Raw genomic sequence first — 70,682 nt, 5'->3', positions numbered from 1 at the left:
CCAACCACCTCTGGGTGGTTCTCTGGTATAGCCTCTCCTAAGGATCACCTACTCATTCATTGTGATCTATTAAAAACAAGCCTCAGAAATGAAATCAAACCCAACAAACCAACAAAAACTTAGACCAGGAGAAAACCTGGGCTCTGGCCCCATCTCTGCCAAAGATTTCCTGTGTAACTTTGTGGCAAGTTACTTCACCTCTCTGTGCCTTGGGTTCTAAAATTGTTAGAATAGGTCATGACCCCTGTCCCACTTACATTAAGATTCATTTAGCCAATTATTTAATTAACTGGCCCAACATATTCATTGAGTGCCTACCTAACGCTGTACTGGGTGGTGACACACAGACTTAGAACTACTCTCCAGGCCCTTCCAGCCCTGGATAAGTGCAGGGTGACTCTACACGCAGACCCTACTGCCCCCTTCTGCCCCAAGCTGGGTTTACTCCCCTGACTCTCACTTTGGGAGGAAGGAGAACTATCACTCCTCACGCGGGAGGTGGCGGTGAGAGTGAGCTGGGGTGGAAAGGTCCTCTGATGGGTGCTGTCTCCGGTTGATCACAACAGGAGCAGAGGTTGTGTCACTGCAGGCAGGAGGCCACCAATGCAACCAGAATCATCCATGACACCTATGATCAGGTAAGGGAAGGGAAGAGGATGGGGAAGATGGAAATGGGATGTCAGAGCCTTATTGGGCAGCCTCCTCTCCATTCAAATTCATTCATTTACTCAACAGTATTTATTTATTTATTTATCTTAACATCTTTATTAGAGTATAATTGCTTTACAATGGTGTGTTAGTTTCTGCTTTATAACAAAGTGAATCAGTTATACATATACATATGTTCCCATATGTCTTCCCTCTTGCATCTCCCTCCCTCCCACCCTCCCTATCCCACCCCTCTAGGTGGTCGCAAAGCAGTGACTGCTCTCCCTGTGCTATGCGGCTGCTTCCCACTAGCTATCTATTTTACGTTTGGTAGTGTATATATGTCCATGACACTCTCTCACTTTGTCCCAGCTTCCCCTTCTGCTTCCTCGTGTCAAGTCCATTCTCTAGTAGGTCTGCATCTTTATTCCCATCCTGCCCCTAGGTTCTTCATGACCTTTATATATATATATATATATATATTCCATATATATGTGTTAGCATACCATATTTGTTTTTCTCTTTCTGACTTACTTCACTCTGTATGACAGACTCTAGGTCCATCCACCTCACTACAAATAACTCAATTTCATTTCTTTTTATGGCTGAGTCATATTCCATTGTATATATGTGCCACATCTTCTTTATCCATTCATCTGTTGATGGACACTTAGGTTGGTTCCATGTCCTGGCTATTGTAAATAGAGCTGCAATGAACATTTTGGTACATATCTCTTTGTGTACTATGGTTTTCTCAGGGTATATGCCCAGTAGTGGGATTACTGGGTTGTATGGTAGTTCTATTTTTAGTTTTTTAAGGAACCTCCATACTGTTCTCCAGAGTGGCTGTATCAATTTACATTCCCACCAACAGTGCAAGAGGATTCCCTTTTCTCCACACCCTCGCCAGCATTTATTGTTTGTAGATTTTTTGATGATGGTCATTCTGACCGGTGTGAGATGATACCTCATTGTAGTTTTGATTTGCATTTCTCGAATGATTAATGATTACTCAACAGTATTTATTGCAGGTCTGCCCAATTCTGTGTCTGCAAAGGGTGTGTTGGTCTTACCTCATCTGCTAGTTTCCTGGGCTCCCCTTCCGTATCATCCTTCCAGCATTTTCTTATGCCCTCACATATCAGACCCACGTTAAGTTTTGGGGGAAAGCACATACTCTTTAAGATGGGGGTGATAAAAGAGGGAGCAAAGATCTCCAGAGAACTGTAAGCTGTTATACACGAAACATGCTACCTGCTGGGTGTCACTGTGGCCAGTAACTGACATCAGCACCCTGTGCGGTGATGAAGAATAGTTCTTCTCATGTAGGTGCAGATGTTGAATGCACGCCTCATGTAGAGGTGGAGTTAGAAGCAGTGATTCTTAAGTGCATCATTTAGAGATCCTGTTAAAATGCAGGTTCTGGCTGGTAGGTCTGTGTTTCAACCACACTCCCAAATTATGACAATGTTTGGAATAACAAGGAGCTGGGGAGTCTGTTCAGACCTCTGCTTCTTTGTGGAGAGGCTCCATAGGATAATATAACAATGGCTGAAACTCGTATCGTTCTTCCTATGAGCCAGTTATTGTTCTAAGCACACTAAATGTATTAACACACTTATCCTTCACAACAATGCTATGAGCCATTATCTGCATTTGATAAGTTAGGAAACCAAGGCACAAACAGGGTAAGTAAATTAACTAAGTTTCTACTGCAGCTAAGTGATGGAGGTAGGGCTCGATCCCATGCCATCTGGCTCCACAGGACATACTTTTGGATCTTACCATCTCCTTCTATTCTGCTGAAGAAGAGCTGGAAGATGCCAGGAGACTTGGGTTCCAGTTCAGCTCTTCTAACAACCGGCTGTGTCACATTGGGTAGGACACATCCTTAGGGGCCTCAGTGCTTTAATTTGTCCAGTGGAGGCACCACAGTCTCCCTTCCCACTGCTGGGCACCTCTGGGATTGTGGCTTTCTGGGAGAGATGAAGCACTAAAGCAAACTGATGTGAACAGGAAAGTAAGCAGAACTGCCAGAAAAGCAAGTTGGTTTTTTTTCTGGGAAATATAGGAAAAAGAAAAACAGAGGGCAAAGAATGAAGACCTTTTCGTGTTGTTTATAAGTTGCTGACATGATTTAACTGCTTGTTTGTGGACAGCAATTTAGGTCACCTATTAGGAAAATAACTTGAGGTCTGTATGCCCTGAAGATATAATGGTTGAATAAAAAGCAAACTTCATGGGGACCAGAACGTGGGGAAAGTGATTTGAAAACTATGACACGACCTAGAAAGGCAGGTGCTTATGATGATTTCCATGGTTTCAGTTGGAGGTCCGGTCTGCTGCCATTAAGTCTCTGGGAGAGCTTGACATCTTGCTAGCCTGGATTGAGAAGAATCATCATGGAACTTCTGCTGCCTCAAGACAAGAAACCTAAGTTTGGGGGATGAACGGCTCCTGAGAGGTTTTCAGTGGGAGACAGCCAACTTTGAAGGGGAGGGAGATGGGAGGGCTCCATTTTTATGCAAATTGGGTCTTTTTGAGGAAACCTTCCTGCCCATTTGGAATTCTCTTCTCTGGGGCTGAGGTATTATAGGGGAAAAATCTAGGTTTGAGCACATCTTACCCTGTAGCTACAAGTCTCACTGGCTGGGCCCAGGCTGTCTGATTCCACCTGAAAGTATCCAAGTAATCTACTGTCATATTTATATGAAATATGTCTGTCGAAAGGTCCTGCAGGCCATCCTGGAGGGAGAGGGTGAGCTTCCCCCTGATTTACTGTGAACTTGTCTATCCCGTGTCTGTGATGTGATCTAAGTGGTATCCTGTAGTGCATATTGTACTGACTGATTTTTTGAATAAATTCTGTTCTTTACCAATTAGTGGAAGTGTCTTCTGATTCAGGGAGAAGGAGCCATGAATGGTGACTATTAGAATTAAAAAGGCCTTAAAGAACAGAAACAGATGGGGAAACTGAGACCTAGAGAGGGATAAAAATTTACTCAGAGTCCCAAAGTGAGTTAATCCCAAGGGTTTCAAACTGGACTCCATCCAGCACCCTGTCCTCCACATAATGATCAAGAGGAAGAACATAGGGCTTCTGATCATGACTCCTTCTTGCTACCACTCCATTTCTGATCTCTCTTTCTCTGTGTTTCTGTCTTGTCTCTCTGTTATTGAACTGGGTCCCACTGCTCTACAAAATCAATACTCACACATGTTGCTAGAAAGGAAATGTGCCTTCAGTCAGAATGCTGGCAATCTGGGGAGATGGACTCAGCATCCCCCAGAAACCACCTGCAAAGATTCTGCTCGGATGTGAAAGCTTTTAAAGGGAAACAGGGAAGTAATCTCAGTTTATCACTGAGTTGGGGGGTCAGAGTCACCGCCATCCCCCACTGTGTGCAAGCTCGTCGTCGACTCCTTCTGATTTTTCTTTAGATGATATCATGTTCACAAAGTTTGTTTGCAAGATTACTGAAGGGGAAGCTGGGGAAGAGATCTGGTCATCTGCTGATTACCTATTCTTCATTTCTATTTCTTTGATCTACGGAAAGAATCAACAAGTTAGGTAAAGTACTGGGTGATCAAAAGACTTGAAAGGTGTGCTAGGGAGGAGATGAGTAGAACATTGGGGTGCCTGGGTTCAGGTCGGTGACAAGACAAAGAAGACAGCTCTTTCCTGCAAAGAGCTTTTTCCTGCCAAAAGCTGCTTACATCTCTTTCTCTCTCTCATTCCTTTCTAGCTGCTCCCAACCTAGATGTCTTTTCTGACCCTAAATTCATCCCGCATGGGTATGTATGTGGGGTTGGAGAGAGGGTGTTTCTGACAAAGGGATGTTGTCATGGTGACAACGCTGAATGAGTGCAGCCCAAGGCAGGGGGGATTCTCAGTAGAGGGGTTCTGGCCACATGGACACTAATTTCCAGGTGGACAGTCCTCAGGTGGTTAATGACAATAACAACTGATACTTATTGAGCACCTGCATGTGCCAGATGCTGAAATCAGTGCTTTACATGTACTATCCTGGGTCACTATCTATACTGTAACTGGTTGGCTGAAGCAACTTTTCTTTATTCCTACCTGGGAAAGAGATTTCACAGAATGTGCTTTAGTGGACAGAGCAGGACCTCTGAAGTCAGACAGACCTGGTTCCAATCCTATGTGACTTTGAGCAAGTTACTTAGTGTCTCTAAGTCTCAATGTCCTCTTCTGTAAAATGGAGATAATAGCACCAGTCTGCAAGTGTTGCTGTGAGCTACAAGTGAGGCAAAGTCCCCTCTAGCGCCAGCAGGGTGGGAGGCTGCATGTGTAGAGTAAAGAGTGCCAAGTCAGGAATCACAGTCTGGTTCCAAGTCTGCCATGATTTGCCTGGGGCAGGTCACTACATTTCTTTGACCCTTAGTTGTCTGTAATGTGGATGCTGACCCCTGTGCTATCATTTAAAAGCCGGAGCATTACGATGGCCTAAGAAGAAGCCCTCATATCTACACACACTGCCTTCCCAACTCCCTTTGCTCTTCCTGTGTCCCCTACTTCTTGTCCAGGCTCAGTACCACCCTACCACACTGGCCTACTTCGTGTTTCTTAAACATACCAGGCATGTCCTCACCTTAGGGCCTTTGTGGTTTGTGTGTATATACACGTAAGCTAAGGTAGGGTTAAAAAAACACTCCAATGTTATACACGAATGGGATTAATAGACTATTAAGAGGAAACAAAGTTTTTTGCGGAGAACTCAACCTTCCCAAGGAGACTTGGCTGGATGTCCATCCTGAGCCAGCTGGATGATGGCAGGACCAGCTTCATTAGAGCATTTCTCATCTTCTGTGACTCTCCAAGGTGTGCTTCCCACAGACACCTGCGTGGCTTATACCTCCACCTCCTTTAGGCCTTTACTCAAAAGGTATACTATTTAAGTATTAAGACCCCATTTCCGGGACTTCCCTGGTGGCACAGTGGCTGAGAATCCGCCTGCCAATGCAGGGGACGCGGGTTCAATCCCTGGTCTGGGAAGATCCCGCATGCCGCGGAGAAACTAAGCCCATGTGCCACAACTACAGAGCCTGTGCTCTAGAGCCCATGAGCCACAACTACTGAGCCTGTGTGCCACAGCTACTGAAGCCCGTGCACCTAGAGCCATCCGGTGCTCCACAACAAGAGAAGCCATGGCAATGAGAAGGCCGTGCACCAAAGAAGAGTAGCCCCCTCTCACCACAACTAGAGAAAGCCCGCGTGCAGCAACAAAGACCCAACTCAGCCAAAAATAAATAAATAAATTTATTTTTTAAAAAGACCCCCATTTCCACCTTCAGCCCATCTTATACCCCTTTCCTGCTTCCCCAGCATCCTATTTTCTTATTATCTGTTTCTCCACTCAAATGTAACCTCCATGAGGATAGTACAGTTTCTTCACTGCCTGGCACTTAGTAAATGTTAAATTCACATTTCATGAATACGTGATCTGGATGCATTAAAATGATAATAACAACAAACATTCATACAGTGCTTTCTACATGCCAGACAGTTGTCTAAGAAATATACATAATGTAATATATTATGAATATATATTTCATTTAATTTTCATGACTGTCCTATAAAAGTGAGAATGAAATAAAATGAAAAAGTCCCCCTCTTTGAATGTTAACAATACAGATCATTAAACCTTAAGGAAGAACCTGGGCACAGAAGTTAACACCTGAAGCCACACAGCTCATAAGCAGCAGAGCCAGGCTTCCAATCCTGGCAACCCGGTTCTAGGATGAACTTTAATGTCAACAACAGTGTACAGGTGTTGAGCACTTATTATGCGCCAGGCACCGAGGTGAAAACTACTTTCATTTTCTCCTTTACTCCTCACAATAATCCTCTACGGGAAAGATTATTAACAACCCAATTACACAGATGATGAGGTCTGAAGCTTAGCGAGGTTCAACAGCACACTGAGGGTCATGCAGTTAGTTGTGGAACTGGGATTTGTTTAATTAAACAAGGAGACCATTACCCTTAGGTGGCTGTAATGCCCTGGTGGGTCTGTGTAAGCAAACCAAAATCTAAGCATGTAAATGCTTCAAGGTCATGAAATCAAAATGCTGAGGACCAATCACAAACACCCAACTAGACTTTAATCTGTAGCCAATCAAATAGCTTCCTTTCTTTGCTTCCTCACCTTCTCTATATATGTCCTTCCAGGCTTCTGATCGCTGAGAGCTCCTAACCACTTCCGGTTTGGTGCTGCAGATTCCAATAGATTTTTGCTCAAATAAAATGGTAAAAAAATTTTAATATGCATCAGTTTATCTTTTAACAATACCCAATGCAGGTGTTCTACCCCACCTTGAATGCATGGTGGACAAGAGAAGAGGAGCTTTACTGGCATAAGGAGCTGTAGCTGCAGGAAAGAAATATGTCGTATCAAGGGTTGTAAAGTAGAGGAGGAGGAGATAGAGCAGGAGAGGGAGGGGCAGGAAGCACTACTGACGAGAAGAAGCCCCAGCCCCATATCTCCTGCCTGCTTGCTTCACTTTCACCACTTCACTCGTCTACCTGTCCTTGCTCTCCTTCCAGACTTGAAGAATGTGTCCTGGCTCTTGTGTAGTCCACAGAGGGCCTGGCACAGAGTTGTGCTCTTTGTTCTTGGTGTTGTTATTTTTTGTTTTTGTTTTCACAGAGCTGGTGCTTCATAAATACCTGCTAAGGAACCAAGTGTAAAATTCACTCCCAAACCATACCTTCTGAGTCCTTGATTAGCCCCTAGGAGGAACCCTTGAGAAATCTCGGGCTCATCTTCCACTGCTCAGGTGCAAGGGGAGGGAATCCATAGCTTGTGGCAGGACCATGCGGGTACTTTATGTATATGACCTCACTTAAGTCTCAGAGGAGCTGAGGAGGTCGTAGGTCTCATCCCCATGTGACCAGCAGAGGCATCTGAGGCTTGGGGAGGTGGGAGGACTTGCCTGATGTCACATGGCCGAGGGATGGTAGGTCTAGAAAGTGAACCCAGGTCTGATCTTGCTGGCTCCAGTGCTCCTTCCCCTTGCTGCTGGGGGAGCTTGCTTTGTTTGGGCCAAGCTCTCTAACCCAGAGCCCAAGTTGCTACACTGTATCTTTAAACACAGAACAAGATCTGCAACACAGATCTTTAAACCCAGGTGCCTAAAAAGGCGCCTGGACTTGCGAGCAAAAAGCCTGTGAAGTTACACACAAATGTATGGACCAACACAGAGCAAAGAAGCAGAGGCTGACTTCTGAATGTGTCACAGGATATTCCTGGCCCAGACGAGTCTGGGCTCCTCCTGGAGGACATTCTATCCCCCTTCCATCTTCCAGAGCAGATCACTGACAGCCACACAGGCTCAGGGCAGCCTGTCTTTTGGAACCACGGACGTGCCCAGAAGTTTGGCCAAATGGATAAGAGGATAGGTTTGTGTGAAATCCTGGTCCTGCCACTTATTGTGTGATCTTGGGCAATATACTTAACCTGAGCCTCCCTTTCCACATGTGCACAAATTAAGGAGATAGCTGCCTCATGGTTTGTTATAAGGATTCAAGGTACCATTTACAGTAGCTGTGTAGTAGGTGCTCATTAAAATGATGGTTGTTACTATTTAGTTATTTTCAACTTTTCTAATCTTATTTCCCATAAACACGGTTGTTTGGGGAAAGCCTTCCTCTTACATGTATTTTTAAACTAGCAAGTGAGATAAGGCAAACTGTGCTGCCTTCCAGGCCTGCACCTCCAGGAGGCTCTCAGCTGAGCCCCCTCACAGGGGTGCTTGCTGTTTCTGTGCGGCCAGCCAGGGTCCAGGCAGCCTTCCTGATTCTCCTGCTACTCAGCCCACCCCCTGAAGGCTCTTCTGTCCGTACCCTTCCTCTGTCACAGACTCAGGCCAGTGTGAAACTCTTCCCTTGACTCTATCTGAAGCTTGCTGTGTTCACACCTAGCACAATCCCTGCTGCGTCCAAATCACTTGATGTCCCCTGCAGCTGTGAACAAATGCCTCTGCTCAGTGGCAGAAGCCAACTGATCATTCCTGGAGGTAGACTCAGGGGTCAGCAAATCATGTTTGGTCAAGGAGTTTCGGGGAGGATATATTCTTAAAAAGTTATTTTGAGTTCTAGAGATAGTATATACTTGCAGCTCTGTTACGGAAAGATATTCAGTTAGCCCAGTCTCAGGCCTCTACCATGGAACCACCATCAGTGGAGACTGAATGTTGTGAAAGAGACATTTTCTGTGCAGGCACAGGCTTGATCCAGGCACCAGGACCGGGAGAGGGTTCAAAATCCAGCTTTCATTCCAGGAAATAAGTTTGCCTCAGCACGCCTTTTGTCTGGATGTCTCTCTCTGGTCACTTTCTAGATGCTCTAAGAAGACTCTGTGCCTCAGTTTCCTTATTTTGGAAAATGAAGGGAAAAATCATCTCTACCTTAAGGATTGCCGGAAGATCAAGTGAGTTAATATTTCACGAAGTACTTAGTGCCTGGCATGCGGTAAGTGCCATAAACGAACAATAGAAGAGCCTGTGGCCACATTCTGCTGCTGTCCTAGCTCTACCCCAGCCTGGACTTAACTTCCCGAGAACCATAGTCCCACCACCAGGGCAGAAACAGTCTTCCTCCTGCTCCTTCCTATTCACCTCCATCCCCATCCTCATTTGTGTTCCTGGGACCCAGAGTGATTTTCCAGTTTTTGACAAGTCAGAGACATCTTGGTGCCCATTTCCTCTCTCCAGACTGAGCTCCTCAGGACAGCTACTTTGTGAATGGCTGCACTCAGTAAATAAATATTCTTTGAATGAATGAATGCCTGCATGCCGCAAAGGCAACCCCAGCTGTCCTCTAGGCAGCTCACTCTTGGCCTCTTGGAAGAAGCCTACGGCTTTGCCGTTTGGCTTTAGGAATCTCTCTGGCTTCCTCCTCTCCTCTAGGACATTCCTTGCTAATGTCGCTGTCTCTAGCCCATAGCAAAGATTCAGTTTTCCCCTCTGTCTGGCCTCCCTGGCTTGGGTTTCGATTTTGCCCAATTGTTGTTTTACGGTCCTTAACTCTTCAGGTCCTGAAGCCTGAAGCATTAGTGCCTCCCATTCCACTGCTGGGCTACCAGCCCTTTGGCTATCATGCTAACCTGGACCCCAGCTCTCTTAGGAGCCATGTGGTCCTGCAGCCCTGTGGGTGGGGAGAAAGAACTCAAGAATTACCAACTTCACCTCCTCTTCCTCACCTACTTGACACCTCTAAAACATCCCCCACCCCTAGCCCAAGAAGAGCAGGTGTACTCTACATGAGGTACCCCTGAGGCAGGGTGCAGACGACCTCCCTCTGTGGTCACACCTGGGGTGGTGGGATTATGCCCGGGTGGCTAGAAGTGGTGTCTTGTATGAGAGTTGTTGGCAATCAGAGGGCTCAGTCTCTCTTCAGGGAACCAGCACATGAAAAAGTGCCTTGAATTTAGTTAGGGAAACACATCAGTAAGCAATTCTGTTGAGTTCCTGGGATGCATGTGTTGGTATCTAGATCCTGAGCAGCTTACCAAAGGAAAACACTCACTGATTCTTCAGAAATGAAAAGTTTCAGAGTGGAACGTCCTCAGATTGATGTTCACAGTTCATTGCATTTTGACTCTTTTCAACCTTTTTAAATACCTACCTCCCTTCCCTACCCAACACCCACAGGAGCACCATCCTCCAGGTACCAACAGGCTCTTTGGTCTCAGGAATTTTGTTGCAGCTTTTCTTACTGTAAGGAGCAAGGGCCCTCTGCTCCTGACTCAGTCTCTCCATCCCCAAAGCTCATAAATTATTAGTTCTTCAAAGTTTTGCTCAAACTGAACTTTCTCCAAGAAACCTTCCCAGAGATACTCCCTATCCCTCAGAAGTCATCTCAACACTCCCTTCCCCCAATGCCTATGATGAACACAGACCCAGAATTGTTCCAGGGAAGTCCTGGTAACAAACACTCGCATCACCCCTAGAAACAGCCTCATTCTTCTCAGACTGCATGTCACAAATTGGGAAGATATGGTTGCCATACCCCTGGGCCTTTGCATCTGCCATTAGAGCAAGGGTTATTAACCTTGCATGTGCCATGGCACACCAGCAAAGCCTATGGACACTACTCAGAATAATGTTTCTAAATGCATAAAATAAAATATATAGGATGGCAAAAGAAACTAATTTTATTAAAATACAGCTATCAAAATATGGAAATGACAATGGGTATTATATAAGAAATGTGCTTCTTTATTAATGCCCTAATTAAGATCTAGCAGTGGGCCTACAAATTACTGACACTTCTAAGTCGTGAAGATTGTAAATATGTTGAGATATCTGAAACGACCATAATGGGATACAAAATATCTGTGATTTCTATCAGTGACAAAGTCACAGGCACCATTAATACTATTGTGGTCTGTATTTGTTTCCTATCCTTTTAATAAAAAAGAATAGTTAAATTTTGATTAAAGGTTATTGAAAAGATAAGATGTGGCTTTTTCCCATCTGCCTTCTGCCAGATTGGGAACTCCTACATTAGAGCAGCTGTTCCCCTCACCATGCTCTGAGGTCCCCTGAGAGGTCCCAAGAGACCAAGCCTGTTCCTTCTGGCATTCTTGGGTCATCCAGCTCAGCACCTGCACACGGGAGACTCCACGCTCTTTCGTGGAATTAAAAGGAAAAGAAATGAGTACATCCTTATTCTCCTAGGTGAGAAAACTTAATTCAAGTTCATGTCTGGAGTTTTGTTCCCAGACTCCATGTCCAGGAGAGGGTTTTCCCCGTGGCTCCCACTTTGTAGACAGCTGGCGAGAGGGGTTAGCTAACTCTGGGGGACCCAGGTACGTCAGAGGAAATCTCAGGAGAGAGGATGGCAGCAAGTTGGGCTGATTAAACAGACAAGATGGAAAAAAGCAGGAAAGGGAAATGATGTCACTCATTCTGTCAGCTTTGAGGAGAGGGAACTGAAAATGCACTGCTTCTGAGGGAATCGGCTGCTACGCCCATCCCCACACTGCAAGGGGGTAGCAGGGGCCTCAGGCGGGGCGAAGCTTCTAATATTGCAGGCCCGAGAATGGGAGCTGAGGTCTTCCTCCAGCAGAACCCTAATGGCTACGTGTTTCCCTGCAAAGTGATGCATCTGGACAGGAAGCCCAGATGCCAGCAAATGTGATGTCATCATAGACAGGGAAAACCCTAAACTGCCAACTCAGGACTTGCTGTGGGAGAAGAGGAGTGGGTGGGTTTTTTTTCTTGGTTTCTAGAAAATTGTTTCCTGCCCCAAAATGACTTGGTTAAGAAGCCGATTTTTTTTTTTTTTTTTTTTTGCGGTAGGCGGGCCTCTCACTGCTGTGGCCTCTCCCTTTGCGGAGCACAGGCTCCAGATGCGCAGGCTCAGCGGCCATGGCTCACGGGCGGGCCCAGCCGCTCCGCGGCATGTGGGATCTTCCCAGACCGGGGCACGAACCTGTGTCCCCTGCATCGGCAGGCGGACTCTCAACCGCTGCGCCACCAGGGAAGCCCAAGAAGCCGATTTTATTTCATAAGAAAGAATTTGTTTTCTCTCTCCTCTGCCCAGCTTATCTTTTCAACCACACAGGCACTGATTACATGCTGACCTCTAGTTTTGAAACCCTGCTTCTTAAAGTTAGATTGATGTGCTCATGAAATGTACCCTCATTTCTCTACCAGAGCCGCATCATCCCCAACCATTCCATTTGAGCACTGACAATGTGCTATGCACTGCGCCACCCTTGAAAATCTCCTGGTTAGTGCACAGCTATTACTGTGTCTCTCTCCCACTATAAGACCCTTCATGGCTCCCTATTGCCTCAGGGCAAAAACAAAGAATTACAGAATCAAAAGGTCCAGCTGAAGGAGACTTAAGAAGTCATTTAATTTATTTTCCCACAATTCACAGATGAGGAAACTGCGGCCCAGAGAAGGGAAGTGATTTCCCCAAGACCACACAGTGGGATGAAGCTGAAGCTAGAGCTAGAACTTAGGTTTCTAGTCCAAATTCACATTCCTTGGCATGATATTCTTGCTCCTTGATGATGTGGCCATATTTCTAACTTGATCTGCCACTACTAGTTCATTCGCCTGTCCTCAAATACCTTGTGAGCTTTGCTGCCCCAGTCATCTCTGTCTTGAATGCTCTTTGCCGGACTCCACTCCTCCTCCCTACCTCTCTCCAGAGTCTTTGTCCATTTAAAGGTTCAGCTCAAACCCTCCTCGGTGTGAGCCTTCCTCCTCTGTGCTCCTCAGCACGTACCTTGTGCTCATGCAGAAGTGTTGACTTTGTCTGTGGTTCTGCAAGCATGTGCATATCCCCTCATTGACGCTATAAGCAGCCAGGGACCAGAGATCTCCTGAGGCATCACTAACCCTCACAGCCTTCAGCGGTGTCTTGCAGATAGCAGGCATTTAGTTAGTAAATGTTTATGGAAAGAATGACTTAAAATCTATTCTATCAGACAGAAGGAGTAATAAAAATCTACTTTCGAGCTTAAAGATTTGCATAACTACGCATATATTTTAAATCTTCCTGGCAAATCAGTGAGCCAGACAGGCAAAGTCGGTTTTATTCTCCATTTCATTGAGAAATCAGTGAATGCCTGAAATGTAAGGACTTGTCTTGGGTCATCCAAGGTCATCATGAAGGTTGGTGGTGTGGATGTAAATATTAGAACTGGGTGTCCTGGCTCTCGGTCCCATTTGGTGTCCAGTCAGCCCCCTCGATGTTCTTTCCATAGAAGAGTCATTTCTTCTGCCAGAATTATGATGGGAAAAGCTTCTCTCTTGCTCTCATTTTCAAGTGATGCTACTTACTCTAGAAGAATAGTTCATAATGGGTTAAAAGATTACTTGATTGATTTCAACTTCTGAGTCTTTTACCAGCTGAGTGACCTTGGGCAAGTTACTTAACCTATCTGAACCATAGTTTCCCCATTTGTGGAATGAGGGAATTGGACTAGATGTACTTGAAGCCACTTCTAGCTCTAATACTAGAGGAGTGATATTGTGGCAGGGGTGCCCCTGGGCACCCCACAGATTAAATTATGAAATGCATGCACTGCAGGCCACTGTCTTCTCTAAACGATCTGGGATTGTACCAGCAGGCAGGGGTCAGCTTGCAAAGGGAAGAGACTCACAACAAAACTCTATTTCACCTTTGTTCTTATGTGACAACTTGAAGGGGTCATGTTACAGAAGGTGTGGCAATAATTTGTAATTATTTCCAGCAATTATTTGCAATACTGAACCAACATGTTCTTAGAATGATATGATTAATATTAATGCTCCAAGAAAAAGTGAATTTCATTGTACTGGGAAGTTTGAAAACCTTCTGATTTCAGGACTTGAGGATGGGTTGCAACAGTTCCTTGCTTGTTTCACAGACTGAGTAACAACACCCATCCTGTTTATCGCCTGTGAGACAGGTCCTCAAGCAGCTGGTATTGCCTACGATAGGATGGAATTATCCCAGTGATTCAGGAATCCTGGAAGGGATGATGGGACGTGATAGAATGAGAAAGATTGTTTCTATTATTGTGGATTCAGTGTCTGGAAGGTTCTCAGACAGATGAGATGGGTGGTCTGTTCTTTTAACTGAACATCTTGTCAGGTCTCTCCCTTGTACATAGGACCAGAAGTAGAACTGGGAATCCTGTCCCCTGGCATATTCTCCCTACTTTTCCTGGGCCCCCTTGCCTCTGAGAACGCACAATTTAACACAAAAAGTAATAAATTCCAAATTAGGAGACCTAGGTTGATGTCTCCATCCTGCCACCAACTGTCTCCTTGATCTCCATGTTGCTTCCCTGGGCCTTAGTACCCACACATCGGTAATAACAGTAGAAAGAGATACTGTTTTTTGAGGAAGATCTGTCATTTACTGGCTGGGGGAACTTGGGAAAACCATTCAACCTCTAAGCTTACGTTTCGCCATCAGAAAACTGGGTTATAAGACCTGCCTCAAGGAGATAATAATTTATCCAACACGTATTTAGTAAAAGCTTACTATGAACTGGGCTCCATTCCAGGCATGTGTAATATAGGGGTAGATAAGACAGACAAAATTCTTGCCCTCAAAAAGCTTATATTCTTAGTGGAATTTTATGAGAATTACATGACAATAAGCATAATATATATGTATTAGTATATATATAACATATGTTATATATATTATGATTATAATGTATAGAGCATTTAATATCTAAGTCCAGGTACTAGGCTTAGGATATGCTCTACATTATCATTATAATAGTTATTAGGTTGAATTATAAGACAAGGCCAATATCAGACCAGTCTTTTTTTAATTTTTATTTTATTGAATTATAGTTGATTTACAATGTTGTGTTAGTTTCTGGTATGCAGCAAAGTGATTCAGTTATATATATACTTTTTCCTATTCTGTTCCATTATGGTTTATTGATGTTGAATATAGTTCCCTGTGCTGTACAGTAGGACCTTGTTATTTATCAATCCTATATATAATAGTTTGCATCTGCTAATCCCAAACTCCCAATCCCATTATTCTCCCACCCCACCCTTCTCTCTTGACAATCAAGTCTGTTGTCTATGTCTGTGAGTCTGTTTGTTTCATAGATAAGTTCATTTGTAATATCAGACCAATCTAGACCTACACAGATGGAAATTGCATGTGGTTCAACCTAGCAATATTTTTACTATGCTTAATTCCTCCTCTCCCTAACCTACACATTTAATCAGTCTCCAAACATTTAAAAAATGTATTTAAATTCTCTCAAGTCCACCCACATCTCTCTCTCTCTCTCTCTCTCTCTCTCTCTCTCTGCTGCAACTAGTTCAAGCCAAGGTTAAATCTCTCTCTGGGACTACTTCAATGGCTGGATTCCCCATCTCCAGTCTTACCTGCCTCAAGTCCATTTTCAACTGTGCCTCTCTAATCTCTGCTAAAAGCCTTTATAACGCCTTGCTTTTGGATAAAGTCCTAACTCCTTAATATGACCAATCTTACTTCTGACCTCCAACCAGCTTATCTTTCACTCTTGTGTCCCCATTCTCCTCTCTTGCTCTAATTTTAGGCCATTTGGTAATTACTGATTGGTTTGTATGTCTCCATTTTCAGGTACAGCTAAGTCTGAGATCCTGTGGTTTTAGGATATAACATAAAGAAGGAACAATTTGAAATCAACATGTTCATTCAATAGTCATCAAGTGTTTGCTGAGCACCTACCAGGAACCATTGAGTGCTGGGACCATGAAGTTGAACAAGGAGCTCTCAGGCCAGTGGGAGATAAAGATACGTAACCCCCCAAATTGCAATTCACTGTGATAATTACACAAGAGGCATAAAATAAAGGGTAGCTCCAAAGGTGGGAGGGAGGGATAAATTTTGCCTCGGTAAGTGGTGGTGTAGAGAGAGCGAGGTTAGGGTGAGACAGAGGAAGTTTTTTATAGCAGGTAAGTTGAATTGGTGTCTGTGCAGAGTGTGGAATGGGATCTATTCAGCAGATTTTAAAAAAGACTAAAGTATTCTGATATAGGAAAAGCAGAGTCTTCATTATTAAAGTAAATTGGGATTGCACATGAACTAAATTTACTTAATCATTACATGTAACTTAGAACAAAACAACTGGATTCTTCTTGGTTAATGAGAAGGAACTGACTGACACGGGTACAGCTTATATTCCCTGAAAGTCTTGTCAGACCGTGTTTCTCAATTTTACTTTAATCACAGTTATGGATGAGAAATTGTTTACTTACTAACAAGGATGGAAAAACAGGCATAAGCGCAAGAGATATTTAGATTAGATATTCACACGTTTTCAGCATTTATCAAGTATTACAGTGAAAAGTTACAGTCCTCATTTTCAAGGAACTTTAGGAAGACATTAAAAGACATTAAAAAGATGTGTTCTGATCAAAAGGTAGAAGAGCAAAGCATCATAGTGACATCGAATGTCAGAATTGGAAAAGATCTTATACATTATCTATTCTATTGCTCTCATTTTACAGATAATGTAAATTGACATCCAGAGAGATGAAAGAATATGCCAAAGTTATCCTGGTAACTATGGAATCCCTGAACTTAAATACAGGACTTCAGAGTGTCAGATATTGAATAGGAAAAATGTTGCAAAGGACTATATTATAATCTCTACCATCTTGACAGTTTCCAAAGCACTGTTGGAGGTTAATCTCAGGTGCCTTAATTTAATCTTGCCTGGAGGTGTGGTCCTGCGGAATGGATTAGTCCATGTCTAAGAAAATCTTCCAGTATCATTAGGGAGAAAAGGCTAAGACCCATGAAACAGAGGGCAACGTTAGACTCTCATGTGCCAAAGAAAAATCTGCTGTTGGAAGTTAGAGAAAAGAGGAATTGCTTTGGACCAAGGTAGTTCGGGCATAAAGAATTGGGTTCCACTCTTCAGTGATAAATGGAGGGAAAGTAGGGTAGCCACTGTTGGAGAGAAATGGTGGAAGGAGCAAAGGCAAAGGAGAAACAGCAGGAGGGAGTCCACAGTGTCTGGGTCTGGGGAGAAAATTGGTTAGGAGAACTGGATTTAGAGGAAGGGGAAAAAGCACCTCCGGGAATTCTCTTCCAGTTCTGTAATTCAGTGATCTTTTCTGTTCTGATTACCATTTTACCTTCCTTCTGGAAGGGAGCCAGAAAGAAAGAGGTATCCTTTAACCAATAACTAAACCAGTAATCTCCAAAGAAGTGCTTCTTAGAGGAGGAAGGCGTTGAGGTAATCCAGTCTGCAATTAAACTGCCTCAGGCCGGGAGGAAGTCCAGTGCCACCAGAGAAATTCCAAGGGAGTTTTAGCCCTCACCCGTGGGAGCTGACTTCCTTCATGGGATATATATATATATGTATATATATATATATACATATATATATATATACACATACACACATAATTGGAAACCTCTTAGCTTGAGACAGCCTCCTAGGAGATCACAAGCCGCAGTCCTTCCTGAGCTCAAGTAAGAGAGCTCCCTCTCTCTACACTATTCACATGGTTCTGGGGATGAGCTCAGTTCTCCTAGTCATCTAGCCAGGTGTGTTCAGGGCCATGTCTAAAGGAGTCCTTTTCATTAAGACAAAATATCCTAGAGAATAGGGAATTGTCATGTTTATCTTTGTATTCCAGTACCTAGCATGATATTCAAGACAGTGGGTGCTTAATAAATGCTGATCGAATTGTTGAATTTAACATATATTTACCATATACCCACTATGTTCAAGGCAACTGACATCATTCTCTATTTAAAATGAGTTGATCACTCACTAGATGCTAGGTGTACGAATCATACATCATTTTATTTAAATGTCAAAACAAATTTCTGGGGTAAGTTTAATTATAACCATTTGGGGGCTAAGGAAGCAAAACTCAGAGAGGTGAGTTGACTTGTCCAAGGTCACATAGATGGAGGGTCAGTAAGTCAGCCAGATTTACCTGTGACGTTTTCAGTTTTAAAAGCTAAAGTGCTATGCCCTGGATCCTCCCCAGTCTTGGGAAAACTGGGACAACCGACACTGATGGAGACCTTGTAGAGCAGGCATTTGGACCTATCTCTCAAACCCAGAGTTCTCTCTGATACTTTTGGGTTTGGTTTGTTTATTCCCTTTTCCTACATGTGAAAGTATCCCAGGTGAATATGAACGTAAAGTATACCGAGCCTATTGATTGGAACATAGGAAAAAAATCGGTAAGCGGTAATGATTATCAGTGCTTTACCAAGGCATTCGGGAACCTAAGGCAAACAGGAAAGATGTACACCTCTCTATATATGCTTTTTAAAGATTTTTATTCGAGTATAGTTGATTTACAATGCTGTTTTAGTTTTAGGTGTACAGCAAAGTGAATCAGTTATACATATACATATGCATATATCCACTCTTTTTTAGATTCTCTTCCCATATAGGCCATTACGGAATATTGAGTAGAGCTCCCTGTGCTGTACAATAGGTCCTTATTCGTTATCTATTTTATGTATAGTAGTGAGTATAGGTCAATCCCAATCTCCCAATTTATCCCTCCCCCGCTTACACCCTGGTAACCATAAGTTTGTTTTCTACATCTGTGAGTCTACTTCTGTTTTGTAAATAGTTTCATCTGTACTCTTCTGCATATGTTTTTATTATTTTAGGTATATTATTTTTCCAAGACATTAAGGTAGTTGAAAATTATTGAAAAATTGATAATTAGCTGCATTACAACTCACATTATTTTTAAGTTTAAATATGTTATTTATGTCCCAAACAGAATTTATTATAATTTTACTTTCCTGGTTTTAAGGGAAGAAAACTCATCACTAATATTTTCATCATATACTTCTGATACATAAAAACATAGATATGGATATAGATACATAGCTAGATATAGACGGATGGATAAACATATGTAGATATAGATGGCTAGATAGATGATGTATAGATAGATAGATAGACAGATAGGAGCACTCATTTCCCCTTTTGTCCTGGGTTCCGATATGGCTCAGCATGGCCCTGTCAGATCCTGTCTTTATTTAAATTGTTAATCTTTTGTTCATTATGGATTGTTTTCATTAATTTTGCTACTGCATTAAAGTATTATTTATCTTGATTACTGAGACTTTTGTCTCCTTAAATTTTGTGCCTGAGGTGAGTGTTTCACTCTTCTCTCCTTAATCTCAGCGCATTATCATTTTACCTTAAAACTCAGCAATTACTATAAAGTGCCCACTTACAGAGCAAGCCTCATCCCAAGAAGAAATGAATTCCTTCCCACCTTTTTCCTCTTTCTTTTGGGATTGCTTACTTGATCCTCAGCCAGAGTTACAAAACTAGGAAAGCACATACTCTTGCATTAGTCCCAGGTATGCCTGACTGCTGCCTTCCTGCAGAGGGCGCTGTAGAGTCCAGGCACCCCAGGAGGGTGGAGAAGTGTTAAGTGGAATTACGCTGATTGCCCATCAGAACTTGCCTTTCCCTGGCTGAAGGACTGTTATGAAATCATTGACTTTCTATTTGCCTTCGGGGCTGAAATAAATCTACTATCCTCAAATAACTAATCTGATCTCAGACAGATGCCAAATACAGCTAAGTTCCTCTGCCCTGGGGATGGCTGTAAAATCCAGACAATTTCCCTGAAATGCTTTTGGTGGCTTGGCAACAGCTTCTATGAGGTTCAGCTTTCCCCCAGTCCCTCTGTGGGTCTAAGGGGACCAGAAGGGTGAGCTACATTCGCATTCTGGAAGGGAAGGCTATATACGTCAACTTGCGAAAACAAGTTCTGACATTTTCCCTGAAATGTCATCCTCTATCTACTCATTGCAAGTGCCTGCTGCTCCAGGCCTTTCCTGCTGGGCAATAACGATGGGGCTGGGATGGGGAGAGAATAAAGGAGCCAGGACCTGTAGCACCAACTCATAATGAGACCCTGAACAAGCACCTGAAGGCTTCTCTTCTCTTTTTCTTAGTAAGTTGGATGAATGTGCCAGACCATCTGAAGTCAGATGAAGTTATTAAGTTTCACCAGGGAACATTGGGGACTGGGGGGAGGCATGTCCCTGGTGACGGGATTGGCTTCTTAAGGCATGAGATGGGGAAATCAATAAGTCATTCTCTTTCCTTTGAATTCTTAGCTCCTGTGGTCTCCAGAATGAAAGGCTCTGGTCTTCCCCTCTGCCTTATTTCTGCTGTCTTTTATCTCTTCTGGACACCTTCTGCCAGGCTGAAGACACTCCATTTGGGAAGCTGTATGATCACTGCAAGTCTTCGGGCAATTCAAAGTGGATTTTCGGAGATACAGGACAGAGTGCTATGTGAAGGAGGGACCCCACCTTCCACTTTGTAACTGCCTCTCCACTTTTCTACTTATTTTTCTCTGTCCCCCAGCAGTGTGACCACAGAAAGAGTCAGGGTGGGGACTTCTTACCAGGAGGATGTGTTCCCAGGAAATATCTGTAGTTCATAATTTAAAAGTGTTTTGGAGAGGGACTCTGCCCACTGTGCCATGGCAGGGAGGGGATGGGAGGTCTGGATGTCTAAGATCCTGGCAGCAGTTACTGCCCTGTACTTTTTCATCTTGCCTTCCTCTGTTTAGCAACCCAAAGATGAAATCATTGACCTCAGAATCTTGAGGAAGACTCAGCCTTTGCAAGACACAAATGTACATGCTTGGTCTGTATGAGTTCTGGGAGGAAATATGAGTTGGGGGCATCTCCATCACCCTTGTCCCTGGACACCCTCCCCCCACCAACACGCCAGTCTTCTTTGTAGTCTGCAGGTCAGTGCTGCCTCCTCTGCCATATACTGAGACTCTACCTGGACAGGGTATTCAAAAACTATCAGACCCCTGACCACCGTATCCTCCAGAAGATCAGCAGTCTCGCCAACTCTTTTCTTACCATCAAGAAGGACCTCTGGCTCTGTGTGACTAAGGGTCTTGGGTAAAAGGATCCACCTCAGCACATAGCTTCAATGACTTAGCAATCAGGCTCATTCTTAGCCCCATTTAATGGATGGAAGAACTGAGTCCAACAGTTCTAATAATCTGTGTTGAGCCATGTGACTAGGTAATAAGAACTCAGTTATATTTACTTTTGAATACAAGCTCCATGCAAAATGTCTACAGAACTATAAAGTGCTACCTATTTGATGTCACTGATAATTTTCTAGTATCCATGAAATTATGCTTCTTCTATAGGTGAGTTATCCTGCGGCATACTAGTGTATACTGAGTCCAGGCAGCTAATCAGCAGACAACCCGGACTCTATCTCAAGATAGGACCTAGGAATCCAATTCTCTCTCCCATGGGGGCTCTCTGGAGGGAGCTAGACTAGAACTGGGTTGGGGGGTGTAGGCCAGATGGGATACAGTGATCACAAACTCTTTCAGTGCTGCCTGTTTCTAAAAAGAAACAATGAACTCTATATGCTTCCTCTTCTAGCTGATGATCAGTTTAATGATCCTAAATAAGGAGGTCTGAAAAGACTTCTATAGGTGAAAGAATAGAACTTCCACCTACTTCGTGTCAATGGCAAGGGCAGAAAATCAGAATCTTTAATAAAATCTGTCATTCTTTGGTATTCTTTTCAGTATGCCCATATGACATGCCCTTGTGGGGAGGAAGCAATGGAGAAATACAGCCAGCTTATGAGCCACTTCAAAGAGGTATATGCAATTTTGGCCTTGGTTGGGATGAGTGTGTTTTTAGAACTGAGATCATAGTTGGGTGGGATAGATGTTCACACTCAAAGAAATGTTATAGCCCCCAAGTTAATGGCCCTCTGAGGTCATGTGGACTATCCCTCTGCTTTAAGCCAGGGGATACCCATTCAGGCTCTAGAAGGGTGCTGTCTCTGCAAGATGCTCTGAGAATCAAGAAGGAATAGCCATGATTCCATCAAGTCACTCCAGAGACATCTGAACTTTCCAGCTACACAAACTAGAGGCGATAGTTTTCCGACATTCACACACTTGTACATACCTTCAAAAATAGTCACTCACAATTTCATGCATGCCCATGCCATGCTGTTTCTCACCTCAATGCCTTTGCACATCTGCCGGGAAGGCTGGAGTCTGCTCCACATTCACTAATTCCTACTCATCCTTTAAGACTCAGCCTAGGCATCACCTCCAGGAAGGCACTGGCTACTTCTCTCAGAGTTAAGTGCTCCTGTCATCCTGTGGGGACCCCATCATCTATTTACCACACTACTTTTTTTTTTTTTTTTTTCTTTGCGGTACGCGGGCCTCTCACCGCTGTGGCATCTCCCGTTGCAGAGCACAGGCTCTGGACGCGCAGGCTCAGCAGCCATGGCTCACGGGCCCAGCCGCTCCGCGGCATGTGGGATCTTCTCGGACCGGGGCACGAACCCGCGTCCCCTGCATCGGCAGGCGGACTCCCAACCACTGCGCCACCAGGGAAGCCCCACACTACATTTTAATTGCCTGTCTCCCTCACTCAACTGTGAATTCCCTGTGGGTAGTGATGGTGTCATTCGTTTCTGAGTCCCTAGCCAGCCCAATGCTTAGCACAATAAATATTTGTTCCATTGAAGGATGCACAGTAGGAAACCCGTACACACACACACACACACACACACACACACACACACACACATCTTTCTTTTAAAAACAGCCTAATTACTTTGATCCCTGTGATTCAAGAGGCTTGAGTTGTAGTCCCAATTCTGCTACCCCCCTGGGCCTCAGTTTCTCGATGTAAGACTAGGGTGATTGGACTCAATGATTTTTCCTCCCTCTTATGAGATCTTGAGGTTCTATAATGTCTCTCGAGCTCTTCATTTTGAAAAAGACGCTCTGTTTACAATCTCTAATAGACCTACCAGTGAACGGAGAGGATTAACCTTGGAGCCCACATTGTCTCTTTATGAATTGCTCACCACTTCACTTGGTATCTTCCAGCTTCAGCCTCAGGCAGCAGTGGTGAAGGCTTTGGGGGGGCTAGACATTCTCCTGAGCTGGATGGAAGAGATGGACTAGGAAGAAAGTGACGCTGCTGAGAGTATTCTGGGCCAAGACTCCCAGCCCTCAGTACCCAGGAGGCATGACCCCAAACCACCATCTCTTTGTTGTATAATTTAGTGCTGGTCACTGTGTATGTTATTTATTTATTATTTTTTCCTTATTGTGATTATCTTCATGTGTTCCTATTCTTAATCTAGAGTTTTGTCAGATTTTAATAAGATCTTTTTTACTGTTGGGTGTATTTATTAGTTAATATATTTATTTTTGCTATTTTTATATTTGAAAATGAGACTTTTTAAAACAATTCACAGATTATATTTATAACCCAACTAGAGCAGGTTTTTCATAGAGTAAACAAACCTTCTAAATTCTAGAGTGGCTAGAATTTTATTAAATTAAGGACATGTTTACTGACCACCAGTGCTTTAAGAGATACTTAAAACTGAACCAATGGCTACTAAGCGTGGGTTGTGGAAGAAGAACTTCTGATGTGAAATGACAGGCTTGTCTTACAATTACTGACCACCCCTACTCAACTCCCAAACCCCAGACTTGTGTATCTTCCATTTATGGAATCTTCTGGGGCCAGAATGTATTTTTACAAATAAAGTTTTCTCCATATGATATCTGCTTGGAGTTTGAAAATGCTTCATGAGTAGAAACAATGATGGGGATAGCTTGAATCTCATATTACCTAGGGACCTCTTGCTTCTTTGGGGAAGGGAGATGCCAGTGGGAACCTGGGCCTTCTATCCCCTGCCAAATGCATCCCCAGCTCTATCTCCTAAATCACCCACAGCTCTGATCCCATGACTCTGCCCTCCACATACAGGGACTGTGACTGGGTGAGGGGCATCAGTCCTCCCTGCTTCCTCCTTGCTGGTGTTGAGTACTCTCCTCTCTGTACCCCTGTTTTCCTTCTCATTTCAGGCTCTCATATTTCTGTGTCAGAGGTCTTAATTGCAACACAAATTATAATGGGCAAGAAGCTCTATTATAAGGGCTAAGAATGCACAGGGGCAAAGTGTAGTTCCCGAGCCCTGCCCAGGGAGGTGCATGAACTCTCTTCTGAGGTCCTTCCATTTTGGATTCTGGCCAGCCTCATGGTATAGGTTGCTCCTGGATTAAGTCTTTGAGTTTGGAAACAACTATTAAGTCAGTGTTCTCGTTCCAGGCCCCTTTCGTGCTGAGCTTCCCTGGGCTTGAAGGAGCCAGAATTCTGGCCTGGACTGCTTGCCTCCTTCCTCCCCAGCTCACTTCGAATAGCATCTCAGCTTAGCAGTTTAGTTTCCACAGTTTCAGAAACAGCAGACTGACACTCCTATAGTGAGCTTTCCCACTTCTTCTGGTTTCTGCTCCAGGCCCTCATCCTCTCATCCTTGGCCCTGATGAAGTTTAAATAATTTTATTGACTTTTTTCTCATTATTAAGTAACAACTACCCAGTAGAGAAAATTTGGAAAATACAAAAAATATAAAGAAGAAAATGCAAATCACTCATAATCCTATCACCCATAGAAAACCATTCTGAAATATTTAGGTGTTTTTAAAAATATTTATTTATTTTTGTCTGCGTTGGGTCTTCATTGCAGTGCGTAGGCTTTCTCTAGTTGTGGCGAGCAGGGGCTACTCTTTGTTGCTGTGCGCGAGCTTCTCACTTCTCACTGAGGTGGCTTCTCTTGTTGCTGAGCACAGGCTCTAGGCGCGTGGGCTTCAGTAGTTGTGGCACACGGGCTCAGTAGTTGCGGCTCACAGGCTTAGTTGCTCCATGGCATGTGGGATCTTCCCAGACTAGGGAGAGAACCTGTGTCCCCTACACTGGCAGGCAGATTCTTAACCACTGCACCACCAAGGAAGTCCCTAGGTGTGTTTTTCTCCAGATCTTTTTTATTGGATTCAAATCATGATTCAACTCTGATTACCTGATTGATTTGGGCTGTAAAATTTAACCTAGGAACCTCTGGAAAAGAAGATGATAACACCTGCCTTTCAGGGTGATAGAAGAGATGGTCTTTTACGTTCCTTTGAAACAAGGCATTTTTGCTTTTATACTCCCCATTATGATCACCCTTCTTCTATCAGATTTTCCAGTTGCCTGTCTTCTGGTTTCCCTAACCAGTCTGACAAACAACTCAGCTTTAACTCTCAAGGCACAGTTGTGAAGTCAACTTCACTGAACTCAGTTTTAAAATTAGAACCAACATGAGACATGCTGAGGGTGTGTCTCAGGTTGACCCACAGAACTGAGGAGGAAGCTCCTCCCTTTGTTTTCTGGGAAACATTTCTGATTCTTCTGAGAGTCTGGGCCATGGGAAGCCTTGGTCTTCTGGAACTCCACATTACCGTGTAACCACTCCTTGCCTGTTTATTCCTCTCCCTTGCAGGACCCTTCTCCTCCTCCAAGTCATTTTTCTGGTCTCTGCTTGACCTACCACAGTACCAACAATGGGGAATTCAGCAGTGGAGGGTCAATCCAGTTTGGGGACTAAGACAGAACTTCATGAAGGTGGGCCATTAAGGGACAGACTCTAAAGAATAGTTTACAATTGTCACTTTCAATTCTAACAGTGAAAATTATCGTTGTCATTTATTAAGTACTTCTCATGTGCCAGGCACTGTTCTGGAAACTTCACATACATTATCTTATTTAATCCTTAAAACAATCCTGTGAGGTAGGTTATTATTACCAGTTTGCAAGGGAAAATGTGCTCAGAGATGGTAAGTAGTCTGTGCAAGGGCAGAACCAAGCGTTGAATACAGACACCCTGATACCACAGCCCTCTATGCTTTCCCACTCTACGGTCTTCTTTCCCAACAGTGGCATCTAGTGTTCAGAAGCTCAGTGGGAAGGAATAATAAGTTTGGGCTTCATAGAGACATGAGTGAAAATCCTGACTCAGACACTCACTATCTTAGACCAGTGACATAACTATCCTTAGTACTATCCTTAATTTCTTCACCTGCAAAGTAGGATTATACTACTTATCACGCTGAGTTGATGTGAAGACTAAACAAGATTGTCATAACTAACTTGCACAAGCATATATTAAGTATCAGGTACTGTTTTAAGTGTGTTGCAAGTGCCTGCTCATTTAATTTGCATGAGAGCATGATGAGCTAGGTGTCATTGTTATTCCCATTTTACAGATGAGGAAACTGAAGACCAGAAAGGTAAAGTATCTTGTTCAAGTTTATAGCTAATAATGGCAAGGGTAAAATACGATAGAGTAGGCAGCCTGGAGAACCGTGCATTTAACCACTTCACTTTGCTGCCTGGCTGGAATGCCCAGTACGTAGAGAGCACTTGATCAATGGAGGCTCTGGATATAGCAGTGCTTCTGCCTGAAGGGGAAAGTGATGAGCCTTCCTGCCAAGCTGTAGCACTATTAACTTCCTGGTGCAACTTATCTCTGTTACATCTGTACTGAACTTCCTTTTTCCATGGATCTGAACCTTGTTTCCTCAACAAGCAGAACAAGTTCCTTTGGAGGTCATAAGATAAATATTGCTAAATCTCAGGTTGACCTATCAGTTCTGACTATTCTTAGCTGTTAGACCTTGGATTGAGAATCTTAGACCGCTCTACTTCTCTGGGCCTCAGTTTCTGATGAGAGATTGCATATAAAAATAGACAATGTCTAGACCATGTATAAAAGTAAACTCTGATTCACAATCTGCAGCAACCAGCCCAGGAAACCAATCCATTATCTGCAGTAAACAGCCTAGGTAGCCAGTCTGGTATCTGTAAGTCAGACTTGTATGAAATCAGACCACAATCTCTAGCAACCAGCTCATGAAGCCAAACTATAACTCCTGTAGCCACTGGATCCAAATGACCAGGATTTGATTAAAAACCAACAGCTTCCCTAATTTTTGTCCCCACTTCCAACCTAGCATGAACCAGAAAAAGCCAAATAATGCACCCCTAACCAATCACATAGGATGCTCTGCTTCTAGTTAGCCTACTGATGGCTTCCCTACACCAACAGCCTCCAAGCAAGGCATACCTTATGGATTCTTTGTTTTCTCCAGTAAAGCTTTCCCACTTCTGCAGGCCTTTGAGTCTCTGCCAAAACATGTGATGGTGGCTGACTCTCTTTCTATAACAAGCTCTGAAAAACTAACCTTTGCCTGTTCTCATTTGTTTGGTCTTCATTTACTCCACATTGCATTTGTAGAATGAAAGAATTGGGACAGATGATTCTGAATTCTAGAAACTGGATGTGCTATTGCTGTCTCAGGAGATCAGATGTAGCTACTGCTGCCTTAATTACCAGAGGGGTTTGCATGGTTCCTGTATCATCAGCTTTGGATTTCGAATTTGAGGTGAGCATATCTGATTGGAAAGACCTAGGTGATGCCCTAGATGCCAGGGAGGCTGGACAAGCCGTCCCTCTGATGGGAGGTGGGCTCAGAAGGAAGAGCATCCCCTAAACTTAGGAATGAGATCCAGTTGCAGGGTGACTAAAAAGGGTAAAAAAAGGCTTCTGTATCTCTCATTTCCACCATGCCTTGGGATTGACCCAATTCCCTGTTTTCAAGGATTCAGGCCTTCTCCAACATGGTCCAGTATAATTTTGTCTGCTCGTTCTTCTTCCATACAGATGGAGAGCAAACGGACCATTCCTGCAGGACAGGACTGTGTCTTTTCAGCTTTTTAGCCTATCCCATCTCAGCAAAAATTACTTTATTGATAAGGACTGAATTCAAAAGCAGGAGAATGGAATGTGTTTTTAAAAATTAAAAAAAAAAAACAACTAAATGAAATTGGTTTCTCTATGTGTGTGGCTCTCAGTTAATTTTTTCATGAATTAGTGGCTTTGGCTTTTGCTAGAAAATAGATAACACACCCTGCAGACTGGGCCTTGCCAACAAGAGGCAGCAGAACAACAGTTGGTGAAAGAATGAACTAATAGGGCCACTCCCCTAATTCACTGGAAGTCTGGCAGGTTGAACACTCTCCTGTTCAACCCAACTGTCAGGAGCACAATGAGTCAGTCGCTTAACGGGAAGAGGGTAGGAATCAGAGACCTACCCTCTGAGGCAGGAAGGAAGCAGGAAGCTGTGGATTAAAACCAGATTGCTAATAGCTTTCTGATTAAATTCTTTGTCTCACTGAACGTTAGAGGTGGGCAAGAATTTACAGATCACTTTGAGGTTAACTGAGGTTCAGAGACGGAAAGTGAGTTGTCCAAGGTTACACAGTGAGTTATGGCAGAGTTGGCATTAAAACTCATGTCCCTGTATTTTCAGGATCACTAAATCTCAATTCAATTAAAGAAGAAGTAAAAATCGCCCAGATTGGAAATGCAGAAGTACAACAGTCTTTATTCATAGATGACATGCCTATCCAGGGAGAAATATCCAATGGATTTACAAAAAGCTAGTAGAACTAATAAGAAAGTTTCATTTGGTAGAAGGATATAAGATCAATATACAAAGATCAATTGTATAAATAAATTTATATTAAAAAAAAGATCAATTGTATTTCCATACACCATCAATACACAAATGGAACTTGAAATTTTAAAAAATACTATTTAAAATAATATCAAGAAGTTTGAAATCCTTGGAGATAACTCAAGAACAAAAGATGTAAAAGAGCTCTACACTAAAAACTGTAAACCATTGCTGGGAGAAATGGAAGATTATTTAATAATGGAATGATGCACTATATTCATAGGTCTCAATATTATTATGTCAATTTCCCCCAAATTGATCTATAAGTTCAATGCAATCACAATATAAGTTTCAGTAGCCTTTTTTTTTTTTTGGTAGAAACTGACAAATCCACTTTAAAATTCATATTAAAAAGCAACAGACCTAAAATAGCCAAAATAACTTTGAAAAAGAAGAACAAAGTTGGAGGATTAATATTATTAGATTTCAAGACTTATATAAAGCAATGGCAATGAAGGCAGTGTGGTATTGGTGTAAAAACAGACAAATAGATCAATAGAACAGAATGGAAAGTCCAGAAAAAGACCCACACAACTAGGGGCAATTGATTTTCTACAATAGTGCAGAGGTAATATAGTAGAGATAGAATAATCTTTCAAGAAATGGTGCTAAAATAATTGGATATTGTATAGAAAAAAATAAACTTGGCTCTATACTTTGCTTCATATATACATGTTAACTCAAAATGGACCATCATCTAAATGTAAAATTTACCACCATAAAAGTTCTCAAAGAAAATCTGAGGAAAAAATCCTCCTGATTTTGAGTTAGCCAAAGATGTCTTAGATACAACACCAAAAGCAGAATCCAAAAAAAGCAAATTGGTATATTGGACTTCACTAAAGTTAAACACTTCTGCTCTTTAAAAGACATCTAAGAAAATGAAAAGACAACCCATAGTCTGGGAGTAAATACTTGCAAATCCCTATATATAATAAGGGATGTGGGTCCAGAAAATATAAAGAATACTCAAAACTCAAATATAAGAAAACAACCCAATAAAAATTTAGCAGGAGATTTGAATGGACCCCAAAGAAGATAAATATACGCAAAATTAAGACAAGCACATGAAAAGGTGCTCAGTATTGTTTGTCATTAAGTATATGCAAATTAAAACCACAGTGAGAGAGAGTTGAAGATGGCAGAGTAGAAGGACATGCTCTCATTCCCTCTTGCAAGAGCACCGGAATCACAACTAACTGTTGAACAATCATCGACAGGAAGACACTGGAACTCACCAAAAAAGATACCTCACATTCAAAGACAAAGAAGAAGCTGCAATGAGATTGTAGGAGGGGTGCCATCACAATAAAATCAAATTCCATAACTTCTGGGTGGGTGACTCATAAACTGGAGAACATTTACATCACAGAAGTCCACCCACTGGAGTGAAGGTTCTGAGCCCCACGTCAGGCTTCCCAACCTGGGAGTCCGGCAATGGGAGGAGGAATTCCTAGAGAACCAGACTTTGAAGGCTAGTGGGATTTGATTGCAAGACTTTGACAGGACTTGGGGGAAACAGAGACTCCACTCTTGGAGGGCACACACAAAGTAGTGTGCGCATCACGACCTGGGGGAAGGAACAGTGACCCCACAGGAGACTGAACCAGACCTACCTGCTAGTGTTGGAGGGTCTCCTTCAGAGGCAGGGTGTGGCTATGTCTCATGGTGAGGACAAGGCCACTGGCAGCAGAGGTTCTAGGAAGTACACCTTTGCGTGAGCCCTCTCAGAGTCCGCCATCAGCCTCACCAAAGAGACCTTGGAGGCTCCAGTTTGGGGTCACCTCAGGCCAAACAACCAACAGGGAGGGAACCCAGCCCCAACCATTAGCAGACAAGTGGAATAAAGTTTTACTGAGCTCTGCCCACCAGAGCAACAGCCAGCTCTACCCACCACCAGTTCTTCTTATCAGGAAACTTGCACAAGTCTCTTAGATAGCCTCAATCACCAGAGGGCAGACAGCAGAAGCAAGAAGAACTACAATCCTGCAGCCTGTGAAACAAAAACCACATTCACAGAAAGAAAGACAAGATGAAAAGGCAGACGGCTATGTACCAGATGAAGAAACAAGATAAAAACTCAGAAAAACAACTAAATGAAGTTGAGATAGGCAACCTTCCAGAAAAAGAATTCAGAATAATAATAGCGAAGATGATCCAGGACCTCGGAAAAACAAGGAAGGCAAAGATCAACAAGATGCAAGAAATGTTTAACAAAGACCTAGAAGAAGTAAAGAACAAACAAACAGAGATGAACAATACAATAACTGAAATGAAAACTACATTAGAAGGAATCAATAACTGAATAACTGAGGCAGAAGAACGGATATGTGACCTGGAAGACAGAATGGTGGAATTCACTGCTGTGGAACAGAGTAAAGAAAAAACAATGAAAAGAAATGAAGACAGCCTAAGTGACTTCTGGGACAACATTAAACACAACAACATTCACATTATAGGGGTCCCAGAAGGAAAAGAGAGAGAGGAAGGACAAGAGAAAATATTTGAAGACATTATAGTCGAAAACTTACCTAACATGGGAAAGGAAATAACCACCCAAGTCCATGAAGCACAGAGTCCCATACAGGATAAACCCAAGGAGAAACATGCTGAGACACATAGTAATCAAATTGGCAAAAATCAAAGACAAAGAAAAATTATTGAAAGCAGCAAGGGAAAAATGACAGATAACATACAAGGGAATTCGCATAAGGTTAACAGTTGATTTCTCAGCAGAAGCTCTCCAAGCCAGAAGGGAGTGGCATGACATATTTAAAGTGAAGAGGGAAGTAAATGAATGGGAAGATGAAAGGGAAGAACCTACAACCAAGATTACTCTCCCCTGCAAGGATTGAATTCAGATTTGTTGGAGAAATCAAAAGCTTTACAGACAAGCAAAAGTTAAGAGAATTCAGCACTACAAAACCTGCCTAAAACAAATCCTAAGGAACTTCTCTAAGTGGGAAACACAAGAAAAGAAAAGGAACTACAAAAACAAACACAAAACAATTAAGAAAATGGTAATAGGAACATACATATTGATAATTACTTTAAACGTGAATGGATTAAATGCTTCAACCAAAAGACACAGGCTCACTGAATGGATACAAAAAGAAGAACCATCCTTATGCTGTCTACAAGAGACCCACTTCAGATCTAGGGACACATACAGACTGAAAGTAAGGGGATGGAAAAAGATATTCCATGCAAAAGGAAATCAGAAGAAAGCTGGAGTAACAATACTCATATCAGATAAAATAGACTTTAAAATAAAGAATGTTACAAGAGACAAGGAAGGACATTACATAATGATCAAGTGATCAATCCAAGAAGAAGATAGAACAATTATAAATATGTATGCACCCAACATAGGAGCACCTCAATACATAAGACAACTGCTAACAGTGATAAAAGAGGAAATCAACAGTAACACAATCATCGTGGGGGATGTTAACACCTCACTTACACCAATGGACAGATCATCCAAAATGAAAAGAAATTAAGAAAACAGAAGCTTTAAATGACACAATAGACCAGATAGATTTAATTGATATTTATAGGATACTCCATGCAAAGACAGCAGATTACACTTTCTTCTCAAGTGCGCATAGAACATTCTCCAGGATAGATCATATCTTGGGTTACAAATCAAGCCTCAGTAAATTTAAGAAAATTGAATCTTTTCTGACCACAATGCTCTGAGATTAGAAATGAATTACAGGGAAGAAAATGTAAAAAACACAAACACATGGAGGCTAAACAATACGTTACTAAATATGCAAGAGATCACTGAAGAAATCAAAGAGGAAATCAAAAAGTACCTACAGACAAATGACAATGAAAACACGATGATCCAAAACCTATGGGATGTAGCAAAAGCAGTTCTAAGAGGGAAGTTTACAGCTATACAAGCCTACCTCAAGAAACAAGAAAAATCTCAAATAAACAATCTAACCTTACATCTAAAGGAACTAGAGAAAGAAGAACAAACAAAACCCAAAGTTAGCAGAAGGAAAGAAATCATAAAGATCAGAGCAGAAATAAATGAAATAGAAACAAAGAAAACAATAGCAAAGATCAATAAAACTAAAATCTGGTTCTTTGAGAAGATAAACAAAATTGATAAACCATTAGCCAAACTCATCAAGAAAAAGAGGGAGAGGACTCAAATCAATAAGATTAGAAATGAAAAAGGACAAGTTACAACAGACACCACAGAAATACAAAGTATCCTAAGAGACTACTACAAGCACCGCTATGCCAATAAAATGGACAACTTGGAAGAAATGGACAAATTCTTAGAAAGGTATAACCTTCCAAGACTGAACCAGGAAGAAACAGAAAATATAAACAGACAAATCACAAGTAATGAAATTGAAACTGTGATAGAAAATCTTCCAACAAACAAAAGTCCAGGACCAGATGGCTTCACAGGTGAATTCTGTCAAACATTTAGAGAGGAGCTAACACACATCCTTCTCAAACTCTTCCAAAAAATTGCAGAGGAAGGAACACTCCCAAACTCATTCTATGAGGCCATCATAACCCTGATACCAAAACCAGACAAAGATACTACAAAAAAGAAAATTACAGACCAATATCAGTGATGAATATAGATGCAAAAATCCTCAACAAAATATTAGCAAACAGAATCCAACAACACATTAAATGGGTCATACACCATGATCAAATGGGATTTATCCCAGGGATGCAAGTATTCTTCAGTATATGCGAATCAATCAATGTGATAGACCATATTAACAAATTGAAGAATAAAAACCATATGATCATCTCAATAGATGCAGAAAAAGCTTTTGACAAAATTCAACACCATTTATGATAAGAACTCTCCAGAAAGTGGGCATAGAGGGAAACTACCTCAACATAATAAAGGCCATATATGACAAACCCACAGCAAACATCATTCTCAATGGTGAAAAACTGAAAGCATTTCCTCTAAGATCAGGAATGAGACAAGTATGTCCACTCTCACCACTATTATTCAACATAGTTTTGGAGGTCCTAGCCATGGCAATCAGAGAAGAAAAATAAATAAAAGGAATACAAATTGGAAAAGAAGAAGTAAAACGGTCACTGTTTGCAGATGACATGATACTCTACATAGAGAATCCTAAAGATGCCACCAGATAACTACCAGAGGTAATCAATGAATTTGGTAATGTTGCAGGATACAAAATTAATGCACAGGAATCTCTTGCATTCCTATACACTAATGATGAAAATTCTGAGAGAGAAATTAAGGAAACGCTCCCATTGACCATTGCAGGAAAAAGGAAAAAATACCTAGGAATAAACCTACCTAGGGAGACAAAAGACCTGTATGCAGAAAACTATAAGACATTGATGAAAGAAATTAAAGATGATACCAACAGATGGAGAGACATAGCATGTTCTTGGATTGGAAGAATAAATATTGTGAAAATGACTATACTACACAAAGCAATCTACAGATTCAATGCAATCCCTATCCAATTACCAATGGCATTTTTTATAGAACTAGAACAAAAATCTTAAAATGTGTAAGGAGATACAAAAGACCCCGAATAGCCAAAGCAGTCTTGAGGGGAAAAAATGGAGCTGGAGGAATCAGACTCCCTGACTTCAGACTATACTACAAAGCTACAGTAATGAAGAAAATATGGTATTGGTACAAAAACAGAAATAAATGGATCAATGGAATAGGACAGAAAGCCCAGAGGTAAACCCACACACCCATGGTCAACTAATCTATGACAAAGGAGGCAAGGATATACAATGGAGAAAAGACAGTCTCTTCAATAAGTTGTGCTGGGAAAACTGGACAGCTACATGTAAAAGAATGAAATTAGAACACCACACACAAAAATAAACTCAAAATGAATTAGAGACCTAAATGTAAGAGCAGACACTATAAAACTCTTAGAGGAAAACATAGGAAGAACACTCTTTGACATAAATCACAGCAAGATCTTTTTTGATCCACCTCCTAGAGTAATGGAAATAAGAACAAAAATAAACAAATGGGACCTAAGGAAACTTAAAAGCTTTTTCAAACAAAGGAAACTACAAACAAGACAAAAAGACAACCCTCAGAATGGGAGAAAATATTTGCAAACAAATAAACGGACAAAGGATTTATTTCCAAAATATATAAACAGCTCATGCAGCTCAATGTTAAAAAACAAACAACCCAATCCAAAAATGGGCAGAAGACTTAAATAGACATTTCTCCAAAAAAGACATACAGATGGCCAAGAGGCACATGAAAAGTTGCTCAACATCACTAATTATTAGAGAAATGAAAATCAAAACTACCATGAGGTATCACGTCACACCAGTTAAAATGGACATCATCAGAAAATCTACAAACAACAAATGTTGGAGAGGGTGTGGAGAAAAGGGAACCCTCTTGCACTGTTGGTGGGAATGTAAATTGATACAGCCACTATGGAGAACAGTATGGAGGTTCCTTAAAAAACTAAAAATAGAATTACCATATGACCCAGCAATCCCACTACTGGGCATATACCCAGAGAAAACCACAATTCAAAATGACACATGCACCCCAATATTCATTGAAGCACTATTTCCAATAGCCAGGTCATGGAATCAACCTCATTGCTCATTGACAGATGAATGGATAAAGGAGATGTGGTATATATATACAATGGAGTATTAGCCATAAAAAGGAACAAAATTGGGTCATTTATAGAGATGTGGATGGACTTACAGACTGTCATACAGAGTGAAGTAAGTGAGAAAAACAAATATCATGTATTAACGCATATGTGTTGAACCTAGAAAAATGGTACAGATGAACTGTTTTGCAGGGTAGAAATTGAGACACAGATGTAGAGAACAAACATATGGACACCAGGGGGGAAAGCGGCGGGGTGGAGAGGTGGTGGTGTGATGATTTGGGAGATTGGGATTGACATGTATACACTAATATGTATAAAACGGATAACTCATAAGAACGTGCTGTATAAAAAAAAAACCTAAAATTCAAAACAAACAAACAAAACACCCACAGTGAGATACCACACTATACCTGTTAGAATGGCTAAAATTAAAAAGACTGACCATATCATATGCTAGGGGAAGGTGTGGAGGAAATGAAACTCATATGGGCTCTTGGGAATATATAATGATACAACCACTTTGAAAATAGTTTGGCAGTTTCTGAAAAAGTTGAAGAAACAGCTGCCATATGACCCAGTCATTCCATTCCTAGGTATTTATCCAAGAGAAAAGAAAGCATATGTTCATGAAAAGACTTGTACATAAATGTTCATGGAAGGTTTATTTTTAATAGCCCCAAATTTGAAACAACCTAAATGTCTACCAACAAATGAATGGTTAAACTGTGATGAATATATTCATTATCTTGATGATGGTGATGGTTTTCAGTTGTACACATATGCCAAAACTTGTCAAATTGTACCTTTTAAACGTGCAGTTTATTGCATGACAATTGTATATCAGTAAAGTTCTTTAAAAATAATTCAATTTGAGGTATTTTCTCTTTCTAGGCTTTGTGGAGGTTAGAGGCATATAAAGAGAGTGAGGTTGGTAGGACAAGTCACTGCCAGCAATATAAGACTCAATGTAATTAAGGAAAGACCTCTATGTGGGGAGATGAGGGAAAGCTTTCTGAAGGAGGGATCCTTGAATTAGACCATGAAGGATGAGCAAGGATGCTAGTGAGTGGCATAAAATGACAAAGGACCTGAAGTCCTGCTACCCCAGGGAAGTGGTTCTGTCCTGTGCTAATATCAATATTCTCACATGTATAGCATATGGCAGTTCAAAATACCTTTATTTAACTTATTTATTTATGTCCCACCTCCTATCAAAGTGATCAAGAGTGGCTTATAAGGATACATGCAATACTGCAGGATTTAAGGAAAATAGATGCAACACTTGGAACACAGATAATACAATGAAGTTGAGCTAAGATTGTTCCACAAAGGACATGTCATAAGGTTCTGAATCATAACTTTCTAGAAGGATCAAGATTTGGCTCTGAGATTTATCGAGGCTGGAACAAACGGGGAAACATGGTTATTACAAAACTCACTAAGCACTTTGTCTGCGTTATCTCATTCCATCCTCAAAGATGTGCCCAGCAGGTGTGTCTTTCTTGTTGGTGGCAGAACACAATGGTTTTTCTGAGCTGTTGGGGAGCTAGGGAATAGGTGGGAGAATCTTCCTTTTGGTCTGTTTTGCCTGAAAGAGGAAACAGCCACTGGCTTTTAGATGAGTCTTCTCACTGAGAAGAATTCAAGAACAGTTGGAAAAATCAGGAAATATGAAAAAAAGCAACTGTTTGAAGGTTTTGAAGAGATAACAAGACAGGCATAATTCCAGGGCCAAGATTTGGGAGAGGGAAATCCAGAGAAGTGAGCCCAGCACTGGATACTGCTTTTCCCTGAGGAAGGTCATCCAAATTCAGAAAAGTTGATGAAAGGCTGGGAAACAGAAGATGTGCCCAATTTGCCACAAATTTACAGGATTGGGGAAATAGCAATAGGTGCTTGAGCCTGCTGATGAGGGGTCCTCATAACCTCCCTACCAAGCTTCCCGTTGAGATCCCAAAGTGCTACCCCTAGGTGTCATGGTAACCCATGGTAATCCCCTAACAAGGACAGAAAATCAGCTTCTAATGATCTCATTCTGTGATTGGATTGAACTAATGTGGAATTACCAATCCCCTACCCTCCTTCCAGAAGCAAATATAAATCCACCTCAGAGGACGATAATATCCTAAACTTGAAATTATCTTTACAGCTTTTCAAATACAATGTTGGGGAATGTTTAGAATAGGCAAAACCATAGGGACAGAAAGAAAACCAGTTTTTTCCAGGGACTAAGGGGAGAGAGGAGTGTGGTGTGATCCTAATGGGTATGAGGTTTCTTTCTTGGGTAATGAAAATGTTCTGAAATTAGATAATGGTGCTGATTGCACAATTCTGTCAATATACCAAAACCCACTGAATTGTACACTTTAAAAGGGTGAATTATATTTCAATAAAGCTATTATTTTAAAAATGAAGGGCTTCCCTGGTGGCGCAATGGTTAAGAATCCGCCTGCCAATGCAGGGGACTCGGGTTCAAGGCCTTGTCAGGGAAGATCCCACATGTCGCAGAGCAACTAAGCCCGTGCACCACAACTACTGAGCCTGTGTGCCACAACTACCGAAGCCCATGCGCCTAGAGCCCATGCTCCACAACAAAAGACACTGCAATGAGAAGCCCGTGCACTGCAACGAAGAGTATAGCCCCGCTCGCTGCAACTAGAGAAAGCCTGCGTGCAGCAACAAAGACCCAATGCAGCCAAAAACAAAATAAATAAATAAATAAATTTATAAAAAATAAAAATGAAGATGAAGTAAAAACATTTCAGATCAACAAACTTTAGAGGAAAGTAGAAATAGTTAAGGTATAATGATTTTAGGACAAAATGATTTGGTTTCTTAGGAAACGATTTAGTTCTCATTTACTTTCATTACAATTGTTAATCAAAAAAGAGCCCACTCAATGAATTCTGGTCTTGACGTTTTCATATATTCTCATGTGACTTCTCTTGGGGCTAGACTATTAGTTTGGTTAAGTTTTCTAAATATTTTTCCTTTTTTATTGATGTATAATTGACATACACTATTATATTAGATTTAGGTATATAACGCAGTGATTCAATATTTATATATATCATGAAATGATCCCCACAATAAGCCTAGTTACCTTCTGTCACCATACAATATTATTACAATATTGTTGATTATATTCCCTATACTGTACATTACATCCCCATGACTTACTAATTTTATAACTAGAAGTTTGTACCTCATAATTTCCTTTATCTATTTCTCCCACCTTTCTATTTATCATTTCAAAGCAACTTCACAAGTTCTCTAAACAGATTGATAAAAACTGGGATGGGCCATAGTATATTCTGGCATATTCTACTGTTTCCATATGGAATACTAATATGAGCACTTTAAAATTTTTTCCTAAACAGAAGGTCATATAGTTAGAGGTTAAATGTTTTTTTGTAGCTGTATCAAGCTCCTTTCATTAATAAAAGGCATTAAATGTGTCATGGTAATGTACAAAAATACTATTAATAATGTTCTAAGAATAGCTAACTCTTTTTCATGCTTCCTAATGTGTCAGGCTGTCTTCTATGTACCTTGCATGTATTTTCTCATTTAATCCTCTCATTTAATCTCATTTAATACCTATGAGATGGGTAGTGTTATTCTCACTTTACAAATGAGGAAACTGAAGCATAGAGGAATCAAGTGACTTACCCATGGTCACACAGCTCTAAGTCTCAGATCCAGGGGTCCACAAACAAAGTGTGGCTTCGTAGCTGCATGCTTTCTGGTGCACTGTACTGCCTCCCATACACCCAGGCTTGGAGTCAGAGACCTGGGGTCAAGTCTAGGTAGTCCCATTTTCTAGCTCTACGAGCTTCGGCAAATTCCTGTTTAGTGAGGTTTTCCTCTTTGCCTTGGCTTCCTCATTGTTAAAATGGAGATAATGATGCATGCTCTGTTTCACAGGGGTTTTGTGAATATCAAATTGTGGAAGTATTTAGTAACATACTACACAACAGCCTGGCTGGCTTACTGGACTAGTGCTGAGACCTACCCCTAACCATTCCCCCACACACCTCTAAGAAATGTTGAATTCCAGTCCCATGCTACCAGAAGCTTCCCAAACCCATCACTCTGGAGGTATATGGGCATCCTGGGACCAAGAAAGTCTCTGAGTGTAAACTGGAAAAGTTGCTTCATTGAACTCTGTAATACTTTGGGCCCAAACATCCTATTAGGGGTGAATATGACCTTGCAACATTTTTTGCCTGGTGCAAGTTGGTGCTGAGAACCTGGTGAGGAGAGTCTCATTCTCACCGTCCCTGGGGCAGCCCTTGGAGCTTGCCATCATTGGCTCAGCCAGCTCTGATGGCATGGATGGTTCATGGACAAAGCTATAACACCCCTCTGGGAATTCTCAAAACACTCTAGAGAGTGGAGCCCTGCAAGAGCCTGCTAGCTTTATATCAGCACTGGGGACCACAGCACTTTGAGATTTTTAATTTCTAATTTTTCATCCCAGGTTAACGAAATGTGGAGTTTCAGATTCTGTTATTCCAGGTTATTTTAATTCTTATTTTATTGTGGGAAAGCAGGATTCACTCAACCAGGATCAAGCAATTAGATCCAGTAGATCAGCTTTCTGGTGGGGCCATGTCTCTGGCCTGGGAAGAGACGTGGTGACTTCAAGGCAGGAACTAGTCCACAGAGGGAAACACCCTGTCTTCATTTTCATGAGTAATAACTTTTTCCAAGAGGATATTTTTTGGAAGTTAAAGTCAGGGTCTGATTGGAGAGAGCCCCACTCACTATTGCTGGAAGCAGCTTCTACTCTTCACCAGTCCTTTGACTTTTGATAATTCCCTGGATTTGATCATTTACCTGTGGGCTAGGGCTGAAGATAAGAAGCCAAAAAAATCTATTAGGGGTTAAGAACCCAAATCATTTCTCATTTCCAGTACCATATGTAAGCGTTTTCAGGGACACAATCTCTACTTTCTCACATTCTGGGACATGTTCAGACCTGCTGGGCCTTAGACTGCCTTGCTTTGAAGGTTTTACAATCCAGGTAGTAAGTGAGTGTGTGTGTGGTGTGTGTGAGTGTGTGTGTGTGTGTCTGTTGGCTTGTCCAAAACTTTTTACTGGCACCTGTGAGTACAAGAGTCCTCTCCGTCACTCCTGCCAAGAGCACAGGGCTCTCTCTTGCAGACAAGGATTTCAGACTTCCATCCATGCTCCATTCCAGAGCTGTTTCCCATTTGTGTGACTCCTGAGTGACTGAACAGCCAATTCCTGGATCCCAAAGTGGTCAGCATCATGCCATAACCTGACCTCATCCTGCCAAATGCATAGTTTTCATTGTATTCAAGGAGAAAGCAGTACTTTGCATCAAAGAAGAATTTTGAGACTCTCTGTGACTTATAATGAGTTGTCTAAATAGCATGTAGAATAACAGTTTTGTCTACAGCAGAGTCTACATTCATTTTCTGATAGTTGAAAGGGACTTTAAAAGTGTTTAAATCCCTCTCTCCTCTAACATTCCTTCTGTATTAGGTTAGGCTATGTTATACTGCTACTAACCAAAGATAATTATAGGGGTTAAGGAGTAATATGATCAGGGTTGTGCATTTAGAAAGATCTTCTGGAGTAGTGTGCACTCGGTTGTAAAGAGGGATGAGACTGGGAGAGAGACTATAAAACAGATGAAATAGGGACATTTCTCCCTTTGGCAGAATGGTGTGGGTGGCACAGAGAAAGCATGAAGGCAGAAGTATGGAAGCTCTAGAATGGGACTAAGAGTTTCTTATTCACAGACCCAGGACTCTCTCTTGTGCTGGCCTAATCACAGACTCTGTTTTCCTGGGATTCTACAATCAGATGGGTGGTTATAGTATAATTTCATGAGTTTTTACTCTCATACTACGGACACATGCAAAGCTGGTCCAGGTGTTTAATAAGACCATGGGATGCAAGGTCATGTCTCCCAACCGAATGGTTGTTGCCTGAGCAAACTGGCCAACACTTGGCAAAGACCTGTTTATAAACAGCCCAGGAGGCTATTGGGGTCTGTACATAATTAGATTTGGGGATCAGTCATATGAAATGCACTTATTCAACAAATGCTCACTGAGCACCTGCCATGTGCCAGGTTCTGAGGGCCATTCTGAGATGGAGAAAACTCAGAGCTGGTCCCTAGGGAGTTCATGGCCTGGTGGACAAGATAACCAGGGCACAGGGAGCAATGACAATTGTGCCATCAGAAAAGAGCACAGGAGTGGAGTGACTGCTGCTGTCTAGGACTCTAAAAATTTCCTTGTAGGTCTAGAGAATGAATTTGGCTAGGAGGTAGGTGGAGGTACTATTTCGGGAGCATTGACGCTGATGAATGACTTGGGATGGGATACATCACATTCCCACTGAAGCCTTTTCCCTCTCTTCCTCCTTTTCTCCCTCCCTCCCTCCCTCTCTCTTTCTCTTTCTTTCTTTCTTCCTTCCTTCCTTCCTTCCTTCCTTTTTCTTTCTTTCTTTCTTTCTTTCTTTCTTTCTTTCTTTCTTTCTTTCTTTCTTTCTTTCTTTCTTTCTTTCTTTCTTTCTTTCTTTCTTTCCTTCCTTCCTTCCTTCCTTCCTTTCTTTCTTTCTTCCTTCCTTCCTTCCTTCCTTCCTTCCTTCCTTCCTTCCTTCCTTTCTTCTTCCTTCCTTCCTTCCTTCCTTCCTTCCTTCCTTCCTTCCTTCCTTCTTCTTTCTTTCTTTCTTTCTTTCTTTCTTTCTTTCTTTCTTTCTTTCTTTCTTTCTTTCTTTCTTTCTTTCTTTCTTTCTTTCTTTCTTTCTTTTTCTTCCTTTCCTTTCTTCCTTTCATAAAACATATCTGTTAGAAAAATCAACCTTAAAAAAAAAAAGCAACCTTGACTATGTGAGACACAGATTGGCACAGGGGACATGGACTATAATTCATCACCTGGATCTACTCAGGAGACTCTGTAACTATCATTTTCCCCAACCCTGCACACTGCTGTGTATTTATTTAAAATACTCTTGCCTTGGGACTCAAAGTTGACGCTCTGCAGGCTGTGGGAGGGTACAAGAGCCTGACTCCTGGGAGGCAGTTGCAGTTTTCAGAACTGCATGTCTCTTGTGCTTCTGTTTCTTGTGACTGGCCAAAGTCTTTGCTTAGAAAGCTGAGACCCAAGTCCTTCACCCCATTTCTCCATTCCTGTCTGTAGCTCCCAGGGCTCAGTAACACTAGGTTAACTTACATGCCCTGCAGCTGTATTTAAATTGTTGTTGTCCATTGATTTCCATTAAATTTCAAGCAAAAGAACAGTTATCCTCCTTCTTCCAGCAACTTCCAGAACCTTCTTCTCCTTGGTCCCCTACAGCAGCTGTGTGGCCATAGAATTAGTGGAGGTCACAGTGGTCTCCAGCAGGTGCCCTCCCTTTATTTTTGCTGGCAAACTCCTACCCAGGCTTCAAGCCTTAGGTCAAATGTCACCTCCACTAGAAAGCTTCTCAACCCCTTCCAGCACCATCCAAGACACACCTCACCGAGATTCTGCCTCACATTTATGTTTCCATTGGCTCCATCCTTCTGTTAGTGGTGTTAACACATTCCCATGACTCGTGTTGCAATTGATCTGTTTGCAAGTGTATCCACTCTACTGACTCATTAGAGCACAAATACTGTGTTTTCACTCTTTTTTTTTAACAGCTTTATTGAGATATAATTTGCATACCATAGAGTTTATTGTTTAAAGCGTACAATTCAGTGGGGTTTAGTATATTCACAGAGTGCATCACTATAATATAATTTTAGAACATTTTTCCTTACCCCCCAAAGAAACCTTGTACTCATTAGCAGTCACCCCCAATTCCTTCTAGCCACCCAGTCCCCAACTCCAAGTCGTAGGCAGCCAGTATTATATTTTCTGTCTCTATAGCTGTGTCTTTTCTGGACATTTTATAAATTGTTATCATAGTCATTCATTTTTTGTATAGACTTTTCTGACACTCAGTAGGTGCTTAGGAAATTTTTGTTCATTAAATGTGTGAATACTTGCAAGATTGAGAAGTTGATGAAGGGTGGAACAGAGGAAAGAATACTGGACTGAGAGCCAGAAGACCTGCACTCTAGTTCTGATTCTGTCATTTATTTATGTGACCTAGGGAAGATTATTTGACTTTTCTGATGCTTAGCTTTCTAGTCTGCAAAGGACAGTTAATAATATCTATCCTCTTTCTCATAACATACTTGTGACAGTGAATATCAAATGAGAAATTTCACTTGGGGGTACTTTGTACATCTGAGCATGCTGTACAGATGTAAGAATGATCTATGTTTGTTTTCACTCTCATCCTTTGAAATGCCTGTAATAATAAATCATTTATTACACTAGTGACAGAGGACAAGGTGGAACGGCAGACTGCCAGTCTAAGGGGGCCAACCAGTTGACACCCACCCCTCATCTCTGCTCCTGGAACGACGGCAGCTGAAACAGGAAAAAGGACTAACAAAAGCCCAGAAATCCCACATCTTTCAGTGCCTGAGTTTCCCAGCCAAATAAGGAGATAACAATCCATTTTAGAGTGAAGATTAAATCAGTTCACAGGAAGAAAAATGGTGATATAACTTTCTTTTCTCTTGGCACTCAGGAAATCCTAATTCATGTTCTCATCACTTCTCTCCCGCAGGGCATTTCCATCAATCACAGAAGGAGGGTTTATTCGGGTTTAGGAGTGAGCTCTTTACTGCCTCACCCAGGAGTGGAGAAGGGAACCTTCTCCATCCTGGTTCAGTCCTTTTCTCTCTATATAGGTTTAGGAGAGTTTGTAGAGGATGTGGGGTGGGAGTAGAGTTACTCCTCAAATGTAAAATTCAGACTGCAGACATGATATGACATACATGGAATACATATATACACATACATATGTGACAGGCGTGGCCTGAGAGTAACAGAATAAACCTCCTCAATCTAATAAAGTGTATTCATGGAAGAAAGTAGCCTTGTAAATCAAAGTTTATCCTCAGAGGAACTTTTCTCCTGTCCAATATTATTGTGAAGAAAATTCGCCAAGTTTCCAGAGAGATTAGAAGAGTCCCTGGTCTTAGGCTGGTCCAGGATGGAGTTTGGATGAAAAAACATGGATCTGGACTAAGGGATCAGCCCCGCTTTCTCCAGCCTCTCAAAGTCTGAGACATCAAGCTTCTCCGGGAGCGGAGGGTGGGGGGAATGGTGGTGAGCCAATGAGCCAGGCCTCGCCCATCTGCTCCCACCCTGGAGCCTTTGGGCACTGCCTTCCAAGTTGCCATCTTGTTTTGTCCCCTCCCCTGATCATTTCATCAGTCCACTGCTTCCCCCGTCCCCCAAGAAGGGCACCCTTCTAATCCTTCTCTATGCCTATGTCAGCCACAGCCACTACCCTCCTCTAGTCCAGGGTTTTTTAGCCTCAGCTCTGTTGGCTTTGGGAATCACACGATTCTCTGTGGTGAGGGCTGTCCTGTGCACTGTAAAATGTCTCCAGACGTTGTCAAATATCCCCTGGGGGCAAAATTGCTCCACTGAGAATCACTGCTCTAGCTCCTTCTCCTTCACTTGAAGCCCCCGTTTGTTAAGCGTTTACCATGTGGAAGATACCAGATGGTCCTTCGTGTGTTTTATGTAAATGCTTCTCAAATTTTAATATACATAAGAATCATCTCGAGAGTTTTTAAAGTGCACCTTCTGGTTCAGTAGTTTTGGGGGAAGGGTCTGAGATTTTGCATTTCTAATGAGCTTGCAGATTTTGCTGTTTTGCTGGAGCACAGACTATATATACTTTGAGTAGTAAGGCTCTATGTCATTGTGTCCCTGTGGCCCTATGAGGACTTGGTTTTACAGATGAGGAAGAGAAGACTCAGAGAGCTCCTAGGGGCTCATCATGTTTTGGGCCCAGATCTGCCTGCATGCAAAATGCGAACTCATAACCAGTGATCTCAGTTGTCATGGGACCAAGATCTTTGAGTTCTCCCCATGCTCTCCCTTCCCTGGGGAATCTTGCTAGGATAAGTTCAGCCAAGCCTGACATGCAGACATGTGTTTGCCTGGAATGTCCATATTACTCCTTCCTTAGACAGAATGAGCAGCTCATGACCCCAGGTGGATATTCTGGAGCCTGCTGAGCTGTCTCCATGACCTCATGCCTCTGTCCTAGCCTGCTCTGCTAGCAGCTCATCGCTCCCAACCTCCTTCCTATTGGTAGACAGTTGTCTAGGATTGCAGCTGCCCTAGGGGCTCACTTTTCCTCTCAGCTCACTTGTCTAGCCTCTCCAGCCCTCTCCTGCCTCCCTGTCATCTCTTACCCCAATACTCTTACTTTGCCTTCTTCTCTGTCTCATAAATGCCTCTTGGCATCTTCTTCCCATCACAGTTAGGGATTTTTAGTAATGACCTAGACCCTGAAGGGAAAAAGGGTTGGTGATGTGGGCCCCTTCCCAGGACTGCAGCAGTGGCAGCTGGCCAGCCTGCTGGCTGAGGATTGCATCATGTATTTGATTTACTAAAGAAAACAGACAACACTGTGAGTGTGATGGAGGGAAGGGGTGCTGGTGCCAGAGAGATTAAGGGTCAGCCACCTGGAGAGGTTGGAAAGGCTGTTCCTCCCAGGGTCCCCTGTTCTTCCTTCTCCATGGAGCCAGAGAAGTTATCTTGCCCCTCACATCACATTTCTACTCCCATGGCTTTGCCTGGACCCAGGTTTAAGGAAACTCAGAATGTTTGCGAAAGAAGGTAATTCAGAGCAGGGCTCGGCAACCTCTCTCTGCAAAGGGCCAGATAGTAAATATTTTCAACTTTGTGGGCCTCATCATGGTAGCAAAAAAGCAACCCTAGACCACATGTAAAACAATGGGCATGGCTGTGTCCCAATAAAAAATTATTTATGGACACTGAAATCTTTTTTTTTTTTTTTTTGTGGTACGCGGGCCTCTCACTGTTGTGGCCTCTCCCGTTGCGGAGCACAGGCTCCGGACGCGCAGGCTCAGCGGCCATGGCTCACGGGCCCAGCTGCTCCACGGCATGTGGGATCTTCCCGGATCGGGGCACGAACCCGTGTCCCCTGCATCGGCAGGCGGACTCTCAACCACTGCGCCACCAGGGAAGCCCTGTACACTGAAATCTTAATTCACCTACTTTTATGTGTCACAAAACACATGTTCTTCTTTTGTTTTCAATCATTAAAACATATAAAAACTATCCTTCTGTCACTGGGCTAAGCCATTCTTAGTTTATTCTTGGCCGGTAGTTTGCCAATTCCTCATTCAGAGTCCAATGTTTCTCAAACTGTGTTTCCCAGGCTGGATTCAAGAAAGTTAAACCCACACCTGGTCCCCTGCCTCTACAGGGTACTATAGGTTTCCAAGAGGGGTTAGCCCATGCCAGCCTTCTCTAATTTACTGACAGTGAAATCCCTAGTTTCGTGGAGAGTCTTGCAGACAAGCCTCCTTCAGGACTAGATTATGTGGAACATGCTTTGGGAACACTGCTCCAGTCTGCCCCTCATTCTACACCCAGAGAACTGCAGCCTGAGTGCCTTGCTAGCTGGACACACGGCCAGGTCTCTTGATGGTTCTGGTGCTCCTGATGCTGCACTGCCGCAACCGCTGGGTGACCCCAGGCAGAGCAGCACCGCCGAGGCTAGACCACTAGCACACCAGGGCCCCCAGCCTTCCAGACCTGTCCATGCACAGCAGCTTCCTTATTGTACTTGAACCTGAGAAGGGGCACATTTTGGTTGAGTGATTATACACCTGGTTGGCTGCATATCAGGAAACACTCCTAAAATTCTTGTCCCTGACTGATTAAAGAAGCATATCTTGGCCATCCTTGGCCTCTGGATTACTGTTGCATCATTAAATAGGACTTAATTATTGAGTGATTTTAGCAGTAAGGAGACTAGTGTACTCTGTACAGTAATAATTGGTTTACCTGTGTATAGGGGTTACAAAGCACCTCTGTGTCACTTTCTCATTTGCTCCTTAAGCCTGCCCTCTGAGGGTGGCGGGATGGGTTTTTGTTGGTTTGCTTGTTTTAATTTTATGGATGCAGAAACTGAGGCTTGAGGTAGCTAGAAAACCTGCCCCTGGCACACCGACAGTGGCAGAGCTAGAACTCAGACCCGGGTCTCACCTCACCTCAGAGTCTGCTTTCTCCATTGCCCCATTGTCTCAGAGTGAAGGGTGACGAGGCAGTGAAGCAATTCTCTAGGAAAGCATGACCAATTTCCCTTTCTCCACCTCCCTCTTCTTCCTCCGCCCCTCCCCTGCAGCCCCCATATATAGGAAGCTCCACAAAGCCTGGCTTTCCTGCACACCTTTACTTTTGAAGCAGCTTCCATAGCTGGAACAGGAGCCTTCCATTCATAGTTGCACCCTGATCGGTGAATGGTAGGGGTGCCTGCCCAATCCTCTTCCTCTACAACAGGAACCAGCCACCTCTAAACAGCAAACCTTCAAGCATCACTTCTAGGACCTGAGGTGAGTGATGGGAGAGTCTTGAGTATTTGGCTTTGAAGCCTTACACCGATGCTGCCCTACTGGGAATGAGGGCTGGGGGATGGCAGAAGTCAACTTTTCCAGTGCTTATGTAAGGGTGAGATATACTGTGAAGCTGAGCTGCTTTCTTTTTTTTTTTTTATTTTTATTTTTATTTTTTTTTGCGGTATGCGGGCCTCTCACTGCTGTGGCCTCTCCCGTTGCAGAGCACAGGCTCCGGACGCACAGGCCCAGCGGCCATGGCTCACGGTCTTAGTCGCTCCACGGCATGTGGGATCTTCCCGGACCGGGGCACGAACCCGTGTCTCCTTCATCGGCAGGCGGATTCTCAATCACTGCGCCACCAGGGAATGAGCTGCTTTCTTGGGTTTAACACCACGAAGAATTTAGGCTGGAGGAGAGGAAGGCCAGGAGGATTATGGGGCCTAGAGATGAATTTGCAAGACAGGCTGCAGATCCTGTGGAGTTTGAAAGAAGGGAATGGGAAGACTCAGAGTGAGAGGCTGAAGCACAGAGCTGCATGACAGGGCAATGGGTGCTGGCCCTGGGCCCGCTTCTCTGGCCCATGTGTTGGCAGGCACCCTAGAGACAGGCCTTCTCCCGGCTTCCTGCCCGGTCTAGTTGTGGAAGACTGAGCGTCCTCAGGTGTGAGACCAGGGCCAGGAGTAAGAAATGGAGGGAGGGACTGAGCTCTGAGGAGAGAAGGAAGGAAGAAAAGCAAAGGACAAAGAAGTCAGGGAGAAGAAATCTCTGCATACGATTATGATAGACAGACAATGGGGTTCCCTTCTTCTAGCTTGTGGCTCTTCACAGAGTCTTTCAGTGGAAGGTTTTAAAGGTGATTCATCTGGAAATCTGATTCCTCCTCTTGTTCAGTTACCTGAAAATTTAATTCTTAGAGTCAAGAGCCAGTTCGTCAGTTGAGGTGGCATAGTGAGTGTGTGACCATAACTTATCAATCAGCTAGCCCCTCCCTGTGGGTCAGGATTAAACCCACGGCTCCTCATGAGTCGGAGGTGGCCTTCTCCTGAGGGAGGGGAGAAAGACCTGTCCACGTGTGTCCGGTGACTTAAGGGCAGAACTCAGACAGGCAAACACCTAGTTAAGCTCTCTATCCTGCTGAGTTTGGGCTGCCTATATGGGTTCTTTGGCATATTATAAAAGAGTGAAGAAATAGCCCTCCTCATTTCTTCACTCCTTTTTTGTCAAATTCTGACCAGCAGGTTGTTGGCTAGAGTTAACTGTAACAGAGCAAGGAAGGAGGTGCAGGGTGTGTGTGTGTGTGTGTGACATGGAAGGGGGGGCAGATAGTGGGAAAGCCAGATCAATGGGTATGAGACCGAGGGGCAGAAAGAAACTTGCCCCACCCCAGGGCACCTCAGCAAGGCCACATGTTTGAATTATTCTAACACCGGAAACCCACTCTAGTTTCAGGTTTCCCATCTGTGTGTCCCTGAGGCTGGCCGAGGCAGAGCCAAGGAGCATTACTCTGGGGTGTACCCCTCCCGAGGCAGAGGGCCTGTCTCAGACGGATGCACCCCTTTCTTCCAGCAGGATCCTCCTTGGTCCTTCCTCTGCTGCAGATGGGCTCTCCTGTGCACATGTCTACCCTTCCCTGCCTGAGTCTGATCCTGCTTTTCTGGAGCCAAGGTCCAGGGGTCCAGGGCCAAGAATTCCAATTTGGGCCCTGCCAAGTAGAAGGGGTAGTTCTTCAGGAACTGTGGGAAGCCTTCCAGGCCATGAAGGACATTGTGGTGAGTGAAGTGCTGTTCTGAAGCCAGCCGTGGGGGTGATCCTGGGTAGAGGATAATATTTTATGATTATGGAGCCTTTTGCAGCTTGATCATCATTTTCCTATCCGGGAACTTAGTGAAGTCAGAGGTATCACAAGTCTACATTTCCTCTTGCACTTGGGGAAACTGAGGCTTAGAAAGATGTGGCCAGTCTGTAGGAAAAGAAACACAGCCCACGAAGAATAAAGAAGGGAGCCCAATTCATTTGAGCTTCATCTATGTCCCAGGGTTACATGAGACTCCACCAATGGGAAGTCATGGGAAATCCTTTGAGACCCACTAGAGTTTTCACCTACTGCTTTGCCAGCTCCTTCTAATCTGTTCCCACCTGCTTAGACCTTGAGTAAATGTCAAAGAATGTTTAATGCTGAGTTGGGAAAGAATGGATAATAGCGCCTGTGACATGTACTCCTTAAAGGGCAAGGCAGAAAGAAGGAGATTTATGAGGCAGCTAGGGAAGAGGGGAGGGTGCTGCATTGAAGACAGGGCACCTATGTATGATCTTGACCTTGAAACCAACCCATACAGCAACCCCCGCCTTCGCCCCCATCAGTTTCCTTATTTGCACAATGAGGAGGTGGGACAAAGGAGCTCTAAAACTCCTTCCTCTAAAGCATTCTTTGGCTCAAAATTCAAGAGCTGGGATGAGTGGTGGGCTGCAGGGGAAGCTCCAAGGGGCAGCCCCCCAACCCATCCCAGAATATGGAGGTAAATTCCTGCTCCTAGTGGTTCTTAAACCACACGGGCTTATTTTTTCCTGCCTCAAGTGACCAAAGGAATCAAACAGGTCCCTCATCAAAGCTCTAAGTGGCCCTGGGATTCCATCTGCCCCTGGGGGCCAAGATTGGTGATTATCTGGGCCTGGAAACTTGTACCCCTACCGCAGGAGCCAGCTCAGCATGGCCTTTCCTGGGTCCTCCCTCTGGCCTCTGAGATCTCACAGACTGGATAGATTTAGGGGTCTGGGGAAGCAGTGTGTATTTGCAAGGTCGGTTTCTATGTGACCCCCAACCTGGAGATATCTGTTCTTTTTGTTCCCAAAGCAAGCTCAGGATAATATCACGAGTGTCCAGCTGCTGCGGAAGGAGGTTCTGCAGAATGTCTCGGTAATCAGATGCTGGGGAAGGATGGTGCCTCCTCTGGGTGGCTGGTCTTCTACGGGTGACGCTGAGGGGTTGTCTAGGGGATGCTGACAGAAGACTTCACTTCTGCCCTGGGCTGAGCCTGTATAGGACAGGGCTTGGTAGTGACCCAGAGAAGTAATATCTGGGGTTGTCACCTCAGTATCTGGGGTATGTGAACATATGGCGTGAGGAGAGGGGCGGGCATTGAGGCTTGTAAACCTCTGTCTCCATTCAGCCAGAGTTGCCATCAATCTAGGTTTCTCTTTTGCTTTTGTCGGCCCAGTGAGCATGTGCTTAGGCCACTTCCATGCCCCTACTTTTTTCTCACCTGTTACTCATCACCCATCTAGGCAGTGAGCACAGACGACTGAGCCCTGATCCCTGAGAGATGCTGAGCTTCCCTCTGTGGCACTTCCGAGGGCCGGTGTGCAATCCCATGCTCAAGGATACTAGTTTTCTTTTCTGCTCATTTCTTCTCCCTCCAAGCCTTTTCCAGGCCAACTCTCAGCTAATTAAGATCTGGTGCTTTTCAAGGTCTATCACCTCCCAGAGCTATTAGAGAGGCCATGTGGTATAGAAGAAAGAATACTAACCAGATGGGAGTCAGGAGTCCTGGGGGCTAGGCTGTGTCTGCCACTGACCGGCCGTGGGACCCTGGGTGAGTCCCTCCTTTCTGGATCTGCGGTTCCTTCTGTCAAACAAAGGGGTCTGAAGGCTCCTTAAGATCTAACATTTATCAGGGCTTCCCTGGTGGCGCAGTGGTTGAGAGTCCACCTGCTGATGCGGGAAACATGGGTTCGTAACCCGGTCTGGGAAGATCCCACGTGCCGCGGAGAGGCTGGGCCCATGAGCCATGGCCGCTGAGCCTGCGCATCCGGAGCTTGTGCTCCACAACAGGAGAGGCCACAACACTGAGAGGCCCGTGTACCACAAAAAAAAAAAAAAAAAAAAAAAGATCTAACATTTATCAGCATCTCCTAGAGGATCGCTGCCTCTGCTGTGCTTATCTTGCCTTGCATGGCACGTGAGTGGTTCATCCAGGGCTGGGGTGGGCAGAGGCCTTGGCTCCGCAGTGACCCCGCCCCTCCCCAGGAGGCTGAAAGCTGCTACCTCATCCATGCCCTGCTGGAGTTCTACTTGAACACTGTCTTCAAAAACTACCGCGATAAGGCAGTTGAATTCAGGATCCTGAAGTCATTCTCTACTCTGGCCAACAACTTTATTGTCATCGTGTCCAAACTGCAACCCAGTGTGAGTAGAACAAAGCTGGGACTGAGGCCCACAGGAAATGCTATGTTTTCAGGAGACTCGTCTTCCCTTATTTTGCCCTGGCTTTTATTCCACGACAGGGAGCTGAAGGTGTCATGGAAAAGAGCACATGCTCTGGACACCAGCAGGTCTGGGCTCAAATCAAGGTCTGCTTCTAACCAACTGGGTGTCCATTTGCAAGGTGGTCAACCTCTCTGAGCTTTGCTTTTCTTATCTATAAAATGCTGATAATCATCCCTACATGGCAAGACTTCTGTGAGAATTAAAGGACACAGTTCCTGCTGCATGGTGGGAGTTCAGCATTGGCTACCTTGGGGACGTGGGATCTGGAGCTGTCCTCTTAGGCCTTGGGCACCCCTCTGGCATCATTAGGAAGGAGTTGGCGGTGGGGGGGGGCTTGCCTCTGCTCCTACCTGACACTTGGCACACATTTTTTCTGTTATCCAGCAGGAAAAGGAGATGTTTTCCATCCGTGAGAGTGCACGCAGGCGGTTTCTGCTGTTCCGGCGAGCATTTAAACAGGTAATCCAAGCCAGGAACTGAGAGCTGCCCAGCTGGAAGTAGACTAGCCTGAAGTGTCACACGATTGTTCCTCAGGGACCAAGTGCAGAATCCAGTACAGCTGACTCCACCTGGCTGGCCCCAAAGCCACCTGACTTAGCACAGCTGTAGCTGCATCAATTGCCATATACTCTGCATAAATACCACAAATGGCAGCCTATTTTTCTGCCAGTTTTCAAGTTAAAGTGCTATTATATTTCCCTACAAGACGATTTCACTACCAAGGACATTCCCAAGTGAGAGCTTTATGGGTACTTGAGGTGGGCGATTGGAGTCAGAAGTGAGGGGGAAGGAAGGGAGAACCCCCAAGCACAACACACATTGCGTGTTTTCCATGATGTTCAGAGGGTCTTGTCTGTGAAAAAGAATTACAGGAATTATGTTGCCTTTTCCTAAATTAAGACAACAAAGAAAATCCCAATTTCATACCCAGCTCCCCCCCCAAAGCAAATACAATTTTGATCATTTTTTGAGGAACAGATACCCCAGTTTATAAATAAATGGTGAAGAGCAATAATATACAAGCGAAAGGGGCCACCCAGGCCTCAGTTTCCTCATCTGCACAGTGGACTCAGGGGATGGACAGAATCCACCCTGCACTGGGATTCTGATTCTTAGTGTCAGGGACTCCAGATGCTTTTCCCTTGCTCCTTATCCGCTGCCACTCACCAACCCATCTGTCCTCACCTCCGAAGCAGACAACACTCATAGACGGGGAATAATTGATGGGTAGGTGACTTTGTCAGAGGCCATCCCAAAGGGGACTCAGCCCATGATTTGGAGTCAGACCAGGTTCAGGTGTCGGAAGGAAACCTATTCTTGTGGCTTACATGACAGATCTTCAACTCTCCTTTCCCTTTAGTTGGACAGAGAAGCAGCTGTGACCAAAGCCTTTGGAGAAGTGGACATTCTCTTGACCTGGATGGAGAACTTCTACCAGCTCTGAAGGCCTAGGCCAGGATACCCTCCTCATTCTCTGTGTCATTTCAAACAAGCGTCCCTCCCCATGATGTTCTCTGGGTGCTTCACATCCTTGACCATGGGCGCCATCCTCGGCCCAGGCTTATCCTCAAAGACTTCATTTTTTTTTTTTTTTTTTTTTTTTTTTTTTTTTTGTGTGTGGTACGCAGGCCTCTCACTGTTGTGGCCTCTCCCGTTGTGGAGCACAAGCTCCGGACGCGCAGGCTCAACGGCCACGGCTCGCGGGCCCAGCCGCTCCGCGGCATGTGGGATCTTCCCGGACCGGGGCCCGAACCCACGTCCCCTGCATCGGCAGGCGGATTCTCAACCACTGTGCCACCAGGGAAGCCCAAAGACTTCATTCTTTAAGTGACCCCAACAACAGTCGAGGAAGGTTCCCTTGGGTGCTGCGAATAACCTACAAAGCAGATTCCTATATTTATTATAACGCTATTTAATTCCTATCAGTGTTTTAACTGATGCCATATTAATTTGTCAGAATGGAAGCTCTGTGAAGACAGCAAGGACCGTGCCCCATGCTTCTCTCTGATCCTCCACAATCCTTGCCACCATGTGGGGTAGAGGATGGGTGCTCAGTAAATGCTTAATTGGATTGTTTGTAGCCTGTCTTTGGATTGTTGAGGAACAAAGAGGGATGCTGGGATGTGAAGTTGAACTTGAGGGCATGGAAATCACATTGTCATGACACCTGCAGGGGTCCTCTGCAGAGCACTGGGATGAGGGTGAGGACACGGTTTGAAATATAAATTATAAAAGATATAATGCAGGGGGGATGCCTAGAACAAAGCAGACTCTCCTTAAACACTGCATTTCTTGCCCACACTCCCCACCTCACTCCCACCATCCCTGCCCCTTGAATGCTCTCTTTCTTATCCTACTCACTCTTCCCTTATCTGCCACTTGGGAGGGTGCCAGTGTCAAGCTGACCTCGTGGATGGTGTCATCATGCCTGGATGACAGGTATGATGGTGGTGCGAATATAATTTAGGGTTAGGTTAGGGCTAGGGTTATGTGTTATCCCATCTGTGATGACATTCCCTGCTCATAAAAAGCAGACACTTCTGGAACCTTTCCTTTCTATCACTGGACCAGTGCCCAGAGAAGCTGAGTTGTGTGTCTGGGAAAGGCCTTCTTCCTAAAAGCAAGACTGGACATTCTCGAGTCTCAAGCTCTGACTGAACTTTGTAGTTGATTGCAATCCAAAGATATGATGCCTGCCTAACTGTGCCCTTCTTCAGAACACTCAAGAGGATGAATAAATGTAGGAGGTGGGGCGTCTCTTCTTCTATGACGTGAGTGCTCTTGACGAACAACTGGCCTTCCAGGGATCCTATATCCTTGTTCTTCCTCACCTGGCTATAAGCTACCTGGCAAAGAGAGGAGGTGTATTTCTGAAAGCAGAGAGATGTAATGGCTTTGGATAGCTCCAATAGACCAAGGCTAAGATAAATGCACACATTTCAGTGCATGGAAGAAGGATAAATAGATGACAAAAACTATTCTATTTCTGAAAGAGGGGGAATGCTGGAGTCAGGGTACTTAGGTGCATCAAGGGAGAAAGACTTAGAGTAAAGAGGGTATCCACATATATCACTAGCACTAACAAGCATGGTTCTGAAAATTTACAACCCTTCATCACATCAAAATAAATTGCCCTCACCATAGGACTCCAGACAAATAGAAGATCACTAGTAAATGCCGGCCCTAAGATCAGGGCAAAGAGGTTGTAAGGGGTGTTTCATAACAAGGTCCCTTCCTAGCTCAGGGCTGAAGCATGTCCTCACAAAGAAGTTCAGGCACCTTCTACTGGTGGGAAACCCAAGACCAAGAAGGGCTTTCAAAGCAACAGCTATGCCTAGGCTCCAGTCCAAGGCCATGTGGTCTAGAGCCAGGGCAGCAAAGACTGTGTGATCCAAGACACTCTCCAAATCCCATAGCCTGTTGCATGGCTTGAAAAGGAAGCAAGTGGCATCAGGACAAATGCTCTGCATTCCCAGAGGCCACCTGAAAACCACACAGGGCTGCAGAAGTGTCCAGGAAGAGCTGGGGGAGGGGGGACTGAGCAGTGCTCAGGGCATACAGATAGGGATGAGACTCGAGGTGGGACGTGGGAGTAATGAGGGTTCCGAAAACGGTTGGAGCGGGTGTTGGAAACCAGCATACAGACAAGACTCATTGGCACCAAGGTCTGGGCCCAGGGGGACAGCTGGAGAGCTGAGTCAGGCAGGGAATATTGACATAGTCATCGGAATCTGTGTCCTCCATCTTGGCAGCAGGCTGGTGGTAGAAGCTCACATATTCACAGCTGATCTTCACAGATGGGGCATGGAGCCAGGGAGTTTCTGACACCTGGGAACAACCAGAGAAGCATCACTGGATCTGGGTAGGGTGATTGTAGCATCGACAGCAGGCAATGGGGCGGGGTGGGGGGGAAGCATGCATGTGGCTGCTGTCTTCTAGAAGGCAAAACACAGAGGTGGTTGAGCTCCATCAGGTGGCTCTGCCCTGGGGATTTTCAGGGTGGCATCTCAACCCCAAATAACTGGAAAACACTTAGATCTAACATGACAGGAAATGCCTTAAATGGGGCTCAGACTAAAATCATGTGACTAAGCATGGGTCTGAAGGAGAACCAGCTGCTGGAGGAGTTTCCCCTCTGGGATTAGATGATGTGACTTGTGGAATAAATATGCATCTTCTCAGGGAGTTATCAGAAGTATGATGAGTCATCCTCTGCACCTCCATAGGGCTTTTATGCCATGGAAAGCTTGTGACGTGACATGACAGTGCATTCCAGGAAGGAGCCGGCTGGTGAAGCAGAGGAAGGTGGCAGGCCGTGTGGAACTCCACTTCCCCAGGAAGAAAGTTCAGGATCATCTGTCTTCAGGATGGATCAGTTCTCGGAGGGCAGGGTTACGCCATGACTCTAACACGGCACAACTATTGTAACATCCACCCAGGAAGGCTGCAGTAGGGGACAGTGACACTTTTTTTTTTTTTTTTTTTTTTTTTGTGGTACGCGGGCCTCTCACTGCTGTGGCCTCTCCCGTTGCGGAGCACAGGCTCTGAACACGCAGGCTCAGCGGCCATGGCTCACGGGCCCAACTGCTCCGCGGCATGTGGGATCTTCCCGGATCGGGGCACGAACCTGTGTCCCCTGCATCGGCAGGCGGATTCTCAACCACTGCGCCACCAGGGAAGCCCGTCACACATTTTTAACACAAGCGCTGAGAATCAGAAGTTCAGCCCTCTGAACATAGTAGGCACTGAGTGAGTGCTCACTGAAAGGAGCTGTTACTTTCTGCACTTTACCAGAGAGGCAATGAGCAGCAGCTTGCTTCAAAAATATATCTCCCACTGCCTGTTACAGTTCATCATTTGAGATTTATTTGGCTTAATAATTTTTTTAAAGTCACTCCCTGTGAAGGCTTAAAATACTTAGTCATTAATCATAGGCACCTTGTTGTGAACTTGCTCCATCAAGATTTTTATCCCTGGGCTTCCCTGGTGGCACAGTGGTTGAGAGTCCGCCTGCCGAGGCAGGGGACACGGGTTCGTGCCCCGGTCCGGGAAGATCCCACATGGCGCGGAGCGGCTGGGCCCGTGAGCCATGGCCGCTGAGCCGGCGCGTCCGGAGCCTGTGCTCCGCAACGGGAGAGGCCACAACAGTGAGAGGCCCGAGTACCACGAAAAAAAAAAAAAAAAGATTTTTATCCCTGATAGTGGGAATTTGAGTTTCAAGCAGGGAGGAAGGGTAAAATTTGAGCAAGGTACTGGCCCAGGTGAGGGCATGTGTGGTCACAGAGCAGTTCCAGAGAAAAGGGCTGAGGTAAGTGTAGAGTAGACGGGCACCGCTGGACCTACCTAAGCTACTGTGAACCGTCTCCAGCAGGGCTGAGCAAGGGCAAGCTCAAGAAGCCGGGCATGATAGGGGCAGAGCTGTTGCTTGTTGCCAGGGATCACTCTCCCCTTTTTAGCAAGACACTGTTCCTGAGCCAGGGATACATTATTCAGCCTCCCTTGAAGACAGGTGTGACCACGTGACTAAATTGTGCCCAGTGGGATGCAGGTAGAAGTGATGTGTGAAATTTCAGCGTCACGGTCTTAAAAAAGCAACTTTCTCTTTCTTCCTCCCATGCGCTGGGATGCAGACATGGTGCTGGTGATTGAGCATTGACCACAGACGGATGGACGCGGCAAGACTCCAGGGGATGGTGCAGCAACAGGCAGAAGGCATTTGAGTCCCTGGATGATCCCATGGCTCAGGCCACCTCCTCCTGGCTCTCTGCCTTTGCTTGAGAGGAAGATAGGCTTCCATGTTGTGGGCCATGGCTTAGGGTTTGCTGCATTAGCTTAGCCTACCTCCTAATTAAATCAGGGACACTTGCTACGCTTAGTTTTTACTGGTTCCCGAAGTAATAATGTTCCCGCTATGGTAGGCTGCTTTAGAGAATAAAATGGGAAATTGGGGAAAACAAAAACGAATGAATAGTTTAAAGGTTTTTCACACATCTGCCAAATGGCCATCGATAGAAAGATGAGAAGAAGCAAAAAATAGAAAGATTAGTTCCCTATGTCCAAACCTAGATTTCAAGAGGAATCTTCTTCATTCAAAGTGTTGAATCTTACCTACGTCTCTAGGCCAGGCTTAACTGCCTTCAGTGATGGGTAAACAACCTCCTCTCATCTTTGAGGGCTTACTAGAAAGTACTTCCTCATATTAAGGTGAAACTGGGTAACTTCCACCCCCTTAAGATCTCCTAGAAATCAAATCTTTTTCCGCACGAAAGCCCTTCACGTATTTGTAGAGGTACCATCTATCATCCTCTACTAAGCTCCCATTTATCCCATGAGAAATGCTTGGCTAAAAGCCGTGTAACTAAGTCTACCGCAACTGTTGCGTAGTCGTCTACTGACACCATCAAAGAAGGAAACTGATGCTAGTTCCCAGACTCAGGGCCCGGGGAGCCACTGCGAAAGCCCGCCCCCCCGCCCAGCTAAGCCGAAGCTCCACCGACTGCGCTCGGGTCCAAGCCCAGGTCTGAGGCCGCCCACTAAGGCCGCAGCTGCCCATCAGGGGCGGAGCGGAGCTTACCTGCGGCGGGGCTGTGGGCGCCGATGCTCCGGGGCCTGGGAGAGGTGCCGCCCCTTCGCCTAATGGAAACCGGGAGGGCGGACATGAGGGCGGGGCCGAGGGTCCAACCCCACCCTCAGCTCTTCCGGAAACCCTGGGGAGGAGGAGCCGGCCGCGCTGCCTGCAGCTGCGCCGGAGGCGGGGTTCTTCTGGCTCACCACCCGCGCTGCGTAGTTGCTGCTGCTTCTCGCACGCCCAGCCCGACCCGCTCTCCCCGCTTCCCCCAAGCCGCCTCCCTCTCCCCGCGACCTGCCCCGCTCTCCCCCACCTGCCCGCCTGCTCACCAGCAGCGTCCACCCCCCGAGGACGCCGAGGGCAGGCGCTGTAGACGTTGTTTTGGGTGCGTGGCCGCTGCGTCACGTGTGGCCGCTGTGACACGTGTGGCCGCTGTGACAGGGGCCGCTGTGAGGCCTCCGGGGTTCGCATCCTCACGGCCAGTCGGCGGACCCGTCTGGAGAGAGCTTCTCGGTAAAGCCACAGGGAAGGAGAGAGGAAGAGGGCGTCAGAGGCCCATGGGCACCCCCTCCCAGTCTTAGAAAACTAAAGGCTGTCTGTGTCCCTGGCGATGTCTGACTTGTGGGTGCTTACCGAAGACCAAAGGGCCCTGGCCGCGCTCCTCCCCATCCCCATTTCCAGACCATTGAGCCCCGTGCCACGTTCTCCATACCCCAGGCTGCTTATCTGCAGCACCTGTGTGTCCCCGGGAGATCTGAACGCGCTGGGACCTTTGGGAAGCTCGGCTCTCTGAAACGGAGCCCAACCCCCTCACCTTTCCTCCTTTGAATGACCCTCTTCGCCGCCACCAGCCCCAGAGGTGCCAGCAGGATGAGACCCAGGATGGTGAGGATCAGGATGTAGAAGCCTTGATCTTCCATCCCAGACACCCGGCCTGGGCCGTGGTTGAGTGCTCTGAGGAGGGAAGGAGGGGGAGAGAGAAGGGAGAGGTCAGGAAGGGAGGCGGTTAAGGCAGCACGCAAGTGGCCAACTTTTCTGGAGGTAGCTCACAAGTTTGTCCCTTTGTTAACAGAATTCTCGCCCTTGATGGTGCAGGCCTCTTACCTCTGCCTGTGAAGCCTGGTGTGGTGGTTGTAGCTGGCCGTCTGGAGCCTGAGCAGTTCCTCCCGTGCTGAGGTTTTTGAGGCTGTGGCAGATGGCAGGAGGGTGGTGGGCTGGGCAGTTGCTACTGAAGATGGCCTGTAAACTCGAGGGCCGTGGGTGATTGAGGTGGTGGGGGAGGCGTGGTGTGCTGGAGGGGCCTCGGTCCTTTGAGCTGGTGCGGTTACTACAGAAGACAGCAGGAAGAAGTGACCTTCCACACACACACTCTAGTCTCCAGCAGCCTTGGGCCAACCATTTCTTTCCGGAACACATGCTTCCCTTTTACCTAGACTACCTTTGTTCTCACAGTTCTCATCACCTGAAATGCCTCCTGAGCATGCCATTTGCATCTAGTACGTTCTATCTATATTTGCTTCAAACTTCATTTCCTACAGGAAGTCTTCCCTGACTTCCCAGGCAGAAGAGCTTGCCCTCCTCTAAGCATGGACAAAACCTTGTTTGTAGTTCAATTCCCACTCTGCCTTGTGTTGTATCTATGTGCTTGTCTATTCTCCCCCACTCCACACTGAATCAAGGTCAGTCACAACCTTGAGTATACAATGAGCTCAGTTACATGATCCCTCTCTCAATGGCCAGCAGTCTCTTAGTGTAACAACATTCAATTAATGTATCTACCTCACAGGGCAGATGTGAGGATGTGATGTAACTATTGCATGTCAAAATGCATTTAAGACAGGAAAATGGTATAGAAATGTAAAAGTATCATTAGTATAATCATGATTGAACTTTCTGTTGTAAAATAGAGCTGTTAAATCACTATGCCAGCAATTGGAAGACAGCCCTATGGGGAGCAGGAAGCAGGAGGACCTCTGGCTGGGAAACATCTGCCCCGTCTTGGTTTCCCGCAGTCATTCATAAATGAGCTAGATTTTGTGAATGGAGCACAAACTTCATTACATGTGGTGCCACCTGGTGGTGATGGGTAATTTCTGCAACTAGTGCCAAGTGTACGGGCTGAAGGGTGGGCTTGAAAGACTTTGAACGCAGATCTCAGGGAGGTACCCCCTCCTAAGGCAGGGGAATACACATCTGAGACGCAGCTCTGCTCTGCCAACCATCCTATGAGCTGAACATATACCCCCTCCTCCATTTTCACAATGCCATAGAATCTCCCCCTCCTCCCCTCCCCTACCTTTGGGGAACTGACCTTTGGATATGAAATCCAAAGAACTGGCATGTTCAGGCATCTGGAACCAACGAGGCATATGCATTTGGACAAATCTATTAAACCATGCTGGAGGCTCAGGCACTGGCTCTTCTTCCCAGAAAGGGCCGTAATCGTAATCTATCGGAGGCAAGAGGAGTCCGTTGGTGGCCTCTAGGACGAGACTGAGGCCTGGGGAAGGGACTGCTGGTATGAGCTGAGGCTGACTCAGTTAGGGCAGATGGCAGTGAGGGGCTGAGGGCAGGGAGCAGAAAAATAACCAGGCCTGGGGGCTTCCCTGACAGAAATCCTCTTTCACCCTAACCCCGTTGGCATTCCCTGCAAAACCCTCGTAGACCATTGGGAATCTAGGTTGTTGAATTAGTGCTGTGTATGTCTGAGGAAGTCAGTGGAGAAAGAAAAAAGGAAGGATTCAGGAGAAATAAAGAAAGGATCAGATCATAAAGTAACAAATTTGGCCATCAACTGTGAAAAATGATTGTCTTTCCTTTATATTTATCCCTGATATTTCTCATGGGACAATTATGGTAATAATTGTGTCCTTTTGCTTCCAATTTCCTTCGGTCTCAGAGCCCCTCCTCAATCTCACCCCACACTCGCCTCCTGGGTAGGATGAGTAAACTACCACAAAAGGAGAGCACCTATCCTATCCCTTTCATACAGTTTGGATAGAAAATTTGGTGGACCATGAAGTTCATTGACTCTATGAGGTTTCAACTCTACAGATCCCAACTCCTACTGGACTTGCTAATATGGGAATAGTGTAAGAGGGTGGGCACTGCTGCAGTCCCAGCCTTTCCTGAGTGGAAACGTTTTCTGGGTGGCCGGAGCCTCCATTGTGTGGGGCACCTACCACTGTGAACAGATAGGGTGACCTGCTGGGTCTTGCCCCGTTCTGTGTCCATGCCCACCCCACAGGCATAGACCCCGCTGTCACTCTTGACCAGCTCTGTCATCTCCACCAGGAAGAGATTCCTGTCTGGACACAGCTCCAGGGTGACCCGATGCTTGAATTCCTTCTTGACAAAGTTCCTGTTGGACACCACGGTAGCGCATCCTCTAGACGCAACAATTGTCCGGCACAGATATATCCTCACGTGAATTTCAGGAAGCGGGCACTCGATGACAACGGATCCTCCCAGCATTCCCTCCACCTTTACTTCTGGAAGGACACTCAGGGCTCCAGCTACTGCAGGGAGAGGGAGTTAATGTAGAGGAAGCCCCATCCCCAGCCACATCTGCAACTCCAGCCCTGTTTCCAACCAAGGCCCCAGCCCAGCCTCACACTCACCCCTACTTCCAACTCCATCCCCATTAGCAGCCCAAGCCTCAGCCAGCCCTGAGCCTCAGCCCCCTCATCATCTCCAGCCCTGGCTGCATCCTCAGCCTCTTCCCATCCCCAGCCCTATTTATATCCTGGGTCCAGCTCTATGTCCATCCCTAGCCCGATGCCCAAGTCTGAGTCTCTCCCCAGCCCAAGCCTTAATGTAATCCTCAGCCTCATTACCCAGCCTGAACCCATATGGACCCAGACATCAAACCCCTGAAAATACAGTCAAAGCCACTACCCCACTCTAGGGGGAGAGAATGTGCCACAGTGATCCCCCCAACCAGCACATGATCCCTGAGTGACTTCAGGGTGGTGTCGGGAGGCATGGTACAATTTGCTCCAACAGGTTTTCTATCTAGTTTTGTTTTGCTCAGATCCGTCCAACCAACCAAAACAACCATTCATCTCCAGTGTTTTTAGTCAATAATTCAGCAAGTATCTGTTGAATGCCTTTCATGTGATAAGGTAGCTGGCATCCCTCCCTCACAGAATGAATCATTTATTGAATGATACAAATGGACGGCCACTGTGTGACAGCAGTGTCTGTCACTATGTGACAGCAGAGTATAATAAATCCCATGGTGTAGATACACAGGGCTCCTTGGAAGCAGCAAGCAGGGGCGCCTGATGCAGGCTGCCCTGAGGAAGGCTTTCTGGAAGACATGATGTGTAAGTTGTGACCTGAAGGACTGGGTGTGGAGGGCAACTCAGAGAATGATGGTTGTCTTCACTGAGGAAGGGAACACAGAAGGAAACAAGGGTATATTTGAGTGTGTGTGCACATTGTATGTGCATTGGGGGTGGTGTGGAGCAGGGTGGAATAAAAGGTGTGGTTTCTGAGTCCCTGACATCAAAAAGCTTATGCTTTGGCTGAGAGAAGGCCGGTCTAAGCTGGAGAAGAAAGTAAGTCCAAGTAGGATTAATTGTCATCTAAGTGGGTCCCAATAAGTGTCTGTATATTTCTGGGAAGACAATTCAGAGGATGAAGTGGGGGGGGGGTGGACTAGGGTGGAAGAGAGACCATTCTAGACAGTGAGAACCACCCCCAAAAAGGCTGGGACAGGAGAGAGAACGTGGCATGTTCATGAGGCAGGGAGGTGTGTTCACAAACTTCCTGAAATTCATCCACAGAGCAAACATTAAGAATAGCTCTAGGACTTCCCTGGTGGCACAGTGGTTAAGAATCCACCTGCCAACATAGGGGACACTGGTTTGAGCCCTGATCAGGGAGGATCCCACATGCTGCAAGCAACTAAGCCCGTGTGCCACAACTACTGAGCCTGTGTGCCACAACTAATGAAGCCCATGCACCTAGAACGCATGCTCCACAAGAGAAGCCACCACAGTGAGAAGCCCGTGCACTGCAACAAAGAGTAACTCCCAACTCACCGCAACTAGAGAAAGCCCATGCACAGCAACAAAGACCCAACACAGCCAAAAGTAAATTAAAAAATATATATATATTCTCTCTTTAAAAAAAAAAAGAATAGCTCCAAGGAGTCAAGGAAAGAAGTGGGGCTGGAGCCTCCTAGATGAGCAGAGAGAGTCGAGGAGGACGTTGGGGGAGAGGGAAGAACGTGGACAACAGAAACAACCTTGGGAACATGAGATGGGGGTAGAGGAGGTTAGAGAGGGGCTAGCTCGGGACATTTACAAGAGTATGTTAAGATCTGAAAGTGTAGCTGGTCAGTGTGGTGGAGAGAAGAGGGGCCCACCAGACACATATGATCTGACATGGAAACCCTTCATGAATAACCCGACACTGCTTTAAATTCCCTGGAAACAGATGTGTGAGGTAGCCCTGTGACTGGAACGTGCCACTGGAAGGATAATCCATCAAAAGACACCCAACCAAGGGGATAGGTGAATCCCTTGTATGTCCAGAAGGACCATACCTGTGTGTAAAGCCCAGCACCTGAGAATGAGCATGCAAACATTTTTGGACTAACCCAGCCAGAAAAGGGCATGCCTGCTGTTTTCTCAAGGGTGAGATTCTGTGAAATGGACAGGTGCAAGACAGAGCAGAGAGGGGTCATCACCTGTGCAGATGCCTTCATTGGCCTCTCGCCACTCAGCAATGAGCTGCTGGTAACCCCCTGGCTTGCCCAGATCCTCTGTTATGGACCGTATGTTTGTATCTCCCCCAAATTCATGTTGAAATTCCAACCCCCAAAGTGATGGTATTACGAGGTGGGGCCTTTGGAAGGTAAGTAAAGTTAGATGAGGTCATGAGGATGCAGCCCTCATAATGGGATTAGTGTCCTTGTTCTCTCCATGTACACAAGAAGAGACTGTGTGAGAACACAGGGAGATGGCTGCAAACCAGAAAGAGGGCCCTCATGGAGAATCATATCTGCCAGCACCTTGATCTAGGACTTCTAGTTTCCTGAGCTATGAGAAATAAATGTCTGTTATTTAAGCTATGCAGTCTATGGTATTTTGTTACAGCAGCTGGAGCTGACTAAGACATCCTTATTGTGCAAACCTTGGATGGATGAAGTACAAGGAAAGCTGCTGAGTACCCTGAACTCTGGTCCCAAGGAAGCACTAATGGGCGAGATGAAAATGACCAGATCTCACTCTCCTTGGATAGCTTCTAACCAAAAGCAGATTTTCCAAATAGAAAAAAAGATATATATAACCTCCAGGTTTAGAACTTAGGCACAGTGTGTGTAAGACTCCTGTGGGGGAACTTGCTAGGATACAGATAACCTGGTCCTGCCCTTAAGCAATGTGATTATATCTGCTTATGATAGGGCCTATGAATCTGCATTCTTAGATAAGCATCCCAGGTGCCCCTGAGTTTTTGCAATCTGGACCCTTTAACTACATTACCAAATGATTCAGGGGGAAAAAGAAAAGGGTGGGAGAAGGTATCTAAAGGAACCCTGCTGTTTAATATTGATATTTTAGAGAGGCTGCTAATAACTAAGTGTCATTAATCTCTAAGTTGGTGATTTGGTTTTCAGTGGTGATGGTAGGGGAAAGGGATATATGTAGCTTAAAAAGTCACTCTCAACATATAATTGGATATAAATATCCAATTTGGAACATGGAAAAAATCTTGTATTCATAATGCAAAATAAGGTAAAGGCCCCTAAGGCCTTGGGTTGTGGCAGTCCTCTGGGAATAGACTTTGGATTCAGTGTAGCAGTGATTTTCTAGGTGGGAAAAACGATGTAGACCCTATCCACTCAAGTCACAGCAGAATCTCTGGAAGAAGGGAGCTGACCTGAGAGTTTTATGTTTATCCAATGGAGCATGGATATTTTTAAAAGGATGGGGAGCATCCTATGCTCCTTCCCACTTCTGCCCACACTAACCTGTGTGTGTCTGGGCCCGCTGTCTGCCCTCAGCCCTGTCGCTGTGGATGGAGTGTCCCCCTCCTCTCAAAAGCCAGTCCTTTCACCTTTATCCTGAATCCATCCCATCACCTTCTTTAGAGCATGTCTTCTGCAATCACCCCCTTTCTCTGTCTGTCTCACTGGTTCTTCTCCTCCAGCATTGCCATGGCTTACACACACGCCCTGATATGGCCCATATTGGAAAAACCCTTGGTTGACTTCTTCCTTCCCCTTCAGCTGCCACCCCTCTTCTGTTCACTTTCTCAAAATCACTGAATCCACTCCTCCATCTCCCGATTCCTCTTCCACCTACATCTGTCAGAATTATGGCTCCAGTATTCCACTGAAACTGCTCTGGTCAAGGTCACCAAAACTTCTTGTTGCCATGTTGTACGGTCACTTCTTTATCTTTTTTTTTCCTGCTCTCCTGGCAGCATTTGGTGGAATTGAGCCTTCCTGCCTTGAAATGCTTTCCTACACTCTCAATGGCTGTTCCTTTGCAATCTCCTGACTTATCTCTCCTTATCTGTTCACTTAGTTCTCCTCCTCCTTCCTTCCTTACTTCCCCTTCTCTATCAGCATTGGGCCTGATGCTGGGCCTGTTCTCTTCTCTGTCCTCCTTGCTTCCCCCCACACTAGCTCATTTACTTCCATGGCTTTTAATACCAACTCTATGTAGACCTCACCATAATAATGGATCTCCAGTCTTGTCTTTACCTCTGGGCTCCAGACTTGCCTTTTTGACACCTGCTCTTGCACTTCATTCAAGCATATAAAATATTTTCCAGACTCACAATGGCAAAAAACAAACAAACAAAACCCTCTTGATTTCTTTTCCAAAGCCTGTTCCTTCACAAGCTCTTCCCATCTCCAAAAATAGCACCAACATCCGTCCAAGTGCTGAAGCCCCAAAGTCATCCCCATATTAAAGAATCAAGAATGTATTAAAGAATCAAGAATAAATTTTAGGTATGCGTATGTGTACTGGGTCACAGCATCAAGTGCATGTATGTGTTATTATTATGGGTCAAGGTAAAAAAAGTTTGAAAGTGTATACCCTATGCTACTGCCTTGCTTTATTATGGAACTCCACTTAGGGACCCACGTGATGTGGCCTATAGTCTGTGCCTCATGCACTGGGCTCTGGGACCAGGACCACTCCCACATTTGCAGGACCTGGGGCAGGAATACAAATAAGACCCACATATCATACGTCTAAATATTTTAAAGTTAATTATCAGGCTAAAAAACTGTCAAATAAAGTATCCCCCTATCTTGACAAATTTACACACTCCTTGGATGTCCACTCTAATACATGGCTATGCAGGGAAAAAAGGCTCCAAGTTTCCTGCCTCTAGCCTCTGGCCTCTCACCTTTCTGTTCTCATCCCTAGCTCCTGCCCACTCCACAATGGTCCTGGTATATACATGGGGGATGACCCAGCTTGTGTGTACAAGGTCCATCCATCTCCTTCCCAAACAGCCACCTGTAGCCACCCTTTTATAGGCCAAGGGGTCACCCTAGGATAGAAGACCCAGGATAGAATCTCACACAGTCATTGAAGGTGGTTCCAGAGACATTTGGACAGGGAATTTGAGGTCTAGAAGAGGGGGTGTGGGTGTGGGCTTGGAGTAGGCACATCCTTTTGGGCCTTGAACTCCTCACCCTGTGGAGATGGGCACAGTGGAGAAGGACCAGGCCCAGAGCAAGGACCCCTCTGGCTAGAAGGGTCGTATTGCTCAGGACAGACTGCAGGGGTACAGTTTAGGTACCCTTCACTCCTAGACATTGTCCACGTCTACCCAATCCCTCTTCTCTCTCAGGCTTAAGTTTAGTTAACCATCCACTGTGATTACCTATGTCTTACTACCTCTTACAGAGTCTATTTCATTAAAACTTCATTCCCTTGGGTTTTTAGGGATTTCCAATATTTGATTCAAAGATTTGACTTTCTTCCAAACTCCAGCCATTATCAAGAAAGTAAGTATGAATATAAAACAACTTTGACCCCCAAGAAGCTTACCATTGAATCAATAAAATAAGGTGGACACACCTTGAGTTACAATACAAGGTAGAACGGGGTCAGCTATTGGGGTTCAGAAGAGGGGCCTCTGGGACGTGTACGAGAAGGTGGAGGTTGAGATGGGATTTGAAGGACCCTTAAATGGTGGAGGTGAGTGGAAGGCTATTCCCGGCACATGGAATGGTATGAGCAAGGGCATGGTGGCAGGAAAGTCTAGCACATGTTCAAAGAGGCGTCTCATTGGCTGGAGGTTAGGAAAGTACAGGGGAGTATGATAAGCTCAGAGTATGAAAGGGGAGACCAGGGAGGAGTTTGTATTTAAGGAGTTCGATTCAGTAGGCAGGGGGAGACATGGAAGGCTATTGGAAAGGATGATCCTATGATCACAGTCAAGATGAAGGAGGTTGATCTGGAGCTACATGCTGGTCAGGTGGAAGGAAGTGGGAGAGATAGTTAAGAGGTGATCCTGTGTTTTTCCTTTCCATTCCCTCTGTTATGTCTCTAGTAGGGACTGCCATGGCTTCTCATCCTGGTAAATGTGAATCTAGAAACTACATGAATTGGCCATTGATTAGGTCAAAGTCTGGTTGGGGATACATGGGAAGGGGTGGTAAAAAGCTATTTTGGCATTTTACAGATGATATCAGAGATAGTTAAGATGGAGAGAGTAGCTGATTTGGGTGGGGACCAGTGAGGAATTTGAGGTTAGGTGTTAGGTTGTTGCATTTCTGATCTTGATGGGATATGGAAGTGGGAGTGCCCAGGAGACAGTTGTAAATTGAGATCTGGAGCTCAGGAAATGGATTAGGGCTACCAAATGGGTTAGGGAGACTTCGTTTAGATTGGAACTTTGAAAATTCAGGAGTTAAAGAGATCCAAAGAAAGAGAATGTAGAAGTAAGAAGAAAGAACTCTGGAGGCACTTGCTTTGAGATTCCATATTAACAGCCTGGGAGAGGTGGCACCTTCAGCCCTTACAAGTCAACTCCTGAGCGAGCAGGAGGTGTGTGTGGAGTAGAGGGAGGTGCACTAACTGGGAGTGGGGAGGGCCTCCATCCATGTCCTACCCTAGGTACCGGTTTACAACTAAATCCATCCAGAAACTTCATAGCTGGAAATGCACAGCAACTCCCCACCTGTGGCCAATTCAGGCCTCATACAATGTCCAGTGCGTTTCCCCACAGCACTTACCTGGCAGGAAGTAAAGTGACCAAAGCCAGAGGTCCATGGCTCCTTCCAGAGCAAGGTCCCATCCAAGAGCCCCTGGAGAGGGGGACAGAGACCCACTGCTCACCCAGGAACCCTTCACTGTTTGATGCTTGAAAGAGATTTCTGGCCCCCACAAGGAGTACGGCTTGAAAATGAGGAAATGACAACCTATCTTATTTGCTTACTAGTTTTAGATGAAAAAGAAAATACCAGCAAACCAAAGAGGAAGTCAGGAACTGAGAAAACATGTTGTGTTGAGTGAGAATGGGTCACCAGGGTTGAAAGTGCCTCGAGGCAGCTTCTAAAGACTATTAGAAACTGCCAGTTCTGCTATTTGCCTTGGAGGGTCCTCCCATGCTTTGTGTGCTTTATGTGAGCCAGAGTCATTCCCCTTATTCCTGTCTTCAGGATAAAAGAGCCTCCTTACCAATTTTCTGCATCTGAGGACAGCTGTATGGACAGAAGCTTGGGCTTGAAGTCAAAAGGTGCTGGCTGTAGCCCTTGAACTCATTTGACAAATGCTTTGGGGGACCTACTATGTGGAAATACTAACTGTGGATTTTGAGCAATTCACTACCTTTCTCTGAGCCTCCATTTCTCTATCTAGGAAATGAAGGTGGGACTAGATGATCACAGCTCATCCCCCCTCAGATCAGCCACCCCTCATCTTCCCCAACTATCTCCCTAAGGTGCTGCCCTCTCACAGCGGCCCAGGCACAGTCCAGTGACCACAAAGGGCAATGCCCGGAGAGGGTGTGACAGGTCCCACAGCAACTCTGCCTATAGAGTCACAGCAGCCTGGCAGAGCTACCCTCAGGACCCTGCCGGTCGAGGGCGAGGGCCAGTGGCGGGTACACTGAGGCAATCTGCTGAGAGTCACCATGGAAGGAGCTTTGGGCTCCAGTCAGAACCCTGGATTCTCTTCCTGGCTTGGCACTTTCTAGCATGGGCCTCAGTTCTCCCACAGACAGATGAAATGGGATGGTGCCTGCCCTGCCTCCCTCCCACAGTGTGCCTGAGGCCCCGCAGAAGCCACGGTCATGCAGGTGCCTCTAGAGCCCCTCATGCGGAGGCGTGGAGGATGCTACTGATCGGAGGATTCAGCATTCATCCCTGGATGCTGTCCACGGGTTGGTTCCCAGGGCCCCCACCTCCAGGCACTGCAGCCCCCTGTGCCCACAGGGGACTCTGGCTGTCCCCATACCTTTCCAGGGGGCCCTTCCGGCCCCCCACCGGCCCCCACAACACAGGTCTGTCACACGCTCTCCAAAACACAGAAGACAACATCCGCAGTGGAAATGGAGAGTGAGGCTCGGAGCAGGTGCACAGGAAGTGCGGGTGGCGGGGCGCTGGGTCCCCACCAGCCCAGAGCAGCTGAGGCTGTCATTTCTTCACCCCCACCCCCGCTGAGGTGTCGAGAGCAGCCTCCAGGCTCTGGTTCAAGTGGGTGACTCTCAGGGGTCTTCCGTCAGCCTCCACCCTTCTCTGTACTCAGGCTTCTTTCCAGCCCTGCAGCTGGTGCACAGCTGGGCTCTGGCATCGCCGGGCCCGAGGCCTGGGATGCCTTGGAGGGAGACAGAATAAATGAATGAATGAAATGTGTGTGTGTGTGTGTGTGTGTGTGTGTGTGAGTGAGTGACTGTGGGCGTGACAATGTGAGGTGTGTGATGTGTGAGCGTGAGTGATATGTGACTGGAATGTGTGAGTGTGTGACAGTGGGAGGAACGGTGCAGGAGTGTGTTATGTGTGATGTTAGTGTGTGAGCACGTGTGTGGAGTAATGATGTGTGTGTGTGAGGTGTGAGTGTATGTGTGGTTGTGAGTGTGTGGGTGTGGTGCGTGTTTGTGAGTGTGTGGGTGCGTGGCTGTGAGTGTGAACGTGCTGTGTGTGTGAATGTGTCTATGAAGATGAGGGGTCTGCTGGGCTGTGGCTGCG

General features: G+C 44.9%; 4 protein-coding genes across 9 annotated transcripts in view; 3 read left to right on the top strand and 1 right to left on the bottom strand.

The window, feature by feature from the left end:
* The window catches only part of IL19 (interleukin 19), an 11,434-nt gene extending 7,905 nt beyond the window's left edge, over positions 1-3,529 (top strand). For 3 of the 5 annotated variants that reach the window (XM_067029267.1, XM_067029218.1, XM_067029169.1), the window contains exons 5-6: positions 567-638; positions 2,975-3,525. In XM_067029267.1, coding sequence (XP_066885368.1) covers positions 567-638; positions 2,975-3,085 — 183 coding nt within the window. In that variant the 3' untranslated portion in view covers positions 3,086-3,525. Of the gene's footprint in view, positions 1-566; positions 639-2,974 lie in introns of all 5 variants that reach the window. The other 2 variants (XM_059053885.2, XM_067029042.1) reach the window with 2 other exon arrangements.
* Positions 3,530-20,277: 16,748 nt separating this feature from the next.
* IL20 (interleukin 20) lies at positions 20,278-23,127 on the top strand. Its single transcript, XM_059053927.2, has 5 exons — positions 20,278-20,433; positions 20,722-20,787; positions 20,898-21,050; positions 21,718-21,792; positions 23,050-23,127. The coding sequence occupies exons 1-5, from the start codon at positions 20,278-20,280 to the stop codon at positions 23,125-23,127; spliced, it is 528 nt and encodes a 175-aa protein (XP_058909910.1).
* Positions 23,128-47,624: 24,497 nt separating this feature from the next.
* On the bottom strand, positions 47,625-68,906 carry FCMR (Fc mu receptor). 2 transcript variants are annotated; one of them, XM_067028786.1, is made up of 9 exons: positions 68,730-68,866; positions 61,696-62,031; positions 60,825-60,962; positions 59,618-59,840; positions 59,328-59,467; positions 58,843-59,019; positions 58,520-58,578; positions 55,588-55,773; positions 47,625-47,673 (listed from the first exon to the last, which is right to left on the bottom strand). In XM_067028786.1, exons 1-8 carry the CDS (start codon positions 68,764-68,766, stop codon positions 55,597-55,599), a joined length of 1,287 nt encoding a protein of 428 aa, XP_066884887.1. In that variant the 5' UTR covers positions 68,767-68,866; the 3' UTR covers positions 47,625-47,673; positions 55,588-55,596. The 2 variants fall into 2 exon arrangements, with proteins under 2 accessions (XP_066884887.1, XP_058909780.1); XM_059053797.2 differs by lacking the exon at positions 47,625-47,673 and having other exon boundaries at positions 53,844-55,773; positions 68,730-68,906.
* On the top strand, positions 47,654-53,403 carry IL24 (interleukin 24). Its single transcript, XM_059053913.2, has 6 exons — positions 47,654-47,678; positions 49,251-49,450; positions 50,533-50,595; positions 51,706-51,864; positions 52,330-52,404; positions 53,306-53,403. The coding sequence occupies exons 2-6, from the start codon at positions 49,280-49,282 to the stop codon at positions 53,387-53,389; spliced, it is 552 nt and encodes a 183-aa protein (XP_058909896.1). The 5' UTR covers positions 47,654-47,678; positions 49,251-49,279; the 3' UTR covers positions 53,390-53,403.
* Positions 68,907-70,682: the final 1,776 nt, after the last annotated feature.

This window comes from Kogia breviceps, chromosome 1 (genome assembly GCF_026419965.1).
Source record: "Kogia breviceps isolate mKogBre1 chromosome 1, mKogBre1 haplotype 1, whole genome shotgun sequence".
Lineage (NCBI taxonomy): Eukaryota > Metazoa > Chordata > Mammalia > Artiodactyla > Physeteridae > Kogia > Kogia breviceps.
This window is presented reverse-complemented; position numbering and strand designations above follow the sequence as displayed.

Coding starts and splice junctions, on each gene's coding strand:
- IL24 (XM_059053913.2), top strand. CDS start 49,280: ATGGGCTCTCCTGTGCACATGTCTACCCTTCCCTGCCTGAGTCTGATC. Junction 50,596..51,705: donor AGGTTCTGCAGAATGTCTCG/GTAATCAGATGC, acceptor GCCCCTCCCCAG/GAGGCTGAAAGCTGCTACCT. Junction 52,405..53,305: donor TCCGGCGAGCATTTAAACAG/GTAATCCAAGCC, acceptor CTTTCCCTTTAG/TTGGACAGAGAAGCAGCTGT.
- IL20 (XM_059053927.2), top strand. CDS start 20,278: ATGAAAGGCTCTGGTCTTCCCCTCTGCCTTATTTCTGCTGTCTTTTAT. Junction 20,434..20,721: donor TTTCGGAGATACAGGACAGA/GTGCTATGTGAA, acceptor TCCTCTGTTTAG/CAACCCAAAGATGAAATCAT. Junction 20,788..20,897: donor AGCCTTTGCAAGACACAAAT/GTACATGCTTGG, acceptor TCTTCTTTGTAG/TCTGCAGGTCAGTGCTGCCT.
- FCMR (XM_059053797.2), bottom strand. CDS start 68,766: ATGGACCTCTGGCTTTGGTCACTTTACTTCCTGCCAG. Junction 59,841..60,824: donor TTTGGATTTCATATCCAAAG/GTCAGTTCCCCA, acceptor TGTCTTCTGTAG/TAACCGCACCAGCTCAAAGG. Junction 55,774..58,519: donor CGCCCACAGCCCCGCCGCAG/GTAAGCTCCGCT, acceptor GGTTGTTCCCAG/GTGTCAGAAACTCCCTGGCT.